Consider the following 72,089-nt stretch of genomic DNA (forward strand, 5'->3'; position numbering starts at 1 on the left):
AGTCCATGCTCAGCCCTCCTCTATCTCTCTTCTCAGCCAGCTAGCAGACGCGCAGAGCCCATCATCTGTTTGCTCATATGTAGTGCCACATGTCAGTGAAAACGCAAGAGGACCCACTGAACCTGCACATCTTTCACCTCAACGCGTTGGTGATGAAAAACAAATCCAATAAAGATCTTTGATGGCCGCTTTTGGAGTTACTCAAGAGTAGTAAGATTCTATTTATAGTTTAACCCAAGATGCACATCACGTGGCTTCAACTACCACTCCATTTTCTTGCATTACATGACCTGGATACTGGATGTCCCATGTGTCGGCAACAGGAGGAAGAACTCGACCAAATCTTCTCCACATTTAGACCGAAGGAGTAGGAAACACGGCAAGCCCTGTGCCTACATCATACTGATACGTACAGGCCCACCTCACGCAGTCACGCTATCACCATATTTCTCGGCCTCCATGCGACACCTAGCTCTAGTTGATCTAACTAGAACTAACTATTGGTTGGCTCTATGTGATGTGGCAACTTCATACTACTACGGATGCGGGCTATAGAACTACGGCACTAACACTCCAAGAAGTGAGTCGAAAACCATTTATAAATTGAGTTTATGACATGCATATGCAAATGTACCATTCATTACATACAACAAGTCATCAACACACAACGATAACAAGGATACATGTTGGATTATAGATTAGTTCCAACAAAACATTCTAGTAAATACTAATGTTTTCATCACACAACAAGTAACAAGCAATGAAATGAACTTCAGCTCAACCACTCCTGGGCGTTGGAAATGCTTGCTTTCAACCAGAAGAGTTTCTCTGGGAAGGGCCAGCTACTGTCAATCTCGAGACCAATGCAAGACTGATCATCCAGGCTGAAGCGGCCTATTTCATAACCCATATTGTGATAGCCACGGTAGGGAAGCATAGAAATGCCTGAGGTATAGATACAATTGCTTCTCATAAATGGTAGTAACATTGTGTCAACAGCAGCTGGATCGCCCTTCACCACGATTGGATAGTTTTGTCCAAGGAAGAGCGAGTTTCCTCCAAGAGTATCAATACTAAACCAGGGAGAAGGTGTTGGCGCTAGCACAGTAGTATCCATCCCGAATACCCTGCAACGTATGTTGGAATAGGTACGGAGAGTGCGACCATGGGAGACAACACCTGCTTCCTTAGTTACATCAGCGGTGCCCTATATACAGACAAGAAGAGGTAATCCATCGGAATAAGTTGTCAGGCGCCACTGAGTACTCCTATATGGGTCCTCATGCTCGTGATCATCAGCATCGTCATCTCCCCCTTGGTTATAAAAATTTTCGAGTATAGGTGGTGGAATGTTCACAGGACCTTGGAAACACAAGAAGGTTAATTAGTAAAGGGAAACAAACTAACCCGCATGCATGTGGATGAAACAATTATAATTATGGTGGAAGACAAATGTACCGAAAGCATAAGGATTCCATAGAAAAACACTGCCACGAGTGGTGGCAGCAAACACAAGACCCTCGTATTGAATTGCATCACAGTACTCATCTGTGTATAGAAACTGATTTTTGAGCAATATCCATCGGGTCGAACCTTGAAGGACGGCAACAAGCTTGTCGAAGATAGCGACAACACAGGCATTCCTATAACCACAAGAGCGGTTGGGAAATCGACAAATTGCTATCTTCTGTAGACGATAGTCACCATGATCGTAGTTGAATGTACGTAGAATACCAGTGTGCTCAACCTCTGGGCAGTCTGAGATTTTTGGAAGTGGAACCCGGTGACGAGTGTACACATTCACAAGTTCCCACTCGCAGTTGTACCCAATATAAACAACCCAATCTCCATTTGCGCATGCCAAGGCCTTACCCTCAAGCGATGGCATATTAACATCACATGTATCATTATCAAGCGGCACCAACTTGCAGAAGGTGAGGCCTCAGTCGTCCGCGCGCTAGTGAGCAGGGTCACGGTGAAGAAGATAGGGGAGATCAATCCGCTCCTGGACCTTGGGTTCCTTATAATGATGTTATTAGTTGAGTCGAGAATGGTCTTGAACGAACCTGCCATGTTAGCCGAGGTGATGACGTCGCACTGATCAATGAGTTCCTCCACCACATCATCATTCAGATCAGGGCAAGAATAACGGGGTCGTTTCCGGTCTGTTCCCTCCATGGAGATGACGATCGAACAATGGCAGAAGGAAGGGTGAAGGCAAATGGAGGAGGGAGGAAGAGCGTGCGACATCAGTTCCAAATCGAGAGGGAAAGGCGAAGAGTCGGTGGACAGTTGCCACGGTACACGAAGAGGCGCCCCGGCCTACATAGACGTCCATTCGGAAATTGTACAAAAGGACTCGCCGTCCTTTCACTAACATGTTGGAATGGGGCCACATGTCAACGAAGAGGCTAGTGGGGAGCGGCGGTTGTCACAAAGGTCACACACTGACGACAAGGCCGTCCTGTCAGACCTAGCGCCCGCGGGGGATTGCTTCTGTCCCCTACACGAGCGAAGCCACAAAGTTCCGTTTGGGGTCGAGAGTTGGAGTTGGCCTTACAAGTGGGACCGCAGTTGAGGAAATCGACTATCGGCAAACCCCCACCTCGCCTGTCACGATGACTGAGTTAGAGAAGCGACGAGGTTGAAGAGATAGTTGTAGCATGGACTCCAAGAAATATGGTGTCAGATGGAAGTCGTGCTGGTGGCGTGTGTCGTACACCTGGACATGAATGCTTGTTCTGGCCCATGCCACCCTGGTGTACTACTCCACCTCACATTAACATATGGCCCACCTCACACTGTGGCCAAATTTCCTGGAGTCTGTGCTAGGTTAAAAAGTGTTCTTTGTGAGGGTGGGTGGCTGGTCTCAGGTTTAAAACTTGGTGTATTACGTATACATAGACGTAGAGATAGTGCAGCAGTTTTGAAAGTTTGAACCCAAACATCAGAATGCAATTTCTACTGGACTCATCCGAGGACCTAGGATGATGGGACTCACAGCTATAGTAAAAACACCCGCCCGGTGCGCGAAGCATGTGAAGCTAGTACAAATAGTAGTAGTACTATTGTTGATTGGACTCATCTGATAACCTGTTGCAATGCACGTACAATTATGTATTCGGAAAATATATTTTTCCTCATCGCAGCACCCACTCAGAGAAGCAACTCGAAAGTCATTCATAAATTTAGTAAGTCTATCACAGGCATATCATTTTATTACATACAATAGGTCATGAACCCACAACGACAACAACAATACATTCTAGTAAATACTAAAGTTCTCATCACACAACAAATAAGAAGCAATGAAATGAACTTCGGCTCAACCAATCCTCGGCGTTGGAAACGCTTACTTTGAACCAGAAGTGATTCTCTAGGAAGGGCCAGCCACTGTCAGTCTCAAGACCAACGCAGGACTGATCATCCAGGTTGAAGCGGGCTATGTCAGGACCCATAGTGCGATGGTAGGGAAGCATAGAAATGACCGAGGTATAGATATAGTTGCTTCTCATAAATGATAGTAACATTGTATCAACAACAGCTGGATTGCCTTTCACCATGATTGGATAGTTTTGTCCAAGGAAGAGCGAGTTTCCTCCAAGACTTTCAATACTAAACCAGGGAGAAGGTGTTGGCGCTAGTACACTAGTATCCATCCCGAATACCCTGCAATGGATGTTGCAATAGGTCCGAAGAGTGCGACCATGCGAGACAACACTTGCTTCCTTAGTAACATCAGCAGTGTCATGTATACAGACAAGAAGAGGTGATCTATTGGAATAAGTTGCCAGGCGCCACTGAGTATATGGGTCCACCTCGTCCTCATGCTCATGATCATCAGCATCTTCATCTCCCCCTTGGTTATAAAAAATTTCAAGTATAGGTGATGGAATGTTCACAGGAACTTGGAAACACAAGAAGGTTAATTAATTAGTAAAGGGAAACTAGCTAACCCGCATGCAAGAAAGCATGATGATTCCATGCAAACACAAGACCCTCTTATTGAATTGCATCACAGTACTCATCCATGTACAGAAATTGATTTTTCAGCAATATCCATCGAGGCATGGAAGTAAGGAAGGTAACAAGCTTGTCAAAGATAGCAACAACTTCATAGTTCGTGTAATCCCAAGAGTGGTTGGGAACTTGACAAATTGCTATCTTCCGTACACGACAGTTACCGTGATCGTGTTTGAACTCACGTAGATCATCTGTGTGCTCAACCTCTAGGCAGTCTGAGATTTTTGGAAGTGGAACCCGGTGACAAGTGTACACATTCACAAGTTCCCACTCAAAGTTGTACCCAATATAAACAACACAATCTTCATTTGCGCCTACCCAAGACTTGCCCTCAAGCGATGCATCTTAACATCACACGTATCATTATCAAGCGGCATCAACTTGCACAAGGCGAGGCTTCCGTCGTCCCCGCGCCAGTGAGCAGGGTCACGGTGAAGAAGATAGTGGAGATCAAACTGCTCCTGGACCCCTAGGTTCCTTGTAATGATGTTATTAGTTAAGTCGAGAATGGTCTTGAACGAACCTGCCATGCTAGCCGAGGTGATGACGTCACATGGATCAATGAGTTTCTCCACTGCGTCATCATTCAGATAGGGGCAAGAATAACGGGGTCGTTTCCGGTCTGTTCCTCCATGGAGAAGACGATCGAACAATGGTAGAAGGAAGGGTGAAGGCAAATGGAGGAGGGAGGAAGAGCATGCGACAGCAGTTCCAAATCGAGAGGGAAAGGTGAAGAGTCGGTAGATGATTTCCACGGTACATGAAGAGGCACCCCGGCCTACATAGATGTCCGTCTGGAAATTGTACAATAGGACTCGTTGTTGTCTCACTGACATGTTGGAACGGGACCACATGGAAGTTCAGTACTCTATATCTGGAGCGGACCTATTGCTTTGCTCTGAATGTTGAACTTTCTGTTTGAACGTATGGAATGGGTTGTTATTTTTTTAAATGTGTTGTATTTGTCTACCACGGGTTTAGAAGCTGACTTGTGGGCCTACCAGGTTGACGCATACACAATCAGGAGATGATTGTACGTGGAGAGGATGACAGCAGGGACCCACCAAGGTCATGGCAGTACGCAAGCAAGTGCCTCCTTATTTCAAGCCAATAAAAAATGGCTCCTTCTAATGGATTTCTGACATTTGGGTCCCATGCCATTGTCAACGTAGTCAATAAACGAGAGAATTGCACAACAAGAGGCTAACACCAGGGACCCAGCAGCTCACCCAATTATTTTTGTTTTGGGTTAATTTGATAAATGCCACTCCAAATCTGGTGATTTCGAGAAATGCCACTGCAATTTCCAAACTTTGAGAAATGCCATTTCATGCCATTTCCAGTGGCATTTTTCGAAGTCCAGAGTGGCGTTTTTCAAAGTTTGCAAAAATTGTAGTGGCATTTTTTAAAGTTTGGAAATTGTAGTGGCATTTTTATGAATCGCCATAATTGGAGTGGCATTTATCTAATTTGTTTTTGAGACAGAAGTGGGGTGTCAATTGGGTTGTGCGGGGCACTCTGGCCTGTCTAGACAGCCTTTTCTTTTATGTTTACCTCAGACGAGCCCAATAGTTGTTTTCTTTCTTTCTGAAAATGGCTAGCCTAGTTTTTTTGTGATTTGTCAAGTAAGTCACTTTGTCAGGCCTGTTGGGCTGCAAATCTTTCAAGACGAGGAGAGCTTCATTCGGCTGGCCGAGAAAATGGCCTATCAGCAATGAGAAATGGGTTTTACATTTTTAAAACACATCAAACAAGCAATTAGTTTCAAAAAATCATTTCGAGATTTTAAATTGCATTGATTTTTATGCATGGACAATTTGTTGGATTTTTTATTTATATACATTTATTTCTAAAGTCAGTTTGAATGTGACTCGAAATTTCGGGATTAAAAATAGTTCAGACCGCACCGAAATATGCAAAATTTCGTATAATTTTTTAACCGTGGCCACAATATGGGCTGTAATGCTAAAAAGAATATGGGCTCCAAAAAACCCTTAAAATTAGCAAATGAGCTGTAAATTATTAGAAATAATGGCAGATGGGTTGTATGTTGTTTCCCACAGATTTGAGGCTTTCCTAAAAAAAGGTTGACGCACAAGCAGTGACTGTTGGATGTCCATCCAACGGCCGTCGTGCTTCTTCAATCTCTGCTCTTCCTGCTCCAGCCGCTCAAACAAGAGCCGGCGGGACTGCCTGCTCCCTCCTCCCGCGGACGGCTGTGCTGCCGCGCAGGCCTCACCGCCCCACCGTGCTCCCATCGCTGGCCTAGCCATCCCTTTACTCACCACACCTGTTGTTATTCTCCGGCGATGGCAGACGAACTAGTAAACCCTCATACTCCCCTCCGCATGGGAAACAACTGCCGAGTCTTCCCTGACTCTGTGTCATTCCCTTCGCCTCATCGTCGTCCACCGTCCTCGTGCTCTCGACGCGGCGTGGTCAACGTTGTCAACGACCGACATGCATCTGAAGTGGACTGTACGTGGAGAGGCCGACAGCTGGGTCCAAGGCCGCACGCAAGGAAATGCCTCCTTATTACGCGCAAAATAATGATTCCTCCACTTGACATCTGGGACCCACCATAAGGACCTCTGTACTTCATGAAAAAAATGTTCCCATCGCTGACAGCTCAGACCCACCAGCTATATCTTCGCACGCAAGGAAGTGCCTCCTTATTACGCATAAAAAAATGAATACTCCCCCTGCTAGCTGGGACCCAGCATAATGGGAGGCTGACTTGTGGGCCTACTAAGTTGACGGGGACGGAGGGCTTTGTCAGCTTAGTCAATATGAACGATTCTAGCTCTAGTGACCGTACGATGTCCATCCAACGGCCGTAGTGCTTCTTCAACCTCTGGTCTTCTTGCTCCAGCCGCCCAAAGCAGCGTGGTCATGCCGCATGCTCCTGCCTCCCGTGGCCGACTGTGATGCCGCGGAGGCCTAACCGGCCCCTACTACTCCCACTGTTGGCCTAATCATCCCTCTACTCACCCACACCCCCTGTTATTCTGCGGCGACGGCAGCCTCACACCGTAGCTGAACCAGTGAACCCTCGTACTCCCTCGTACTCCTCTCCGCGTCGGCAACCACTGTCGCGTCTTCCCCGGCTCCATGTCGTCCCCTTCCTAGGCCTCCCTGTCATCCACCGCCCTGGTGCTCTCGGCGCGGCGTGGTCAAGGAACGACTTCCATCAGAAGAGTATTGTACGTGGAGAGGCTGACAGCTGGGTCCATGGCCGCAGCAAGGAAGTGTCTCCTTATTACGCGAAAAATAATGATTCCTCCACCTGACAGCAGGGACCCACCGGACGGGCAACCGTATTTCGTGAAAAAAAATGTTTCCCCTCTGACTGCTGGGACCCACCAGCTACATCTTCGCATGGAAGGAAGTTCCTGACAGTCGGGACCCATCTGGTCAAAGCGTACGTATCATTGTCATTCTAGTCGTGAATGTGTACGTACATACTGGTCGATGTAGAGGCGCGCACGTGTCATAGTAGAGGCGCGCAGGTAGCATGTACACGTACGTACAGCGGCCAGGGTCCAAGAAAGAAAATACCCACGTACGTACATACGGGCGGGGTCCAGAATGCCTACTCGCGCATACGTACGGCCAGGGCTCGTGTACATGGCTGGGTCAGAATGGAGAAGCTACGCCGTCGTCGTGATCATGGGGAGGCAACCAGCTGGGTCAGAACGGAATGCGTCGTCGTGTTCATCGGGAGCCAACCGGCTTGGATGGAACAGCCGATGGAAACGAGGCCTAGCGTACCACAGAACAGAAGAAACGACCTTGTGTTTGACCAGCCACGGTCAAAACAGGATCATGTTCATCGGGAGGGGTTTGGCATACCGAAAAACGGAGGAAACGAACCTCCTATGGTCGAAACGGGGTCCTGTCGATCAGGAGGGGTGTGGCATACCGCAAAACGGAGGAAACAGACTTGTGTTGGAGCGCTACGGTCGAAATGGAGGTCATGTTCATCGCGAGGGGTGTGGCGTACCGCAAAACGGGACTCCACGGGATACTGTTCATCTCCACCGTCGACCTCCTCCAGCCTCCACGGGTTCATGTTCATCCACCGTCGACGTCCTCCAGCCTCCACCTACGACTGTTCATCCACGGGCTCCTGTTCATCCAGCCTCCACCGCGCGCTCCTCCACAGGCTACTGTACAACCAACCCTCTCCATGGGGTCCTGTTTAACCACCCCTCCATGGGCTACTGTTCATCCGGCCTTCCACCGACTACTGTTCAACTAGCCCTCCACCGGCTACTGTTCATCCATCCCTCCACGGGGTCCTGTTCTTCCAGCCCTCCACGGGGTCCTGTTCATCCACCGTCTCGATCGATCGGGGTATTGTTCATCCAGCGGCAATGGCCTCTACTACCATGGGGTACTGTTCATCCAACCCCGCACCGGGAACTGTTCATCCAAACCCCCTCAACAACGCTCACTGTTCATCAAGGGAAGGAGGCAGCAATGTTCGGTCAGCTTCAGTTAGCAGCAGTAGCGAAGGAATCACTCGGGTTCAGTTAACAACAAGGGATCGATCGATCGCTCGGGTTCAGTAACACGTAGCCTGCACTGCAATCGCTCGGGTTTAGTTAGAGCCGAACGCCTCGCACACACGCGCGTACGTACGAGAGGAACACGCATCGCTCGGCCCCTGACCACCCACCGTAACCGGGAACTCCCCGATATTTTCCTCGCCCTCGCTTCTACCATGGTTTTTTCCGTCATGGACGGCCCAAAGAATGCCATGCAACTGCATCTCCAGCCCGCCCAGGACGAAAAGCCCATTTTCTATCATGATCGTTTGAAATAGAAGTAGGACCCCACCACATCTATGATGATACTAGGTTTTGTCACAATTATCGTCATAGACATGTCATAAGTATCATAAAAAAATCGTCCGGCCCAAAATGTCATTGATGTGTCTTTTTTGTAGTGTAGGAGTTTGCCCTGTCGCGTAGCTTGCTCGATAGCCAAGCATAGCGTCTCGCCTGTGCTAAGCCGAACTCCGCCACCCCCACCTCCATTGTTCGCTCCATCATATGTGCGTCACTCCCAGGAGCACGTAGGTGAAAGCGGCTCTTCAAATCGGGCCCTGTAGCAAAAGTCTGATGCCCCCCGTCGTGGATTTGTCGCCGGCGTTTACACGCTGGTGGTGATGACATGGCACCGTCATCAGGGCCTAATCACATTTTGTTTAATCACACCAGCCACTGACATTAGGGCCCCACCAGCTAAATAACCTTGGGTTAATTTTAGATTAGGTTCAATTAGACCAAGCAGGACCCACGCATTAGAGTTGACTGTGCTGACGTGACCATTGACTGGACCCACCTGTCTAAGACACTAAATGACCTTGCTGATGCCGTAAAGCTTTTCTGGCATTTTCAATAAGTCCGGAAAATCCAGAAAATAGTTAAAACTTTGAAAAATCATAGAAAATAATCTATAACTCCAATGAAAATAATTTATATATGAAAAATGATCAGAAAAATACAGAGAATCTGTTTATGCCATGATGCATGTTCGAACAAGTTAACCTCACTGATTAGGACGATGATGATTATGACAATCTTTGAAATAACATTTCGAGTTGGAATTTGATCTTGTTTGAATTCCACTTCAATTAACTTGGCTAAATATTCCATTAGGTGAATTCAGTACCTTAATATGGCATATCATGCATTTGGTTGTGCATTGCATTGAATGTTGTTTCTCTTTGTGTTTTCCGGTGGTTGTCCCCTCTTGGTGGACGGTTGTTCCGACATTGAGATCAATGCCAGTGATGAAGAGCTATACTATCTTCGGAAGTGCCAGGCAAGCAAACCCCCTTTGAGCATTCTGATACAAACCCACTCTCTTGCTCCTGCTCTCTTTATTGTATTAGGACAACAACGATTCAACTGTTACTTTATATTGTGGTAGTTGAACCCATTCTCAGTGTGACTTGTCTTTGCCACAGTAAATAGTTGAAACCCACTAGCATGAGTAGGAGTTGTTTGAGCCTTGATGTGCCTACTCATTCATGCGTGTTGCTATGCCTTCTATGCTTATAGTTGTGTCAGGTCCGATTCATCTAGGATGGATTGGAATGGTGGCGAACATGTCCTACTATTGGGAGCTAAGTGTGTGAAGACGATTTGGTAATGGTAGCAATGAGAGAATGAGAGGCCATGTAGGAGTACATGGTGGGTTGTCTCATTGGGACCGTCCTTAAGAACTGAGTTCTATGTTTGTGATCGTAGACAGTTACTACCACACATTGGGTTCCGGTAACTCGACCCTCTCGGCTTATTAATCGCCTCGATCTCTATCCAGGAGTTGCAACTAGTTTCTGGTGTTTGTAGGTTGTGTTAGTAATCTACCAAGTGGCACCCGGCACATGTGGGCTTGGGACATAATAGACACCGTGGCCCGGTGTACCAAGTTTCACCCGGATGGTGGACTTGGGAACCCTGCACACATCGTTTGGGGTCGTAGTGGAAACCTCGGCTGGACTTACTTGCAGATGGAACTCAAATAGGTGATAAACCTGGACTAGAGACTTGCGTAGTTAGTCAGGTCTTGGCCGACACCCTCGTTGGGCTTCCGCTTGAAGGTTTTTGAGTACATGTCGTGTAAACGGCGATAAGTGGTGAGAGCGTGTGTGAAGAAGTACACCCCTGGAGGGTTAATGATCTATTCGAATAGCCGCGTCCGCGGATATGGACTACTTGGAAAGCCTACATTGTTCATAGATAACTGGAAGTGGATACTCTAAAATGCGCAAGATAAGTGTGAGTGCTATGGATGGCCTTCTCGTAGGGAGATGGGAGCATATCCATAGTGGTGTATTGATATGATGAATATGTGGACTCGTGTGCGCTTTCTCACCCCAAAGAAAATACTAGTAGACGTATAGTACAGGATAGCCACTGAGTCAAAGCTGACTTGCTGCAGTTAAACTCCACCACCCCTTTGTTGATACTGATGCATATGTAGCTAGTTCTAATGTAAGTCTTGTTGAGTACATTCATACTCATGTTTTCTTAATTTATATTTTTGCAGAGGAGACTTCAGTCTCACTTTAGATTCCTGCGATGAGTTTGACGTTGACCGATTAGCTTCGGAATCCCAGACAGAGGTCTGGTTCCTATGGAGAGTCTTGTAGAGATAGTCAGGCTTTCCAGCCTTCTTTCTTTTCAGTTGTCTGTACTCAAACAGGTTTATGCTTCCGTTGCTTGTATGACTTTGTATGTTGGGTCAGGAGACCCATGATTGTAATATCATAGTATATATGGCTCCTCGGAGCCTTTTAAATAAATGCTTGGGTCATAGAATTATGGTGTGATGCCATGTTGTATCTACACATATCGAGCATATTGTGTGTATGTTATTGGAATGCTTGGTATGTGTGGGATCCGACACCTGGTTGTTTATTTTTGATAGCCTTTCTTATGGGGAAATGCCTCCTAGTGCTTCCACTAAGCCATAACAGTTCGCTACTGGAATACCGGGATTGCCCGATGTAACACCCTCGATGCGACTATATCTCCCACGTGTCGAGGCACGACTTAGAGGCATAATCGCATTGAAGGCATATGTCGCAAGTTAGGCAATCTTCACAACATCCCATGTAATATAATTAATAAAAGGGGAGATAACATAGTTCGCTTACACTCGCCACGTCAATTAAGTACATAAATAACATACATCATCCAAACACTCATGGCCCGACTACGGCGCCAAAATGAAAGATAACCCAACATGCGACACGGTCCCGATCACCCCAACTGGGCACCACTACTGATCATCAGGAAAAGAAACATAGTATCGCTGAGAGTCCTCGTCGAACTCCCACTTGAGCTCAAGCGCGCCATCTGGAGCTGTATCATCTGGCCCTGCATCAGGTGTAATAGTAATATGTGAGCCACAGGGACTCAGCAATCTCGCACCCTCGCGATCAAGACTATTTAAGCTTAATAGGTAAGGCAAGGTAAATATATGTGGAGCTGCAGCAAGCGACTAGCATATATGGTGGCTATCCTATTCGCAAAAGAGGGCGAGAAGAGGAGGCAAAGCGCGAACGCATAACTAAAGGGGGCAATCCTGTGGCAAACATTACTCCAACATCGTGTCCACTTCCCAGACTCCGCCGAGAAGAGGCCATCACGGTAACTCACACAGTTGATTCATTTTAATTAAGTTAAGGTTTGAGTTATCTACAACCGGACATTAACAAATTCCCATCTGCCCATAACCGCGGGCACGGATTTCAAAAGTTCAAATCCCTGCAGGGGAGTCCCAACTTAGCCCATGACAAGCTCTCATGGTCAACGAAGGAATAGACCTCCTCTAGAGATGTTCCGATCAGACCCGGTACCTCGGTTCTTCAAGACACTTCGATAGGTTAAAACAAGACCAGCAACATCGCCCGAATGTGCCGACAAATCCCGATAGGGGCTGCACATATCTCGTTCTCAGGGCACACTCAGATAAGCAATCCGTACAACTAAAACCAGCCCTCGAGTTTCCCCGAAGTGGCGCTGCAAGGGGCTCTAGGTTGGACCAACACTCAGAGGAGCACTGGCCCGGGGGGTTTAAATAAGGTGACCCTCGGGCTCCGGAAACCCAAGGGAAAAAGGGGTAGGTGGCAAATGGTAAAACCAAGGTTGGGCATTGCTGGAAAAGCTTTAATCAAGACGAACTATCAAGGGGTTCCCATTATAACCCAACCGCGTAAGGAACGCAAAATCCGGGAACATAACACCGATATGACAGAAACTAGGGCGGCAAGAGTGGAACAAAACACTAGCGAGAGGCCGAGCCTTCCACCCTTTACCAATTATATAGATGCATTAAGATAACATGTCAATATAATGATATCCCAACAAGTAAATAAATGTTCCAACAAGGAACGGTCTCCAATCTTCACCTGCAACTAGCAACGCTATAAGAGGGGCTGAGCAAAGTGGTAACATAGCCAATCAACGGTTTGCTAGGACAAAGGTGGGTTAGAGGTTGAACATGGCAATTTGGGAGGCTTGAAAGCAAGTGGTAGGCATCGTAGCATTGGCATAGAAAAAGAGCGAGCAAACTAGCATAGCAAAGATAGTAGTGATTTCGAGGGTATGATCATCTTGCCTGCAAAGTTGTCAGAGTTGACTGGATCCTCGAAAGCAAACTCAACGGGCTCCTCGTTAGCGAACTCATCTCCCGGCTCTACCCAAACAAGACAAACAAGCAAACGGAACACAATCAACCACGTGCAAGGATCAAACAAGATGATGCAAACATGGTATGCTATGCGGGATGCAATGCGGGATGCATATGCAAGATTTGAAAAAGAATGAATGAACCTGGCCTCAACTTGGAAAACCAAGTGTTCCACTGGAACGATGAGATGAAATCGCTTGAAAACGATATAAAGATCACCGGAATCGGAGTTACGGTTTGGAAATGGCAAGCGATTCAAATATGGCCACGATCTGCGATTTACAGCAAGTAGCCATCTAAATGCAATGAGATGAACATGCTACAGCACCCAAACATGGCATCAAAATACATGGCAGGGAAGCATTCAAGATTATTAACAAAAGTCTAGCATTGAGCTACGGCCAATTCATCCATTAACAGGTTCAAACAAGCATGGCAAAAATGCATATGATAAACAGATCTCAGACTTAGTAAAATTAACACTTGTCTGGAATTTCAGATCAGGTAGCACTCTTCGGAGCAACAAAACTACATGCTAAAGGACCTGAACATGACAAAGTAAAGCATGGCATGGAGATAATCAAAGATCTTAACAAAAGTCCCTTAGTGACCTTGAGCCAAAAGGGATCACAAAATACATTTGCAAGCATGTGAACATAGCAAAAACATAATCAGTTTTCAGACTTAGTGAAAACTGGGACATGCTGAAAACAGATATCAAGTAGGCATGTTTACGAGCTCGATGCACTCACTACAGTGCAAGTCATCAAAAGCTAAGCATACATCTGTCAAGAACACACAAAATGCAAGCTAGACATGGCAAGAACAATAGCATAGCATGCACGGATCAACTATAACATCATCGGCAAATTTGCAAACAAGTTGACAATCTGCCCAGATTCACAAAGTAGCAAAAGTAGAGCTCGATTGACTCAAGCTAGGGTACTCCGTATATGCAAACAAAGACATGGATGGATAGAGCACTACAAGATTAAAAAAACCTCCTTACTGATCATCCTCAAAAGAGGCACGGATCACTAGGAAACAACATGAACATATGGCATCATGAACTAAACAGCTCAAGGACTTAGTGGAAAAGCTAAGTCCTTGAAAACAGAATTACCAAGTGCCTCACTTTGCAAGCTTGTGCTAGTCACCACACACATCACAAAAATACATGGGTCGCACCTCTGGAAAGATGACAAAACCCTTAACAAAACATATGTAGAGCATCAGGGCATATCATGCACACAATAATCATGGCAAAAATGACAAATGTGTAAGATGGAGTAGCAGATCTGACAATTATCTCAAGTAGCCTCCTTCTAACAGCATTTTGGGCATCAAGATGAACTCAAATGAAAATGATGCAATGGAATGAAATGATGTACTCTCTGAGACGAACAATTTGATATGCTATATGCATGAATAGGAGCTACGGATGCAGAGATATAACATGATGAATATGAGCACTTGAACTGCAGACTTAGGAAAAATTGAGAGGTCAACCCCTAGGGTTCGTCCCAGATCTGGATCCGACGGGTCACTGTAGCGGTGCGGCCTTCGAGGATCGCCGGAAAGCTTGAGGTCACCGGAGAACTTCGGGGAAGAGGTGGAGGACGCCGGAGAGGGGCCGGGTCGCCGGATCCGGGGCCGGCAGAGGAGGCGTGGACGGGTGGCGAGGTCGCCGGCGGAGGCGCGCGGTGGCCGACGCGGCTCTCCCAGGCGCGGGGCGGCGATCGGGGCGCGGGGCGCTCGGGGCCCAGGGCGCCTCGGGCGGGCCCTCCGTGGGCCGCGGCGGGCCTCGGCGGCGCGGGTTGAGAGAGAAGGAGGCGGGGACAGGTGGCGGATCCCGGTTAGCCGGGCGCGGCGGCGCGGGGCGTGTCCGGCGGGAGCGGACACGTCCGGCGGCGGAAGAGATGAAAAATTAGGGTTAGGGTGGATTTGGATCCGAAATTTCGTGGAGGGATCTATTTATAGAGGTATAGGGAGCTAGGAAGCTCCAAATGAGGTGCGGTTTTCGGCCACGCGATCCTGATCGAACGCTCTAGATGATGGAGCAGGTTTAGGTGGGTTTTGGGCCAAATTGGAGGGGTGTTGGGCTGCAACACACACGAGGCCTTCTCGGTCCCTCGGTTAACCGTTGGAGCATCAAACGAAGTCCAAATGGTACGAAACTTGACAGGCGGTCTACCGGTAGTAAACCAAGGCCGCTTGGCAAGTCTCGGTCTAATCCGGAAATGTTTAATCCCCACATACGAAAGAAAGCTAGAAATGACCACAGGAGGAGAACGAAGCGCCGGAATGCAAAACGGACAACGGGGAAAATGCTCGAATGCAGGAGATGAACACGTATGCAAATGCAATGCACATGATGACATGATATGAGATGCATGACAACGATAACAACACCCGGGGACAAAGACCCGAACCCAAGAAAATAAAATAACTTAACGCCGGAAACAACAATAGTTGGAATACATATTGGGTAAATCATATCCGGGGTGTTACAACACTCCACCACTACGAAAGGATCTTGTCCCGAGATCTAGGACTGAAAGAACGCCGGGTACTCAGAGCGGAGGTGATCCTCGCGTTCCTAGGTAGCTTCACGGTCGGAATGGTGTGACCACTTGACTTTGAGGAACTTGATCGACTTGTTGCGAGTCTTGCGTTCAGTCTCTTCAAGGATAGCAACGGGGTGCTCACGATAGGAGAGATCTTCTTGGAGCTCAATGTCCTCGAAGTTGACGGTGCGGTCAGGAGTCTTGAAGCACTTTCGGAGCTGAGAGACATGGAACACATCATGAACATTTGCAAAGTTTGAAGGAAGCTCGAGTTGATAGGCGAGGTCGCCTCTCTTGCTGACAATCTTGAAAGGTACCACGTATCTGGGGGCAAGCTTCCCTTTGATACCGAAGCGATGAGTACCTTTCATAGGAGAGATGCGGAAGTAAACATGATCTCCGATCTCGAAAGCCAAATCACGGTGCTTACTATCATAGTAGCTCTTCTGACGGGATTGGGCTGCTTTGAGGTTATCTCGAATGACTTTGCACATTTCCTCTGCCTCTGTGATTAAGTCATTTCCCAAAAGCTGACATTCACCGGTTTCAGACCAGTTGAGAGGGGTACGACACTTCCTGCCATATAGAATTTCAAATGGGGCCTTGCCCGAACTTGCTTGAAAACTGTTGTTGTAGGAGAATTCAGCATAAGGAAGACAATCCTCCCACTTCATGCCGAAGGAGATCACACAAGCCCTGAGCATATCTTCAAGAATCCGGTTGACACGCTCAACTTGACCGCTAGTTTGAGGATGGAAAGATGTGCTGAAGCGGATGTTGGTGCCCATGGCCTTCTGAAAAGAATCCCAAAACTTGGAGGTAAAGATGCTGCCACGGTCTGAAGAGATTACTTGAGGAATACCGTGCAGAGAGACAATTCGAGAGGTATAGAGTTCCGCCAATTGAGCTGCAGTGATTGACTCTTTGATTGGCAGAAAATGAGCCACTTTAGTGAGTTTGTCAATGACAATGAATATAGCATCATTGCCACGCTTGGACTTTGGAAACCCAGTCACGAAGTCCATCTCAATGTGGTCGAACTTCCATTCTGGAATAGCAAGAGGTTGGAGGAGACCCGCTGGCCTTTGGTGTTCTGCCTTCACTCTTCTGCAGACATCACATTCATTCACGAACTGAGCAATCTCGCGCTTCATTCGAGTCCACCAATAAGCCTGCTTGAGGTCCTGATACATCTTCGTGCTCCCAGGGTGGATGGAGAGGAGAGAATTGTGAGCCTCGTTCATGATCATCTTACGAAGTTCACCTTTGGGCACAACAATACGATCCTCGAAGAAGAGAGTGTCCTTGTCATCAAGGCGGTAGCACTTGTACTTGGGTTGACTCTTGGCAATCCCAATCTTCACCTTTTTCACCATAGCATCAAGAAGCTGGGCTTGGCGAATCTGGTCTTCCAAGGTAGGAGAGACTTGAAGGTTGGCGAGGAAACCTTGAGGAACAACTTGCAGATTAAGTTTGCGGAAAGCTTCACAAAGCTTGGGTTGATAAGGCTTGAGAATCAGACTGTTGCAATAAGCCTTCCTGCTCAATGCGTCAGCAATCACATTGGCCTTGCCTGGAGTATACTCGATACTCGGATTATACTCTTGAATCATTTCGACCCATCGAGTCTGCCTGAGGTTGAGATTAGGCTGAGTGAAGATGTACTTGACACTCTTGTGATCAGTGAAAATGTCCACTTTTCTTCCCAATAAGAGATGTCTCCAAGTCAAAAGAGCACGCACAAGTGTCGCCAACTTGAGATCATGAGTGGGGTAGTTCTTCTCATTAGGCTTCAACTGGCGAGAGGTATAAGCAACAACTTTCTTCTCTTGCATCAATACTGCACCGAGACCTTGGAGAGAGGCATCACAAAAGACCTCGTACGGCTTGGATTCATCAGGCGGAGTCAGAACTGGAGCAGTGATCAATTTCTCTTTCAAAGTGTTGAAAGCAATGTCACACTCCGGAGACCAAACGTACTTGACATGCTTCTGGAGAAGATTTGAGAGAGGCTTCGCGATCTTAGAAAAGTTTTCAACGAATCTTCGACAGTAGCTTGCGAGACCGAGGAAGCTACAGAGTTGCTTCACGTTCTGAGGAGGTTCCCAATTCACAATTGCAGACACCTTCTCAGGATTCACGGCAATGCCCTTGGCAGAGATGATATGACCAAGATAAAGAACCTCATCGAGCCAAAATTCGCACTTGGAGAACTTGGCGTCGAACTGGTGTTCCCTCAGCTTATCGAGTACCAAACGCAAGTGCTTGGCATGATCTTCCTTGTTCTTCGAGAAAACCAGAATGTTGTCGAGATAGACCAAAACGAAGTCATTGGTGTAGGCGTTGAAGATGAAGTTCATCATACGAGAGAACGTCGGAGGAGCGTTGACGAGGCCAAAAGACATGACAGTGTATTCATATGAACCATAGCTTGTCCTGAAAGCCGTCTTGGGAATATCTTGCTCACGGATTCGAATCTGATGATAACCCATACGGAGATCAAGCTTGGAGAATACTTGGGCACCTTTGAGTTGTTCGAACAGCTTGTTGATATTGGGAAGTGGGTATTTGTTCTTGATGGTCTTCTTGTTCAATGGACGGTAATCAACACAAAGTCGGTCCGTTCCATCCTTCTTCTTCATAAAAAGAACACCACAACCCCACAGAGAAGAACTAGGCCGGATGAGACCCATTATTTCTTGAACATCGAGTTGCTTCTTCAGCTCCTTCAACTCTTCAGGTCCGAGCTTGTAAGGACGCTTGCACATAGGTTCCGTGTCGGGCTCAAGATCAATAACGAATTCAACTGGCTGGTGCGGAGGCATTCCTGGAAGCTCTTCTGGAAAGACGTCTTGATATTCGCAAACGACTGGAATCTGCGAGATAGCAGCCAGTTCACCCTTCTCATTGAGAGAAAATAGACGAATAGTATTATCCCGAGCGGCAAAGACAATTACATCCTCAGACGAATGATTCAATTGAATCTGCCTGGCTACACAATCAAGATGCGCCTTGTGCTTAGAAAGCCAATCCATTCCGAGAATAAGATCAATATCCAAGTTACCAAGAACCACCGGAGAAGAGAGAAACTTGTAATCGCCCAACGTGATAGTAACATCCGGGGCGATAGCGCTTGCATTCATGAATTTACCCGGAGAAACAACAGATAACTGTCTAGGCAAATCTTGTAAGGGCAACTCATGCTTAGAAACAAATGGTCTCGAGATGAAACAATGCGATGCACCCGTGTCAAAAAGAACTTTTGCAGGAATATCATTAACAGGAAGGTTACCCATGATGACATCTGACGAGTCCTCTGCCTAAGCTGCATTCATCAAATTGACCTTGGCGGACTTGGTGTTATGCTTGACCACAGCTGTACTTGCCGATCTGACAGGAGGAGGAGGAGGAAGACGCCTCTGGTTGAAACACTTGTTGGCATAGTGACCCTTCTTTTGGCACTTGTTGCACATGACCTCTGAAAGCGGACGGTGGTACGGAGCACTCGATCTTGGAGCTTGAGACGAAGTGTTTTTTTAAAAGCCAGGGTTGGGGGGGGGGGGAAGAACCACTACCACCTTTGCTCTTCTGATACGGCTGATGGAACGGAGGAGGAGGAAGCCAATACTTCTGCTGCTTGGCCACTTGAGTAGAGAAAGAAGGAGTAGTTTCTCTAACTCGCTTCTTGGAAGCATCACACCTCAGTTGAGCGGCCTCTTGCTTCAGTGCCATGTTGTAGAACTCATCGTATCTCAAGGGCTCAAAGAGAACAAGAGCTAGCTGAATTTCCTCTCTGAGACCACCCCTGAACTGGTATATCATACTCTTCTCATCAGGTACGTCCTGCTTGGCAAAGCGGGCGAGCTTCTGGAACAACTTGTTGTAGTCATAGACAGACAAAGAGCCTTGCTTCAGGTTGCGGAATTCCTCACGCTTGCTTTCAGTCACACTCTAAGGGATGTGATGAGCTCGGAAATCTTGACGGAATTCGTCTCAAGTGATCACACGTCCACCTCTGGAATCCTTGCACTGCTGGAACCACTCTGCAGCTTGATCTTTGAGTTGGAAGGAAGCGAACTTGACAAAGTCCTCAGGCCTGACGTTACTGCACTCGAAATGCTTGCACAGATCCACAAGCCAATCGTCAGCATCGGTTGCCTCAACACAATTGCTGAAAGTCTTTGGCCCATTAGCAAGGAACTTGTTCAGTGTAGCAAAGTGATTTTGATTGTTGCCTTGGTTCCCTTGGTTGCCTTGATTGCGCTCTTGAAGAATTTGCATGATCAACTGCGTGTTTGCATTGGTTGCGGCCATCACAGCTTGCCATGCCTCCGGAGGAGGTGGAGGTGGTGGCGGATCTTGATTTTGGTTCTGATTGGTGCTCTTAGCGGGAGCCATCCTGAAGAGGTTGACCACCGTTAGCACATAGACAGATAAAATGAAGCTGAAACCAATGGAATGAAAATTGCAACATATAGTCTTCACATCCGAACAAAAAGAATGAATGCACTCCTCTTGAAATGGTCACATATCCATAAATTGAGAAGCCACGTAGAATTAGGTAGAAGAAATAAATCAATAAGGTACGGATCAAGAACGAATAATCGGTAAGAAATCCCAATCTCCAACCAATATCCGTGGAAGAAGAACTAGAGCTACGAGAATTCCCACCTATGAAACTCCCGAACCTTTCCGGTTATGCAATCAGGTGTTGGGGATACAGGAGAAGCATAATATCTCACCCAAATCTAGCAAATCCTACATCCAGTTGTATCCATCCTTCAACACATAACCGAGAAAACTTCGGAAACCATCTACCTCAACCTTCGAAAAGCATCCGTTATACAAGTTATGGCGATACTCCCGAACTCCCGCCCAAGTACTGGGTGGCGTCGAGGTTATCTCACCAACGAACTGCATAAAGGAGATTTTCGATGTCGGCGTACTAAACTCAGGTATTCCAGAACTGCAACGATAAAATTATGACGACAACACCTCAGAGCTCAACTCCCCGGGACACTTCCACAAAACCCCTGACAGGAGGCACCAAGACAATGTTCTCATCATAAAACCATCGGAACGATTCCAAGATACCCGCGTGATCCTAAAAAAAATTAGTGAAATTTGAGAAGAGAAGAGTCAAAACTCTACGTCAGGATGCCTTACCAGAGCGATGAGGAGACTGGGAAGTAAAAAGAATTCCTAAACTCTCCGATATATAATTCCTAAATGACTCAAAACATTTTTCTAGACACAACTCGGCCGCTAAAAACGATCAATCAGTGGGGGCTCCTAAGGTCGGGGAAGGTTCTGATTACCAACTTGTAACACCCTCGATGCGACTATATCTCCCACGTGTCGAGGCACGACTTAGAGGCATAATCGCATTGAAGGCATATGTTGCAAGTTAGGCAATCTTCACAACATCCCATGTAATATAATTAATAAAAGGGGAGATAACATAGTTGGCTTACACTCGCCACGTCAATCAAGTACATAAATAACATACATCATCCAAACACTCATGGCCCGACTACGGCGCCAAAATGAAAGATAACCCAACATGCGACATGGTCCCGATCACCCCAACTGGGCACCACTACTGATCATCGGGAAAAGAAACATAGTGTCGCTGAGAGTCCTCATCGAACTCCCACTTGAGCTCAAGCGCGCCATCTGGAGCTGTATCATCTGGCCCTGCATCTGGTGTAATAGTAATCTGTGAGCCACAAGGACTCAGCAATCTCGCACCCTCGCGATCAAGGCTATTTAAGCTTAATAGGTAAGGCAAGGTAAATATATGTGGAGCTGCAGCAAGCGACTAGCATATATGGTGGCTATCCTATTCGCAAAAGAGAGCGAGAAGAGGAGGCAAAGCGCGAACGCATAACTAAAGGGGGCAATCCTGCGGCAAACATTACTCCAACACCGTGTCCACTTCCCGGACTCCGCCGAGAAGAGGCCATCACGGTAACTCACACAGTTGATTCATTTTAATTAAGTTAAGGTTTGAGTTATCTACAACCGAACATTAACAAATTCCCATCTACCCATAACCGCGAGCACGGCTTTCGAAAGTTCAAATCCCTGCAGGGGAGTCCCAACTTAGCCCATGACAAGCTCTCACGGTCAACGAAGGAATAGACCTCCTCCCGAGACGTTCCGATCAGACTCGGTACCTCGGTTCTTCAAGACACTTCGACAGGTTAAAACAAGACCAGCAACACCGCCCGAATGTGCCGACAAATCCTGATAGGAGCTGCACATATCTCGTTCTCAGGGCACACTCAGATAAGCAATCCATACAACTAAAACCAGCCCTCGAGTTTCCCCGAGGTGGCGCTGCAAGGGGCTCTAGGTTGGACCAACACTCAGAGGAGCACTGGCCCGGGGGGTTTAAATAAGATGACCCTCGGGCTCCGGAAACCCAAGGGAAAAAGGGGCTAGGTAGCAAATGGTAAAACCAAGGTTGGGCATTGCTGGAAAAGCTTTAATCAAGACGAACTATCAAGGGGTTCCCATTATAACCCAACCACGTAAGGAACGCAAAATCCGGGAACATAACACCGAAATGACGGAAACTAGGGCGGCAAGAGTGGAACAAAACACTAGGCGAGAGGCCGAGCCTTCCACCCTTTACCAAGTATATAGATGCATTAAGATAACATGGCAATATAATGATATCCCAACAAGTAAATAAATGTTCCAACAAGGAACGGTCTCCAATCTTCACCTGCAACTAACAACGCTATAAGAGGGGCTGAGCAAAGCGGTAACATAGCCAATCAACGGTTTGCTAGGAAAAAGGTGGGTTAGAGGTTGAACATGGCAATTTGGGAGGCTTGAAAGCAAGTGGTAGGCATCGTAGCATTGGCATAGAAAAAGAGCGAGCAAACTAGCATAGCAAAGATAGTAGTGATTTCGAGGGTATGATTATCTTGCCTGCAAAGTTGTCAGAGTTGACTGGATCCTCGAAAGCAAACTCAACGGGCTCCTCGTTAGCGAACTCATCTCCCGGCTCTACCCAAACAAGACAAACAAGCAAACGGAACACAATCAACCACGTGCAAGGATCAAACAAGATGATGCAAACATGGTATGCTATGCGGGATGCAATGCGGGATGCATATGCAAGATTTGAAAAAGAATGAATGAACCTGGCCTCAACCTGGAAAACCAAGTGTGCCCACTGGAACGATGAGATGAAATCGCTTGAAAACGATATAAAGATCACCGGAATCGGAGTTACGGTTTGGAAATGGCAAGCGATTCAAATATGGCCACGATCTGCGATTTACAGCAAGTAGCCATCTAAATGCAATGAGATGAACATGCTACAACACCCAAACATGGCATCAATATACATGGCAGGGAAGCATTCAAGATGATTAACAAAATTCTAGCACTGAGCTACGGCCAATCCATCCATTAACAGGTTCAAACAAGCATGGCAAAAATGCATATGATAAACAGATCTCAGACTTAGTGAAATTAACACTTGTCTGAAATTTCAGATCAGGTAGCACTCTTCGGAGTAACAAAACTACATGCTACAGGACCTGAACATGACAAAGTAAAGCATGGCATGGAGCTACTCAAAGAGCTTAACAAAAGTCCCTTAGTGACCTTGAGCCAAAAGGGATCACAAAATACATTTGCAAGCATGTGAACATAGCAAAAACATAATCAGTTTTCAGACTTAGTGAAAACTGGGACATGCTGAAAACAGATATCAAGTAGGCATGTTTACGAGCTCGATGCACTCACTACAGTGCAAGTCATCAAAAGCTAAGCATACATCTGTCAAGAACACAAAAAATGCAAGCTAGACATGGCAAGAACAATAGCATAGCATGCACGGATCAACTATAACATCATCGGCAAAATTGCAAACAAGTTGACAATCTGCCCAGATTCACAAAGTAGCAAAAGTAGAGCTCGATTGACTCAAGCTAGGGTACTCATATATGCAAACAAAGACATGGATGGATAGAGCACTACAAGATTAACAAAACCTCCTTACTGATCATCTTCAAAAGAGGCACGGATCACTAGGAAACAACATGAACATATGGCATCATGAACTAAACAGCTCAAGGACTTAGTGGAAAAGCTAAGTCCCTGAAAATAGAATTACCAAGTGCTTCACTTTGCAAGCTTGTGCTAGTCACCACACACATCACAAAAATACATGGGTTGCACCTCTGGAAAGATGACAAAACCCTTAACAAAACATATGTAGAGCATCAGGGCATATCATGCACACAATAATCATGGCAAAAATGACAAATGTCTAAGTTGGAGCAGCAGATCTGACAATTATCTCAAGTAGCCTCCTTCTAACAGCATTTCGGGCATCAAGATGAACTCAAATGAAAATGATGCAATGGAATGAAATGATGTACTCTCTGAGACGAACAATTTGATATGCTATTTGCATAAATCGGAGCTACGGATGCGGAGATATAACATGATGAATATGAGCACTTGAACTGCAGACTTAGGAAAAATTGAGAGGCTAGGGTTCGTCCCAGATCTGGATCCGACGGGTCACTGTAGCGGTGCGGCCTTTGAGGATTGCCGGAAAGCTTGAGGTCGCCAGAGAACTTCGGGAAAGAGGTGGAGGACGCCGGAGAGGGGCCGGGTCGCCGGATCCGGGGCCGGCGGAGGAGGCGCGGACGGGTGGCGAGGTCGCCGGCGGAGGCACGCGGTGGCCGGCGCGGGGCGGCGACCGGGGCGCGGGGCGCTCGGGGCCCAGGGCGCCTCGGGCGGGCCCTCCGTGGGCCGCGGCGGGCCTCGGCGGCGCCGGTGGAGAGAGAGGGAGGCGGGGACAGGTGGCGGATCCCGGTTGGCCGGGCGCGGCGGCGCGGGGCGTGTCCGGCGGGAGCGGACACGTCCGGCGGCGGAAGAGACAAAAAAATAGGGTTAGGGTGGATTTGGATCCGAAATTTCGTGGAGGGATCTATTTATAGAGGTATAGGGAGTTAGGAAGCTCCAAATGAGGTGCGGTTTTCGGCCACGCGATCGTGATCGAATGCTCTAGATGATGGAGCAGGTTTAGGTGCATTTTGGGCCAAATTAGAGGGGTGTTGGGCTGCAACACACACGAGGCCTTCTCGGTCCCTCGGTTAACCGTTGGAGTATCAAACGAAGTCCAAATGGTACGAAACTTGACAGGCGGTCTACCGGTAGTAAACCAAGGCTGCTTGGCAAGTCTCGGTCCAATCCGGAAATGTTTAATCCCCACATACGAAAGAAAGCTAGAAATGACCACCGGAGGAGAACGAAGCGCCGGAATGCAAAACGGACAACGGGGAAAATGCTCGAATGCAAGAGATGAACACGTATGCAAATGCAATGCACATGATGACATGATATGAGATGCATGCCAACGATAACAACACCCGGGGACAAAGACCCGAACCCGAGAAAATAAAATAACTTAACGCCGGAAACGGCAATAGTTGGAATACATATTGGGTAAATCATATCCGGGATGTTACAACCGACATGTGTCATTCTTTGCTCATGTGTCTGTCCCTATGGGGAAATGTCACGTGGTGTTTACTGGAGTCATTTGTGGCCTCGCTACGACTCGGTTACACCCGCTGCTGACTGACACGTGTAATGTTGGGTCATGTATGTCTGTACCTGTAAGTTTGTGCCACCTTGGTCTACGACTAGTCATGTCAGCCCGGATCCTCTCTCATATGGATGCTAGCGACACAATTATATATGTGAGCCAAAATGTGCAAACGGTCCTAACCAAGGTAAGGCTGCAGTCGTGGGAATACCATGCGTGGGGCTGCAAAGTGATATGATATGTTACATTCTAGATCGGTATGATTTAAGATCGGGTATTGACAGCTAATTAGATAGGATGACTTCCATCAACCTTCGAACTAAATGCAACCACACATTCCTCTTTCCCCAATTGCATGAACCAGATGTTTAGGGGAACCGCCCCTAATATTGCACTCACGCATGCCTCCTTGTTATACAATATTATAAAGCGTTGGTACCGTAAGGCTAGATGCATATCTCCTGAATATTCTCCCAAAACCGAGTGGTACCCCATCTTCAATAATAAACTCTCCCCTATTAAACCGAGCGGTACCCTATCTTGTTCTACCATCTCGCGTCGGCTGCACCCAAACACCATAAGCCCCTTTGTTTCCGCATGGTGTAGCAATGACTACGTATGGATCCAACCAGACTCCCTGTAGATGACTTGCAATTTTTTTTTTTGATCTTTGTTCTGTTAAACACATAATTGTTCCTATAGTTTCAACTGCCCTAAAGTAGTACACACACTCCCACATGGATTTGCGCCGCCGTATTAAGCTAGCTCCACCCCGCCTAATCAGTTACCAAACAAATTTGATATGCTACTAGATGGATCGGAGGTACATTCAACGATAGATGTACCACTCATCACATAAGCTTGTCAAGTGTGTGCATTTGAACAAATAAGTGCTGAATCATTAACTCACGGTCACAAAAATAACACAGTTTAGTTTCTTTTTACCTACGTTTTGCCAAATTGTCCTTGGTGAGGATCACACCCTTACACAAACCACATAAAAATCTTAACCTTTAGCAAAACTTTGATTTTCTAGATATGAAGTGACTAGAGTACGGATCTTGTATTAATCAAGTCACATAACTTGATTTAATAGAAAACCTGCCTCAACCAGATAGTGTCCATCGAAATGGGTCTGGCTAATTAGATAGGGCGGCCTCCATCAACCTTCGAACTAAATGCAACCACGCATCCCCTCTTTCTCCAATTGCATGAACGGGATGTTTAGGGGAACCGACCCCAATATTGCACTCGCATGGGCCTTCTTACATTGTACAATATTATAAAGCGTTGGTACCGTAAGGCTAGATGCGTATCTTCTAAATATCCTCCCAAAACCGACTGGTGTCCCATCTCCAATAATAAAAATTCCCCTATTAAATAAGGCAACATTAATCCTCATCAAAGCATTCAAAAATGGTGAATCGTTCGGCTGAGCCGATACTTGCGCTAAGGTTTTGGAGTATAGATACTTGTTTTTTTTTGCGTGGAATATAGATACTTGTTACGTAATAATTGTATCCATACTTCCCCTAAAAAAAAATTGTATCCATACTCCCTCCTCTTGAGAGGATAACCTATAAAGCCATTTACTAAGCAAACACTTGTTTTTGATATTCAATTTCTCAATGCCCAAACGTGCTTGATCCTTTGGCCTAAACAAAATATCCTACTTAGCCTGTCTCATTCCGTCTTTGGGGTAGCCATGATCTAAAAATATCTAGAACGACAAGCTGGCCTTCCGCCAAGGAAATATGGTTAACGACAAGCTGGCCTTCCGCCAAGGAAATATGGTTAACGACAAGCTTAAAATTCCCAGTATGCACGTGGTAGCTTGACGGAGACATCATTAGCTAGCTTAATCTGCAATTAATTTAACCACCGGAAGCAAATTAAGCAACCACTTCAGCACCGAAAGAGAGATTGAATAGCCACGAGTACAATATTCTGAGTTGGTATCCTGTTAGGGTTTGGCCTTTTGGACCCCTTTGCCCCTTTGGCAGGCTGGCATGGTTTTTGCTTACGAACAAAGGGAAATGAAAACCACGGAATGGAGTTGTACAAGACCCGGCCGACCATGAGCCACCTCGCACCACTTTTGCACATTTCATCGTGCGTGCGTCACACTGACCGTGGCTCCGCTATATTTAGTGGCCTCTTCTCCATCGTCTTCCTTACGCTTTGCCGTCCTCTTCTTCCTCCATAGCTCTCTAAACCCATCTGGTGCCATCCACTTACCCATTGCCCATCACAACGCTCTCCAAAAGACCCACATGAAATAAATCTCCCATGGTTCCAGGAAAAGCTCCAGGTCATTTGATGTGTTTATGTTTCTTCTTGTACTTTCATCGAGCTTGTTCTTGGCAAGCTTCTTTCTCTCCTTTTCATTTTGACGGGAGTGATGGACGGAAGAGAGCGTCCTTCAGTCCACTCACAGGCGGTGCTAGGATCGAATTAGCTGCCGACTCATTCATCCACTTGCCGAGCAAAGTTATTTGCCGAGGAGCTTAGCAGGTGAGTGAATGAAGCGGGAGGTAAAGTCTTTGATCTCGCACCGTCGTTGCTTGGACTGAAGGGTGCTCCCTCCTCCTCTCTAAGCCATGTTATGTAGCACGGCACCTGCTTGATCTGCTCGTTTCTTCGGGCGCCATACCGCCTGATCGATCTGATCTGTTCTTTTCGAGCTTCTCCGGCATGAAATGATAGAACCTGTGTCGCTCTGGTGTGTTCGCAGTTCTAGTTTGGCTCTTCTTTAATTTAGTCCGGTAATGGATGTCCAGGCTCAATTTTTCTACTTGTTTAACCAGGCCTTTGTACTAAAAATCCTTGATCTGCTCACAGAAGCCTTGTTTTTCTGAAAGCGCATCTGCTTTGGGTACCTGCGATTACATCCTAGATGCATGGTACAGCTCTCGTTCTCGTAGCTAGAATGCTAGATACGGGCTCGATCTCCATCCTGTGTGCGTTTTCTCTACTTTTTTGCACTCCGTGATGTGATCTGTCGACGCACTGTTGCAGGCTGGGACAAAATACGGTGCTTTGCTTGCTTTTGCTGGTGTGGGGGATCGATCGATCACATCGCGCGTCTTTGGGGTCGTGCAAACAGTGAGACGTCTTTCGATCTCCCTGTTTGCTTTGGAACTTGGCACGCAACCAGGATGATTGGACTGGACGTGTGCGTGGCCCTGGTGCTATGCTATGCTAGGCTAGCTTTCGGAGCATGGTCACCACATGGATTCGGTCGAGTTCCCCAAACGTTTTTATCATCTCCCCGAGGGCTCTTAGGGGCCTAAGTACCCTATTAATCTTAGATTTGTGGTGTACAGTGGAGTAGTTTATAACCCACTTATGTTTTTGCATCTGGATATTCTCCCCCCTCGCATGGAAATATGTGAGCATGCATGTCGGCTTGTGATGTGATTTTATCAAGTCAGGATATGAACAACGTTGTACTCTTTGTAAGCATGTTGTCATTATTTTCACCGAAATAGTTATGAAAAAAATCCTAATTAGTATGATTTCTGGAGATGCATCCGGTAGAGTGCTTGTTTACTAGACCTCTCATTATTTTACAGAAGTCCTAACAATATTAGATCTTGTTTTGTGCTGCTAGCTAGCTGTTGGTAGAATTATTTTACAGTAGTATGCATGGTCTGTGTTGGCTTCATGAGTACAATTGTTCATGATGACTTGATTGGTGCAATAATCTGTCATACCTATATATATGTATTAGTACACACTTTGAAGCAATTTCGTCCTCTTCAGTTTTCCTATCTTGTTCATCTGCAGTCTACATATTCAGTTCCAATTATTCTTTCAACCTCTTGACATTTGCCTTCTTGTGATGGCTATTAATTTCTGTACCAAACAGCTTAACAAATACAGTGACCAGAAATATGATGCCATGGACATGATTAGGAGCTATGTGCATTGTTGAGCAGTACTCCACTATATAATGCTTTATCATCAACCACACTGCACACGTACGATGGCTGCTCGCAGATCTTGTTTGTGATGATAGCAAGCGTGCATGGACTCTCCTTGAATTGCTGGATGTTCTTGGTGGGGCTGGGGGTTACTGCGCAGGCCGGCCCGCTATGTCGGTCAAAGCTGTGGGAGGCACTGTCTAGCCTTTTCACTGCAGATTAATGTTCTGTTCTTGACTGCCTCCTTTTGTACTCCCATGTCCTCCTTTTCATCGCCAATTAATGGTCCGTGATCCTGAAGAAAGGCGGTGAATTAGTGATGGGGTTGCAGACATGTGCTGCTGCTTCGGGACATAGCTAGGAATTAATGTTGGAGCCAGGCATATTTTGCAAATGCAACGGTACTGCCAGCGCATGTAGATGTAGTACTGATTGTTGCTTACGAATCTAGTGCGATGTGTGTGGCTCCTGTGTGTTGTTGAGTGTTAATTTGCAGCCAATGTACCCCTATGTGGTTCTTCATCGTGTTTTGCAATTGTGATTGTCACGCACTCTTGCTAAATGGCAAACTGGTACTGTATTATTTTTCGTTTTCACTTCAATATGGATTCACCAATAAGTAGATTAATTGGCAACCACTGAGTCTCTACTGGTGCTTTTTATTGTTCACATAACATACATACATGTGCTTCACTGGGTCTCTACTGTGGTGCACTGGTCATGCAATTTTGAAAGATTGTCTTGATCAGTAATTTTATGATATCTTGATAAATGTTTTTAATGACGTACGGTAGGTTCCAGGTTTGCTTTTTCTGGCAATAGTTACCTAGTGTGCTACTAGCAAGTTATCTGCTGGGCAAAGTCCATGAGTGAGAACGTCATGACAATTTCCAATGGCTCTGAATTGATGAGCTTCTTCAAGAAGAACAAACGAACTGGTATATTTGGAATTGAAGCCTTGTATTTAAGGAAAACAACTGCACAACACTGCAAATGCCTCGTGATGTCCAATGCCTCCATCGATACAGAGCATCGAACCTGAAAACCATCCACATTGGCCCTCCTTCCCATTCGTGCGCCATGCTTCTGCACGCAGCGATCTACTGTCGCTGCTGTTCATCTCCGGCCCTTGGATGATGTCAATGGCAGATCTTTACCACTGCGACTAGTCAAAGGAGAGAGAGAGAGAGTCTTACATTGCTGCGGCCCCTGTCAATCTGTCATGGTGTGGAACCCTAACCCTAATTTCTTTTTGTTAGAAGCCCAAACCCTAAAGTTGGCAAGGAGCAAGGAGGGGTTGGAACTCACAGAGTGTGCATGTGGGTGTCCTGCACCTCGTGTCTGCAACCTCGAAACCCCATTATCTTAAGCACTTTAAGCCACCATTGGACGCACTTAAAAATTGCCTTCAGATGTGGCGCCTACAAATTCCGAGGGAGAGGGCTCCCTTTCCCGATGCATGTGCTTAACTTATCCCCAGTTTTTAATTAGCGCTTTGTACTTTGGTCTTTGCAAAGTTGCAAGTGCAACCTGTTCCGTTTCACAAGGAGGGATGCTGCTTATTATATGGACCCAGGCTGGGGTTCCTCTCTTCTTTTCTTGCAAGGGATGGATGGAGAGGTATCTCGAATTCTAGACTGTAGTAGAGCATGGCTAATAATATAGCCAGTTGGTTTTCTCCCTGGCCCTATGCAGCTAGCGCAAGCTCTCCCCTTCGAGATTTACGGGTGAGTCTATGGATTCGCCTCCCCTCTGCCAGCCGCTCTGGCTGCCGGTGACGGTAGTGAAATCTCGGTGCCTCCGCTCCGGTTAGTAGTTAAGGTTATGATTTTGTAGTCCTCAAAGGTGGCGTCGGAAGGATGGCGGTGCTTCTTTGATTTTTCTTCCGAGTTCCGATTCTCCTTGAGTTTGTCCATCTAGACATAGTCAATGGAGCTACGGCTTAGATTCCTGTCGTCTTCTTGAGGCGGTGAAGTTAGTGTTTCTCGTCATGTGGCAATATTTGATGGCAGGTGCTTCAGATCTATGCAAGGGTTTAACGACGATGACTGCGGCTCCAGGATCCTGATCCATAGGGGAACGTGCATGAAGACTTTCTAGCTGTCATCGATAAGGTCAAGCCAGTTCTGGTAGGGGAGCGGCGATAGCGGCGCGTTGGCGCTTGTTCTGGCGGTAGTAGTGGTCGTTCAGTGGTCTTAGAATCTCGATTTAATTTTTATTATGTTTGAGATGTGTTGTACTTCAGTGAACTTTCATAATAGATATGATGCTTTTCGCAATAATAATAATAATAATAATAATAATAATAATAATAATAATAATATAGCCAGTTAATGTGATATGAACTGTCATGTCATTTCTAGGTTATAAGAGCAACTCTACCAGAGTCTTCATATGGCTCAATCGCCATAATAAATGTCAATATGATGTGTTAACGCAAAATGACACTCTAGCAGAGTCTTCATACAAATCTTTGAAGGAAATATGCTCTAGAGGCAATAATAAAGTTGTTATTTATATTTCCTAACCATAGACATGTGTTGTCATTTGATGAACGGGATCACATCATTAGGAGAATGATGTGATGGACAAGACCCATCCGTTAGCTTAGCATAATGATCGTTGAGTTTTATTGCTATTGCTTTCTTCATGACTTATACATATTCCTTTGACTATGAGCTTATACAACTCCCGAATACCGGAGGAATACCTTGTGTGCTATCAAACGTCACAACGTAACTGGGTGATTATAAAGATGCTCTACAGGTATCTCCGAAGGTGTTTGTTGGGTTCGTATAGATCGAGATTAGGATTTGTCACTCCGAGTATCGGAGAGGTATCTTTGGGCCCTCTCGGTAATGCACATCATGATAAGCCTTGCAAGCAATGTGACTAATGAGTTAGTTACGAGATGATAAATTACAGAACGAGTAAAAAGACATGCCGGTAACGAGATTGAACTAGGTATGAAGATACTGATGATCGAATCTCGGGCATGTAACATACGGATGACAAAGGGAATGACGTATGTTGTCATTACGGTTTGACCGATAAAGGTCTTCGTAGAATATGTAGGAACCAATATGAGCATCCAGGTTCCGCTTTTGGTTATTGTCCGGAGATGTGTCTCGGCCATGTCTACATAGTTCTCGAACCCGTAGGGTCCGCACGCTTAACGTTCGATGACGATTTGTATTATGAGTTAGGTGATTTGGTGACCGAATGTTGTTCGGAGTCACGGATGAGATCACGGAATGACGAGGAGTCTCGAAATGGTTGAGAGGTCAAGATTGATATATTGGACGATAGTATTCGGACGCCGGAAGTGTTTCAGAATGTATCGAGTACGTATCGGAGTACCGGGGGGTACTGCAACCCCCCGGGGGAAGATATGGGCCATATGGGCCATAGGAGGGAGGGAGCCTGGCCCACAAGGGGTGCCCCCCAAGGGAGGAGTTCGAATTGGACTAGGGGAGGGGGCGGCGCCCCCCTTTCCTTCTTCTTCTTCTTCCTCTCCTTCCCCCTTTCCCCCCCTCCGATAAAAGGAAGGGGCGAATTGGACTAGGAGCACAAGTGGGACTCCTCCCACTTGGGGCTCCCTAGGGCCGGCCTCCTCCGCTCTCCCTCCTTTATATACGGGGGCAGGGGGCGCCTTTAACACACATCAATTGTTCCAAGCCGTGTGCGGCGCCCCCCTCCACCGTTTACTCCTCCGGTCATATTGTCGTAGTGCTTAGGCGAAGCCCTGCATGGATCACTTCACCATCACCATCATCATGCTGTCGTGCTGACGAAACTCTCCCTCGACACTTTGCTGGATCAAGAGTTCGAGGGACGTCATCGAGCTGAACGTGTGCAGAACTCGGAGGTGCCGTATGTTCGGTACTTGATCGGTTGAATCAAGAAGACGTTCGACTACATCAGCCGCGTTAAACTAACGCTCCCAATTTCAGTCTATGAGGGTACGTGGACACACTCTCCCCCTCTCGTTGCTATGAATCTCCTAGATAGATCTTGCATGATCATAGGAAATTTTCTGAAATTGCATGCTATGTTTCCCAACAGCGGCATCCGAGCCAGGTCTACGCGTAGATGATATGCACGAGTAGGACACAAAGAGTTGTGGGCGATCATAGTCAAACTGCTTAACACCAACGTCTTATTTTGATTCGGCGGTATTGTTGGATGAAGCGGCTTGGACCAACCTTACATGACCACGTTCATGAGACCGGTTCCATCGACAGACATGCAACTTGTTTTCATAAAGGTGGCTGGCGGGTGTCTGTTTCTCGAACTTTAGTTGAATCGAATTTGACTATGGCCGGTCCTTGTTGAAGGTTAAAACAGCAAACTTGACGAAACATCATTGTGGTTTTAATGCGTAGGTAAGAACGGTTCTTACTAGAAGCCCGTAGTAGCCACGTAAAACTTGGAACAACAAAGTAGATGACGTCTAACTTGTTTTTGCAAAGCATGTTGTGATGTGATATGGTCAAGACAGGATGTAATATAAGTTATTGTATGAGATGATCATGTTTTGTAGAAGTTATCGGCAACTAGCAGGAGCCTTATGGTTTTCGCTTTATTGTCTGAAATGCAATCGCCATGTAATTGCTTTACTTTATCACTATGCGTTAGCGATAGTTGTATAAGCAATAGTTGGCGAGACGACAACGATGCTACGATGGAGATCAAGGTGTCAAGTCGGTGACGATGGAAAACATGACGGTGCTTTGGAGATGGAGATCAAAGGCACAAGATGATGATGGCCATATCATGTCACATGTTTTCATTGCATGTGATGTTTATCTTTTATGCATCTTATTTTGCTTAGTATGGTGGTAGCATTATAAGATGATCCCTCACTAAAATTTCAAGGTATAAGTGTTCTCCTGAGTATGCACCGTTGCGACAGTTTGTCGTGCCGAGACACCACATGATGATCGGGTGTGATAAGCTTTACGTTCACATACAACGGGTGCAAGACAGTTTTGCACGTGCGGAATACTCGGGTTAAACTTGACGAGCCTAGCATGTATAGAAATGGCCTCGGAACACTAGAGACCGAAAGGTCGAACGTGAATCATATAGTAGACATGATCAACATAGAGATGTTCACCATTGAAAACTACTCCATCTCACGTGATGATCGGACATGGTTTAGTTGATATGGATCACGTTATCATTTAAATGACTCGAGGGATGTCTATCTTAGTGGGAGTTCTTAAGTAATATGATTAATTGAACTTAATTTATCATGAACTTAGTCCTGATAGTTTTTTCATATCTATGTTGTAGATCAATGTCCCGTGCTACCGTTCCCTTGAATTTTAATGCGTTCCTAGAGAAAGCTAAGTTGAAAGATGATGGTAGCAACTACACAGACTAGGTCCGTAACTTGAGGATTATCCTCATTGCTGCACAGAAGAATTATGTCCTTGATGCACCGCTAGGTATAAAGCCCCCTCCCGCTAATGTAGACGCTTTGAATGTCCGGAAGACGCGGTCTGATGACTACTCTATAGTTCAGTGTGCCATACTTTACGGCTTAGAATCAGGACTTCAAAGACGTTTTGAATGTCATTGACAGAGTTCTTCAATCACTGCCACCAAGCTACAAAGGCGTAGTGATGAACTATAATATGCAACGGATGGATAAGACAATTCCTGAGCTCTTCGCTATGCTCAAACTTGTGGAGGTAGAAATCAAGAAAGAACATCAAGTGCTGATGGTTAACAAGACCACTAGTTTTAAGAAAAAGGGAATGGGAAAGAGGGGAAACTTCAAGAAGAATGTCAAGCAAGTTTTCACTCCCGGGAAGAAGCCCAAGTCCGGACCCAAGCCTAAAACTGAGTGCTTCTACTGCAAAGAGACTGGTCACTGGAAGCGGAACTGCCCCAAGTATTTGGCGGATAAGAAGGATGGCAAAGTGAAGAAAGGTATATTTGATATACATGTTATTGATGTGTACCTTACTAATGCTCGTAGTAGCGCCTGGGTATTTGATATTGATTATGTTGCTCATATTTGCAACTCAAAACAGGGGCTATGGATTAAACCACGATTGGCTAAGGACGAGGTGACGATGCGCGTCAGGAATGGTTCCAAGGTCGATGTGATCGCCGTCGGCACACTACCTCTACATCTACCTTCGGGATTAGTTTTGGACTTGAATAATTGTTATTTGGTGCCAGCGTTGAGCATGAACATTATATCTGGATCTTGTTTGATGCGAGACGGTTATTCATTTAAATCAAAGAATAATGGTTGTTCTATTTATATGAGTAATATCTTTATGGTCATGCACCCTTGAAGAGTGGAATATTTTTATTGAATCTCGATCGTGGTGATACACATATTCATAATATTGATGCCAAAAGATGCAAAGTTGATAATGATAGTGCAACATATTTGTGGCACTACCATTTAGGTCATATTGGTGTAAAGCGCATCAAGAATCTTCATGCGGATGGACTTTTGGAATCACTTGATTATGAATCATTTCATGCTTGCGAACCATTCCTCACGGGCAAGATGACTAAGACTCCATTCTCCGGAACAATGGAGCGAGCCACTGACTTATTGGAAATAATACATAATGATGTATGCGGTCCGATGAGTGTTGAGGCTCGCGGCGGGTATCGTTATTTTCTAACCTTCACAGATGATTTGAGCAGATATGGGTATATCTACTTAATGAAACACAAGTCTGAAACATTTGAAAAGTTCAAAGAATTAGAGAGAAGTGGAAAATCATCGTAACAAGAAAATGATGTTTCTACGATCTGATCGCAGAGGCGAATATTTGAGTTATGAATTTGGTCTTCATTTAAAATAATGTGGAATAGTTTCATAACTCACGCCACCTGGAATACCACAGCATAATGGTGTGTCCGAACATCGTAATCGCACTTTATTAGATATGGTGCAATCTGCAATGTCTCTTACCGATTTACCACTATCATTTTGGGGTTATGTATTAGAGACAGTTGCATTCACGTTAAATACGATACCATCTAAATCTGTTGAGACGACACCGTATGAACTGTGGTTTGGCAAGACACCTAAGCTGTCGTTTCTTAAAGTTTGGGGTTGCGGTGCTTATGTGAAAACACTTCAGGCTGATAAGTTTGAACCCAAATCGGAGAAGTGCGTCTTCATACGATACCCAAAAGAAACTGTTGGGTACACCTTCTATCACAGATACGAAGGCAAGATATTTGTTGCTAAGAATGGATCCTTTCTAGAGAAGGAGTTTCTCTCAAAAGAAATGAGTGGGAGGAAAGTAGAACTTGATGATGTAATTGTACCTTCACTCGAATTGGAAAGTAGTTCATCACAGAAAACATTTCCTGTGATGCCTACACCAATTAGTGAGGAAGCTAATGATGATGATCATGAAACTTCAGATCAAGTTACTACCGAACCTCGTAGGTCAACCAGAGTATGTTCCGCACTAGAGTGGTATGGTAATCATGTTTTGGAAGTCATGTTACTAGACCATGATGAACCTATGAACTATGAGGAAGCGATGATGAGCCCGAATTCCGTGAAATGGCTTAAGGCCATGAAATCTGAGATGGGATCCATGTATGAGAACAAAGTGTGGACTTTGGTTGACTTGCCCGATGATCGGCAAGCCATAGAGAATAAATGAATCTTCAAGAAGAAGTCTGACGCTGATGGTAATATTACTTTCTACAAAGCTTGACTTGTTGCGAAAGGTTTTCGACAAGTTCAAGGAGTTGACTATGATGAGACATTCTCACCCGTAGCGATGCTTAAGTCTGCCAAATCATGTTAGCAATTGCCGCATTTTATGATTATGAAATCTAGCAAATGGACATCAGAAGTGCATTTCTTAAAGAAGAGTTGTATATCATGCAACCAGAAGGTTTTTTCGATCGTAAAGGTGCTAACAAAGTGTGTAAGCTCCAGCGATCCATTTATGGACTGGTGCAAGCATCTCGGAGTTGGAATATACGCTTTGATGAAGTGATCAAAGCATATGGTTTTATATAGACTTTTGGAGAAGCCTGTATTTACAAGAAAGTGAGTGAGAGATCTGTAGCATTTCTAGTATTATATGTGGATGACATATTGTTGATTGGAAATGATATAGAATTTCTGGATATCATAAAAGGATACTTGAATAAGAGTTTTTCAATGAAAGACCTCGGTGAAGCTGCTTACATATTGGGCATCAAGATCTATAGAGATAGATCAAGACGCTTAATTGGACTTCCACAAAGCACATACCTTGATAAAGTTTTGAAGAAGTTCAAAATGGATCAGTCAACGAAAGGATTCTTGCCTATGTTACAAGGTGTGAAGTTGAGTCAGACTCAATGCTCGACCACTGCAGAAGATAGAGAGAAAATGAAAGTCATTCCCTATGCCTCAGCCATCGGTTCTATCATGTATGCAATGTTGTGTACCAGACCTGATGTGTGCCTTGCTATAAGTCTAGCAGGGAGGTACCAAAGTAATCCAGGAGTGGATCACTAGACAGCGGTCAAGAACATCCTAAAATACCTGAAAAGGACTAAGGATATGTTTATTGTTTATGGAGGTGACAAAGAGCTCGTCATAAATGGTTACATTGATGCTAGCTTTGATACTGATCCGGATGACTCTAAGTCACAAACCGGATACATATTCATATTGAATGGTGGAGGTGTCAGTTGGTGCAGTTCCAAGCAAAGCGTCGTGGCGGGATCTACGTGTGAAGTGGAGTACATAGCTGCTTCGGAAGCAGTGAATGAAGGAGTCTAGATGAAGGAGTTCATATCCGATCTAGGTGTAATACCTAGTGCATCAGGTCCAATGAAAATATTTTCTGACAATACTGGAGCAATTGCCTTGGCGAAGGAATCCAGATTTCACAAGAGAACCATACACATAAAGAGACGCTTCAACTCCTACGTGATCAAGTCAAGGAGGGAGACATGGAGATTTGCAAAATACAAACGGATCTGAATGTGGCAGACCCGTTGACTAAGCCTCTTCCACGAGCAAAACATGATCAGCACCAGCACTCCACGGGTGTTGGAATCATTACAATGTAATCTAGACTATTGACTCTAGTGCAAGTGGGAGACTGAAGGAAATATGCCCTAGAGGCAATAATAAAGTTGTTATTTATATTTCCTTATATCATGATAAATGTTTATTATTCATGCTAGAATTGTATTAATCGGAAACTTGATACATGTATGGATACATAGACAAAACACATTGTCTATAGTATGCCTCTACTAGACTAGCTCGTTAATCAAAGATGGTTAAGTTTCCTAACCATAGACATGTGTTGTCATTTGATAAACGAGATCACATCATTAGGAGAATGATGTGATGGACAAGACCCATAAGTTAGCTTAGCATAATGATCATTAAGTTTTATTGCTATTGCTTTCTTCATGACTTATACATATTCCTTTGACTATGAGATTATGCAACTCCCGAATACCGAAGGAATACCTTGTGTGCTATCAAACATCACAGCGTAACTGGGTGATTATAAAGATGCTCTACAGGTATCACTGAAGGTGTTTGTTGGGTTGGCATAGATCGAGATTAGTATTTGTCACTCCGAGTATCGAAGAGGTGTCTCTGGGCCCTCTCGGTAATGCACGTCATGATAAGCCTTGCAAGCAATGTGACTAATGTGTTAGTTACGGGATGATGCATTACGAAACGAGTAAAGAGACTTGCCGGTAACGAGATTGAACTAGGTATGAAGATACCGGTGATCGAATCTTGGGCAAGTAACATACCGATGACAAAGGGAATGACGTATGTTGTCATTACAGTTTGACCAATAAAGATCTTCATAGAATATGTTGGCACCAATATGAGCATCCAGGTTCCGCTGTTGGTTATTGACCAGATATGTGTCTCGTTCATGTCTACATAGTTCTCGAACCCGTAAGTTCCGCACGCTTAACGTTCGATGATGATTTGTATTATGAGTTATGTGATTTGCTGACCGAGTGTTGTTTGGAGTCCCGTATGAGATCACGGACATGACGAGGAGTCTCAAAATGGTCGAGAGGTAAAGATTGATATGTTGGACGATAGTATTCGGACGCCGGAAGTGTTTCATCATGTATCGGGTACATATCGGAGTACCGGAGGGTTACCAAACCCCCAGGGGAAGATATGGGCCATAGGAGGGAGGCAGGCCAGCCCACAAGGGGTGCCCCCCAAGGGAGGAGTCCGAATTGTACTAGGGTAGGGGGCGGCACCCCCTTTCCTTCTCCTTCTCCCTCTCCTCCCCCCTTTCCCCCTCCGATAAAAGGAAGGGGGCCGAATTGGACTAGGAACCCAAGTGGGACTCCTCCCACTTGGGGTGCCCTAGGGCTGGCCTCCTCCCCTCTCCCTCCTTTATATACGGGGATAGGGGGTGCCTCTAACACACATCAATTGTTCCAAGCCGTGCGTGGCGCCCTGTAACGCCCCGAGACCGATGTGCCAAGTGTCTTCCTGTTATTCGCTGTTGTTGTGTTGTCATTGCTTGCATGTCATGCATTGCATATCATGTCATCATGTGCATTTCATTTGCATACGTGTTCGTCTCATGCATCCGAGCATTTTCCCCATTGTCCGTTTTGCAATCCGGCGCTCCGTTCTCCTCCGGTGGTCATTTCTACCTTTCTTTCGTTTGGAGATTAAACATTTCCGGATTGGACCAAGACTTGCCAAGAGGCCTTGGTTTACTACCGGTTTGGACTTCATTTAGAGCGTTCATTTGATGCTCCAACGGTTAACCGAGGGACCGAAAAGGCCTCGTGTTTGTTGCAGCCCAACACCCCTCCAATTTGGCCCAAAACCCACCTAAACCCCTTCTATCATCTAGAGCGTTCGATCACGATCACGTGGCCGAAAACCGCACCTCATTTGGACTCTCCTAGCTCCCTCTACCTATATATATGTGCCTCCCTCCAAAAATCTCGCGTAGATCAAACCCTAGTCCCGCTCCTCGCGCCGCCGGACAAAATTCCCACCAGCGGCTGGACATGTCCGCCGTCGCCGCCACCTCACTCCGGCCTATCGAAGCTCGCCACGTCGCCCGGCCGCCGCTCCAGGCCAATCCCCATGCGCCACCTGGCCTCCTCTTTCCTCCGCCGCCGCGGGCCCGCGCGGCCCAGATCCGGCCCGCGGGGCCCGAATCGCCGCCGCCACGCGCCCGAGTCACCCCGCCGCCCGGCTCCTCGATTCGCGCCGCCGCCCGCCGGTTCTCCGCTGCCACCGCGCCGCCGCAGAGTGTCTCGCCGACGCCCGCGCCACCGTCCGCCGCTCGCCGCACCTTGCGCCCCGGCCGCCGTCCGCCTCGCTTCGGCGCCGCCACCGAGCTCCCTCGCCGCCGCCTCTCGCCGGCGACCACGCCACTCGGCTGGCCCCGACCTCCTCGCGCCGCCTCGTGTCTTCCTCCGTCCTCTCCGGCGATCACCGGAGCCTAGAGCTCACCGGTGTCGGGGTTGACCCGGATCTGGTGAAGATGGACGAGATCCACCCATCCCTCCAACCAAACGGCCGGATCCATCCCGCACCGCGCCGTCCCGCTCCGCTCGATCCCGCGTTGACTTTTCGCTGAGGTCTAATTTCTACTAAGTCCTCGAGTTTCCCACGTTTCAAATGCTCATGTTCATCGCATCGTAACTTTGCATCCATAACTCCGTTTTGCGCGTGTAGCATATCAAAATGTTCGTCTCAGAGAGTACATCATTTCATCTCATTGCATCATTTTCATTTGAGTTCATCTTGATGCCCGAAATGCTGTTGGAAGAATGCTATTTGAGATAATTGTCAGATCTGCTGCTCCAATTAGATAGTTGTCATTTTTGCCATGATTATTGTGTGCATGATATGCCCATGAGCTCTACATGTGTTTTGTTATATGTTTTGCCATATATCCAGAGGTGCAACCCATGTATTTTTGTGATGTGTGTGGTGACTAGCACAAGCTTGCAAAGTGGTGCATTCATTAATGCTGATTTCAAGGACTTAGCATTTCCACTAAGTCCTTGGACTGTTTATCTCAATATGCCATATGTTCATGTTGTTTCCTAGTGATCCGTGCCTCTTTTGAGGATGATCAGTAAGGATATTTTGTTAATCTTGTAGTCTCCATCCATACGTGTCTTTGTTTGAAATTATGGAGCACCCTAGCTTGAGTCAATCGAGCTCTACTTTTGTCATTTCGTGAATCTGGGCAGATTGTCTTCTTGTTAGCGATTTTGCCGAGGGTGTTGTAGTTGATCCAGGCATGCTATCTTATTGTTCTTGCCATGTCTAGTTGTATTTCGTGTATTCTTGATGGGTGTATGCTTAGATTGTCATGACTTGCTCCGTAGTGAGTGCATCGAGCTCGTAAACATGTCTACTTGATATCTGTTTCAGCATGCTCCAGTTTCCACTAAGTCTGTAACCTGATTATGTTTTTGCCATGTTCACATGCTTGCAATTGTATTTTCTGATCCCTTTTGGCTCAAGGTCACTAAGGGACTTTTGTTAAGCTCTTTGAGTAGCTCCATGTCATGCCTTGCGTTGCCATGTTAGGTTCCTGTAACATCTAGTTTTCATGCTCCAAAGTGTGCTACCTGATCTGAAATTCCAGACAAGTGTTAATTTCACTAAGTTTGAGATCTGTTTACCAATTGCATTTTTGCCATGCTTGTTTGAACCTGTTAATGGATGAATTGGTCGTAGCTCAGTGCTAGACTTTTGTTAAGCATCTTGAGTGGATCCCTGCCATGTATTTTGTTGCCATGTTTGAGTGCTGTAGCATATTTAACTTGTTGCATTTAGATGGCTACTTGCTGTTTATCGCAGACCGGTGCCATATTTGTTTTGCTTGCCATTTCCAAACCGTAACTCCGATTCCGGTGATCTTTATATCGATTTCAACCGAAATCACCTCATCTTTCCAGTGGCACTCTTGGATTTCCATGTTGAGGCCAGGTTCCATATTTCCTTTGCAAATCATGCATATGCATCGCATACCGCATCCCGCATATCATACCATGTTCATGTGTTGGTTGTTTACTATGTTGTGTGCTTCTTTTCCGGTGTTTGCTTCTTCGGGTTGGTTCCGGTAATGTCGCGTTTGTGAGGACCCGTTCGTCTATGTCCGTTTGTCTTCTTCATGGACTCGTTCTTCTTCCTTGCGGGATTTCAGGCAAGATGACCATACCCTCGAAATCACTTCTATCTTTGCTTGCTTAGTTGCTCGCTCTTTTGCTATGCCTATGCTGGGATACCTACCACTTGCTTATCATGCCTCCTATATTGTTGAACCAAGCCTCTAACCCACCTTGTCCTAGCAAACCGTTGTTTGGCTATGTTACCGCTTTGCTCAGCCCCTCTTATAGCGTTGTTAGTTGCAGGTGAAGATTGAAGTTTGTTCCTTGTTGGAACATGGAGATGTTGTTCCTTGTTGGAACATGTTTACTTGTTGGGATATCACAATATATCTTATTTAATTAATGCATATATATACTTGGTAAAGGGTGGAAGGCTCGGCCTTATGCCTGGTGTTTTGTTCCACTCTTGCCGCCCTAGTTTCCATTATATCGGTGTTAAGTTCCCGGATTTTTGCGTTCCTTACGCGGTTGGGCTATTATGGGAACCCCTTGAAAGTTCGCCTTCAGTAAAACTCCTCCAGCAATGCCCAACATTGGTTTTACCATTTGCCACCTGGCCTTTTCTTTTCCCTTGGGAGTCGCGCTCCTGAGGGTCATCATTATTTTACCCCCCTGGGCCAGTGCTCCTCCGAGTGTTGGTCCAACTTGTCAGCCGCCGGTGGCCACCAGGGGCAACTCTGGGCTAGCCTACCGGAAGTTTAGACAATCCGGTGTGCCCTGAGAAAGAGATATGTGCAGCTCCTATCGGGATTTGTCGGCACATTCGGGCGGTGTTGCTGGTTTAGTTTTACCCTGTCGAAATGTCTTGTAGAACCGGGATACCGAGTCTGATCAGAATGTCTCGGGAGGAGGTCTATTCCTTCGTTGACCGTGAGAGCTTGTGATGGGCTAAGTTGGGACACCCCTGCAGGGATTTGAACTTTCGAAAGCCGTGCCCGCGGTTATGGGCATATGGGAATTTGTTAACGTCCGGTTGTAGAAAACCTTAAGTTGACCTTATTTAAAATGCATCAACCGCGTGTGTAACCGTGATGGTCTGTTTCCGGCGGAGTCCGGGAAGTGAACACAGTGTTGGAGTTATGCTTTTCATAGGTTGCTATAGGATCACTTCTTGATCATACTTTGATCGACCGTGCTTTTCCTTCTCTTCTCGCTCTCATTTGCGTATGTTAGCCACCATATATGCTATTCGCTTGCTGCAGCTCCACCTCATACTTTTACCTTACCCATAAGCTTAAATAGTCTTGATCGCGAGGGTGCGAGATTGCTGAGTCCCCGTGGCTCACAGATACTTCCAAAACCAGCTTGCAGGTGCCGATGAGGATGTGCAGATGACGCAACCAAGCTCAGGAGGAGCTCGTTGAAGATCTTGTCCTTTGTGTTGTTTCGTTCTAGTTGATCAGTAGTGGAGCCCAGTTGGGGTCGATCGGGGACCTTTTCGCATTTGGGGTTCTTCTTTTATTTTGGTTCCGTAGTCGGACCTTGATTGTATTTGGATGTTGTAATGCTTTATTCATGTAATTGTGTGAAGTGGCGATTGTAAGCCAACTATGTATCTTTTCCCCTTATGTATTACATGGGTTGTGTGAAGATTACCTCACTTGCGACATTGCTTTCAATGTGGTTATGCCTCTAAGTCGTGCTTCGACACGTGGGAGATATAGCCGCATCGAGGGCGTTACACGCCCCCTCCATCGTTTACTCCTCCGGTCATATTGTCGTAGTGCTTAGGCGAAGCCCTGCGCGGATCACTTCACCATCACCGTCACCACGCCGTCGTGCTGAAGAAACACTCCCTCGACACTTTTCTGGATCAAGAGTTCGAGGGACGTCATCGAGCTGAACGTGTGCAGAACTCGGAGGTGCCGTACGTTCGGTACTTGATCGGTTGAATCAAGAAGATGCTCGACTACATCAACCGCATTAATGTAACGCTTCCGCTTTCGGTCTACGAGGGTACATGGACACACTCGCCCCCTCTCGTTGCTATGCATCTCCTAGATAGATATTGCGTGATCGTAGGAATTTTTTTGAAATTGCATGCTACGTTTCCCAACAATCTTGATCACCAGTATTTATGGAGCTTGTAGCCTCCATAGCCTTCAAACCTCCATATTAGGAGGCTACGGAGCCAATATGTTCCATATCCAACCATAAGTGTGGAAGTGAAGTTTTAGCATCTTGATCTTCGCGCCAAGGCCGAATTTGAAGCGGCATGTGACTCATACACGACCTCCAAATTTTGATTAATCACCAGTTAGTGATGTGATGTGACCGCTAACCAAACGGCCATTAATGGCGTGGCCACTTGTATTCCCTAGGTGGGATGCTCGGATGGCCTCCATGTAGCTCCTCCTCCCCGCCTTCTGCCCTCCCATCTCCTCTGTAAGTGCATCTAGTGCCACCCCTAGTTGGTTTTAGAGTATTGACGACAAACCTAGTTGAGGGACTAATGTGTTTGTGAGAATTGCAGGATAACACAGGTAGAAGTCCCTCATTGATTTGGTTTTCCTACCAGAGATGACCCCTAAAAATGTATGAAGACATTGAAGTCAATGGTGGTATATGAAGATATTCACATTGAAGACTATGACAAGAGAAGACACCACATGAAGCCTATGGAGCTCGAAGACTTAGATCTTTCGTAGTTCTTTTTCATTTGTGTTGAGTCATAGGAACCACCGTCCTGTTAAGTGGGGTCCAAGAGAACCAGTCGGAATGACTGAAGTGATGCCTAACCAAAAACCTATGTCTTCGAATGAAGACTATGAGAGCGAATCTTGTCCAGAGTCGGACAAGTCAGATTTACTTGTAGCCCAAGTAAAGTTGACGTGTGAGTTTGAAATCTGACCGTTGGAACACGTGTCAGTTCCATAGTGACCCAGGGTCATTTTGGACAAATCAGGTCGGGTTGCCTAGTGGCTATAAATAGCCCACCCCCTACAACCATAAACGGTTGGCTGCTTAGATTCAGAGTACGGCTTTTGTCGTTTGAGAGCAACCCACCTCGAAGCCTTTCAGAGAGAATTCCTTGTGAGGATAAATCCCTAACCACCCAGAGCCAAAGAGAATTAGGCATCACTTAAGTCTTCTTGTCCGAGTGATCTGAAGACTTATTACACTTGAGGACTGTGCATCCTCCAGCCGGTTAGGCGTCGTGTTCTGAGCATCCAAGAGACATTGTGGATTGCCGGTGAACGAAGTATGTGAAGGTTTGGGAGTCTACCTTGAAGACTTACCAGAGTGATTGGGCAAGGTCTGTGTGACCTTAGCTCAAGGGGAATACGGTGAGGACTGGGTGTCTTGAGCTGCGTGTTCAGGACTGGGTGTCCGGGACTGTGTGTCCTTTGGTTTAAATACCTAGCCGCCCTAACCAGACGTACAGTTGTCACAGCAACTGGAACTGGTCCAACAAATCTTTGTCTTCAATGAGTCACTGGTTTCATCCTTCCCTTCTCTTTACTTACTGTTACTCTGTGTGAAGTCATTGTATATTTGCTCAATCTTCTGTCTTCACTAAGTGACTGTGTGATCTGTTTGGCTTCTTAATATCTTCCTGCCTGATCCTTACTACCTAGCTACTATCAGTCATTGTCCTTTCACTTCATTGAATACATGACTATGGTTTATCTAGTGTAGTCCAACTTCCGCTGCATGGTAATAGGTTTATTTCTATCGTTTGTCTTTGAAACTTCCATGTTTTGAAGACTTTCATAAAAATCGCCTATTCACCCCCCTCTAGTCGATATAACGCACTTTCAATTGGTATCAGAGCAAGGTGCTCCCTTGTTCTGTGTGATTCGGTTTAACCACCTGGAGTTTTAGCTATGTCGACTGTAGGGATAATTAAAGTCTCCGCTGCGTGCCCCGTCTTTGATGGAACTGAATATCCCTACTGGAAGAATAAGATGCGCATGCATCTTGAAGCCATTGACGTTGACCTATGGTATGTCGTCAAGAACGGCGTTCCCAAGGCTGGAGAAGGTGTCACTGCTGCTGATGTCAAGAAGTTCGTTCAACTGGACTCTACTGCCAAGAACATTATCTGTGGTCATCTGACCAAAGGACAGTATGGCCGTGTGAGCGCTTTGGAAACATCTAAGCTGGTCTGGGACTGGCTCTCCAAGGTCAACGAAGGCGTCTCAACCCAGAGAGATCAGAGAATCAGCGTTCTTCGCAACCTCTTCAACCGCTTCAAGCGAAAAGACAATGAGAATGTCCAGCTCACATTTGACCGACTCACGGACATCACAAATGAGCTTCAAGCCCTCGGCGCCACTGAGATCACCAAGCATGAAGTCGTCAAGACACTACTGAGATCACTTGACAGTTCGTTTGACACCCTAGACCTGATGATTCAAGAATGGCTTGATTTCAAGACACTCGATCCGTCCGACATACTTGAGAGGCTCAACACACATGAGTTTCAGCTGTCTGAGAAAAGAGATATCTACGGTCCAAACTATGGGCGAACTCGTGCCCTGAAGGCAAAAGCTATCTCCTCATCTGAAGAAGAATCTGACAGCAGTTTTGACGATCCTGAAGACATTGGAAAGGAACTTGCTATGCTTGTAAAGAAGTTCCAAAGATTCACCAAGAAGAAAGGCTTCAGAAAGTCTTCACGATCGAGCTCAAGGAATGATGAAGCTTCTGCTCATGACTACAAGAAGAAAACATGTCACAAGTGCAAGAAAACTGGCCACTTCATCTCTGAGTGTCCGCAGTGGGACAATGAGAACAAAAAGAAGAAGAAGAGCAAGGAATATGACTCTGACGACAAGAAGAAGAAGAAATTCTCAAAGTCCTCATCCAAGTCTTCCTCAAAGTCTTCATCACACAAGAAGAGTTCATCTGGCAAGGCACGTGCGTTTGTTGGCAAGGAAATGGATTCAGAGGAGGAGTCTGCTTCTGAGGAGGCGGAGGTGGAGTCTGAGGAGGAGTCTGATTCTGGCGTGGCAAGTCTGGCTACAACATACGTTGCCAAGTCCATCTTCAACACTGAAGACAATGACTTCACCACCGACGCCGATGCAAATGACAAGGACGACTCTGCTCCTACCTACTGCTTCATGGCACACGGTGCCAAGGTAAACACACGCACTACTCACTATCAAACATCTAGTGACGATGACTCTGATTGTGGTTCAAAACCCAGCTACAAAACACTTGCTAAAATTGCAACTGAACAACAGAAAGCTATGGAACATATTCAAAAACTGTTAGACAGAAGCGATGATCTGTTGGGTGCTGAAATGACTCGATCTGAATCCTTAATTGAAGACATAAAAAATCTTCACGTTAAGTATGAGGAACTTGAAAGTCGTCATGAAACGCTCTCAACAACTCATGAAAAGCTTTCCTATGATTATCTTCAAAGGAAGCAAGATCTTGAGAAATTGAGAGCGGCTCATGAAGATCTTCAAAAGGAAAACGAGTCACTTCGCGCCGAACAGATCAGTTCTGCTCAGGAAGGATTTGAACCACCATGTCTTAAATGCATTGAGCATGATAATGCTGCTTCTGTTGCTGAATGTTCTACTGCTGCTACTGTTGTAATATCTTCAACTATTGATGTGGTAACTAACCCCTCTGCTGAGGATACCACTGCTATTGCTGATGAGAATGGTAGATTGAAGACACTGCTTGAAACAGGGATGTACAAAAGTCTTAAAGGGCATCAGACACTATGTGATGTCCTTAAAAAGAAGATACTGAACCGAAACCCTAGGAAAGAGGGTGTTGGGTTCGTAAGGAAAATGAATGCTGATGGCTCTTACTGGAAGCCTGAGCAGTACCCCAAAACCACATGGGTTGCTGCAAAGGAACCTTCAGCTGATCCATCCAATCTACCTGGCTTCACTTGTGCTAACCCCATTATAATTGATGAATCCTTTGATGCAAACTATAAACTATTTAAGAATCAGAATGGTGAAGTGTTTGCCAGGTACATTGGTACTAACTGCAGGAATGGACCGCCTATGAAGAAGATCTGGGTGCCCAAAAAGTGTTTGGAAAATCTTCCTGTGAATGTCATCATGACACCACAGATGAAGAAGACAAACCCCAGACCACAGGCTTCATATGGCCCAAAGGTTTCATACAGACAGAGGACTCATCCGAGTCGCACTAATGCAAATGTTTTGCAGGAAAACCATACTCAGGCCTATGAATATGAGCGCGGTTCATCGAACCGCCATGTTCATAAGACCAAAAACTATTCTGCTTATTCTTATTAGTATTATTGTCCACCTGCGAGACTTTTTGCTAGGGCTCCAAAGCCAAAGTTCTCATATGCTGCACTTAGACTTATTGCTTCTAAGCCACCCTTGAAGATGTGGGTGGCTAAGAAAGCTTAACTCTCTTTTGCAGGGAAAGGTCTCCAGCAGAAAACCAAAATCGTCTGACGCTATTGCTGGGGACCTTAAACATCTTGTAGGGCGCAAGATCAAATGCCCGAATGGCATTACTATGTACTTCGTTCCTGAATCGCATGCCACTCTCCCTATTAGTCCTAATCTGGATCTAAGTTTTCATAACCCACTGGCTCGTCAAATGTTTTTGCTTCACAATTCGCTTCGTGAAGCCTATCCCCTAACTGCACTGTAGGGTACGACACCAGCGTCTTCAGAATGGATTATTGACAGTGGGTGTACAAATCACATGACTGGCAAAAGAAGCCTTCTTATGGACTCAACCTTACGTCCATCCGACAAGAGCCACATCACATTTGCTGACACTGGTAAAAGTAAGGTATTGGGTCTAGGTAGAGTTGCAATCTCAAGGGATCAACACATGGATAAAGTCATACTTGTTGAATCCCTTGGCTTCAACTTAATGTCTGTCTCAATGCTTTGCGATTTAAACATGATCGTAATATTTGGAAAATATCGCTGCCTTGTTCTAATGGAATCTGACAAGTCTCTAGTGTTTGAAGGGTATCGGAAAGATGATCTGTACATGGTAGATTTCTCAGCAGGACCACAGCTTGCCGTATGTCTTCTAGCAAAAGCTTCAGAATGCTGGCTCTGGCATCGAAGGCTTGGGCATGCTGGCATGAGGAACCTCCACACCCTTGCAAAGGAGAAGCATGTCATAGGCATCGAGGGCGTCAAGTTCAAGAAAAATCACTTATGCGGTGCCTGTGAAGCAGGAAAGATGACGAGGGCCAAACATCCCTCGAAGACAATCATGACTACTACTCGACCCTTCGAGCTGCTTCACATGGATCTTTTCGGTCCCACTCATTACTCAACTCTTACTACTACTGCTTGTCTCTATGGCTTTGTCATTGTTGATGATTATTCTAGATACACTTGGGTGCATATAATCCTTTACAAGACTGAAGTGCAGGATGTCTTCAGACGCTTCGCCAATCGAGCAATGAACAACTATGGTGCCAAGATAAAGCACATCAGAATTGACAATGGCACTGAATTCAAGAACACTGGCCTTGATACATATCTTGATACCTTGGGCATCACACATGAATTCTCAGCCCCGTACACGCCACAGCAGAATGGCGTCGTCGAACGCAAGAACAGAACACTCATTGAGATGGCCAGAACAATGCTAGATGAATACAAGACTCCAAGAAAATTCTGGCCTGAAGCCATTGATACTGCATGCCACACAATCAATCGTGTTTATCTTCACAAGCTTCTGAACAAGACATCGTATGATCTCCTCACTGGCAAGAAGCCAAATGTCAGTTACTTCAGAGTATTTGGTGCAAGGTGCTGGATCAAGGACCCACATCACACTTCAAAGTTTGCCCCAAAAGCACATGAGGGTTTTATGCTTGGATATGGAAAGGATTTGCACTCCTACAGAGTCTTCAACCTCTTTCATTATAAAGTGGTTGAAACAGTGGATGTGCGGTTCGATGAGACTAACGGTTCACAAAGAGAGCACCTGCCAAATGTGCTAGATGAAGTTCCATCCAGTGAATCAATCAAGCAAATGGGAACTGGAGAAATCATACCTTCTGAAGCTCATCCTGAAGAGGAACTCATCATCTCCGCACCAGATCAACCTGAAGACAATGCTCAACCTGAAGGCAATCCCTCCAACAATGACAATGATCAGCAAGAGCAAAGTCTTCGCCCTGTACATCCTTGTTGCCAATGAAGTGCAGATTGAGAGAATAATTGACAGCATCAATGCACCTGGTCCGCTCACTCGATCTAGGGTAACTCAGCCGGCAAATTTCTGTGGGCATTTCGCATTCGTCTCAATAACAGAACCCAAGAAAGTGGAAGAAGCCTTCATGGAACCTGAATGGATTCAAGCTATGCAAGAAGAGCCTCAACAGTTTGAGCTGAACAATGTATGGGAACTGGTTAAGCGTCTCGATCCTCGGAAGCACAACATAATAGGCACAAAATGGATATGCCGCAACAAGCAAGATGAGCATGTTCAAGTTGTCAGAAACAAAGCTCGTCTAGTTGCTCAAGAATATACTCAAGTGGAAGGCATTGACTTCGATGAAACATTTGCTCCTGTAGCTAGACTTGAAGCCATACGCATACTGCTGGCCTATGCAAATCATCATAACATACTTCTTTATCAAATGGACGTGAAGAGCGCCTTTCTCAATGGCAAGATTGAAGAAGAAGTGTATGTTGCACAACCACCTGGCTTTGAAGATCCAAAACATCCTGATATGGTATACAAGCTCAACAAGGCACTGTATGGCCTCGAACAAGCCCCTCGGGCCTGGTATGACACACTCAAATACTTCCTCAAGAGCAAAGGCTTCATACCTGTTTCCCTAGACCCCACTCTCTTCACGAAGACATATGATGGTGAACTATTTGTGTGCCAAATATATGTGGATGACATTATCTTCGGCTGCACCAATCAGAAGTACAGTGAAGAGTTTGGATACATGATGCAAGAGCAACGCAACGGCATCTTCATATCTCAAGAGAAGTATCTCAAAGATTGCCTTAAGAAGTTCGGTATGCAAGACTGCAAAGGGTTCACGACGCCAATTCCAGCCAAGCATCATCTGGGTCCTGACGACAATGGTAAAGAGTTCGATCAAAAGGTATACCGCTCCATGATTGGTTCCTTGCTTTATCTATGTGCATCTAGGCCAGATATTATGCTTAGTGTTTGCATGTGTGCTCGATTTCAAGCGGCACCAAAGGAGTCGCATCACTTAGCTGTGAAGCGAATTCTTCGATATTTGGCTCACACCCCAACTCTAGGATTATGGTATCCAAAGGGCTCAGAGTTTGATCTGGTTGGATTCTCGGATGCTGATTATGCTGGTGACAAGGTGGATCGCAAGTCTACATCAGGCACATGTCATTTTCTGGGACGATCACTTGTTTGTTGGTCTTCAAAGAAGCAGAACTGTGTATCTCTCTCCACTGCTGAATCTGAATATATTGCTGCTGGATCTTGCTGCGCTCAGCTTCTGTGGATGAAGCAAACCCTCAAGGGCTATGGCATTCATCTGAAGCAAGTGCCACTCTACTGCGACAACGAAAGCGCCATCAAGATTGCCAACAACCCTGTTCAGCACTCGAAGACAAAGCACATTGAAATTCGTCATCACTTTCTCAGAGATCATGTTGTGAAGGAAGATATTGATATCATACACGTCAACACTGAAGAGCAATTGGCAGATATCTTCACCAAGCCCTTGGATGAGAAGAGATTTTGCAAGTTACGGTGTGAGCTAAATATCCTGGAATCCTCAAATGTCCTGTGATCAGGCACACATCCTAACCCTTATGCATATTGATGACTTAGATGTGCAACACACGAAGTAAAGTATATCTTCAATTAATGAAGATATACATTCTAAGTGTGAATACATTAAAGTGGAATTTGACTTCGGAGCGCCACGATAATTGTGCGCCCTGTCTTGGTCTAATACTTCCTATACGGTGGGTAACGCCACCACCAAATGTTCTATTTGAAGTGTTTCACTCAAGGCGTTACCTTGCTATGTCTTCACATTTGGTCTGGTTTCAATCTCAACACGTTTTCATGATTATCTTCACTATGTTGATTATATATATATATACTAGTGTTCTGTCCTCTACAGCATTCACTTATAGCTATGTCTTCCTGTTGAATCTTTTGATCTAAGTGAATGTGATCGGACCCTAACCTCTCTGTGCTTTCTATCTCAAACTCTATCTCTCCAAGTCATATGCATTCTATTGAAACTGTCGAATGTCTTCTCTGCGTCCTTGTCAGCTGAAGATACAGAGACAAACATTAAGTCCGTTTTCAATGCTCATTCCTCCACATGAAACCCGGAGAAGTAGGAACGACCACCCGACAATCCAGGCATGCGTGGGACGTGGAGCAAACTGCATGATGGCCACGTGTTCCTCAGATATGAATCGCCAGGGGCACCTGTGTAATAACGCAGTGGCGCCCCTGTACCTATAAATACACCCTTCACAGCGGTCATTATCTCTTCTTGCACTCTCGCACGAACCCTAGCGCCACCGCTAGCCCTCGACGACGCCGGCGACAAAGCGCTTCACTGCCGCAACCTCTCCGACGCCGTCTTCACGCCGACCGCGGACATCGTCCTCTCCGCCGTCGCCGTAGGTGTCCTCCGTCGCCAAGTTAGGGCACGGAAGATCAAACTGCTCGGCCTTCTCTTCCACTCCGTCTAGTAGTTCCCAGTGTGGTAAATAAAACTTCTTTTTACGGCCCCTTTTGATCCTATGATTTTGTCACTTTCTACCATAAGAAGTTTCTATTCACACAAGTTAGATCTCTTTCCTACTGCATCTCAAAACATGCCTAGTATATTCACTTATGCTCACAAGTAGTTAGATTCCTCACTTGTACTGATCTCTGGATTCGTACAAATCTGGAACCAACTCCTTATCTATGAGTGAATGTCTTCGCACGATGAGGTCAATGTCTTCTAAACTGATTTATCTTCAAAATCTTCTGAGAATGCATATGACCTCTTCCCCTTCCCTCGCACCTTAATGCTGTCACAGGTACATGTCTGTGGGAGAATCCCTTGGTTCTCATAGTCTGCATTCATTTGCAAAATTCTTACAGCATCATATAAATTCTCCCGAAGCCAGTTCCTATTTGTCCAGCAAGAGAAAACCTTTGAAGCCTTTGAACGTTTTGAAGCCTTTCAGTTTGAAGTTCATGGCTGCAGAGAAGTCAGTAAGGAAGGGTGGCAGACAGCGTCGTGGGGGAACATCAAGAGATTTGCCTGATGACCTCTCAGAGCTGTACAAAACAGATCCTGAAGAGGATTATAATCAGCGCAAGACCCGAATCCAATGGATTCGAAGATATTGGGCAGAACAGTGGTTCAAATACCGGTTTGTGACCCAGGAATATGCTGAGAAAAATGCCAGCAAGAGACCGTGGGGAGATATCCTGTACAAGAATCTTCAACCCAGGTCCAGAGAAGAAGCCATTGAGCAATGCTTCTATCCCTGCATGGTCCGTGGGCCACAGCCTGCAGATGCACACCCATCGTCACTACTCTGGTGTCGTGATGACAATCTGTTCAAGCGCAACTTCCAATTTGCCAAGAACTTAGCAAAGCAGAACAAGAAGTCTTTTGGGTTAGACTTCAACCCTGGTCCTTCTGCTCCAAGAGCTGACGGCACACGCGATGCAGAACCCAATGTCGTCGGTCCTTTCTACAATCTGGCAGGTCTCATCACCCATATCTTGGTTCAAGAGACAGTTGTGAACGAGCCTGTTGCTGACGCTGAATCAGATGAAGCACCTGCAGCGCCAACGCCAAAGAAGTTGAAGAAGCCCAAGGCTTCAAAGCCGGCCCTTCACCAAAAATCTCACGGGCAAGGCCACTAGCAACTGCACCTCCTGAAGACAGTGTGCAGTCTGAAGACTTGTCATGCGTCTCCAAGCCCCAGAAGAGCAAGATGCCTCTGCCACACACCGGCCAAGAGCTCACAGCTGCTGTCATTCTGCGCAATGATGACATTGATCTGTCAAGTGACGAAGATCTCGCAGATGACGCTCTTGAGCACTCATCAAGAGCAAGGAAGAAGCAGAAATTTTCAATGACCTGCCGCTCTTTGATGTCACAATCATTCACAACTTCATTGATGAATGGTTTGACACGCCAAACATCAGCTTTGATGATCTGCAACTATCCATTGGCCTTAGTGTCGCCTTCCATGGCGCCATTGCTTCAGAACTAGCCATCGCCCAGCGCGTTGTTGAACTGAAGCAGAAGATTGACTATGAAAAGGCTCAGTTCAAGAAGTATATGGCCAAGCTCAGCGTGCAAGATGTGAAGAACTTCAAGATCATGATGCATGAGCTCAAGGAAGCCTTTCTGAAGAAACGTGCAGAAGCTCAGGGTTCGCGTGAGCGCATGAAGACTCTGGCTGACCGATGTGTGCAAGCCTACAATGAGGCTGAGAAGCGCAAGGCACTTGGGCGTCCTGGCATCGACCCCGGGATGGCCGCAAAGAAGAAGAAGAAGCCTGTTACGGCTGAACCCAATGCACCAAGGCAGGAAGCAGTTCCGATTGTCTTCCCCACAAGAATGACTGGCTCGAAGCCAAAAAGCCGGTCAACAGCTTCAGAGCTCAAGAAGACGAGGACTGCTGAGGCTGAAGTGAGGAAAAGGAAATATCCTGAAGCCTCTCCTACTGCCCCCTCTAAGAAAAAGAGAAAGACCAAGAAAGATAGGGCTGCTCCCACAGAGCCCTTGGTTGTTGAACCCATTTCCATGGTTCACCCCGACGCCAATCCACAAGAACGCCAACTGACCATCCATGTGCCTGCTTTCACAGAGGCTCATGAAGCTGAAGACATTCCAGCAGCTGATCCCATCACTGCTGAAGACATTGGTCAACATGACAATGTAGAAGATGGTGCAGTCCTTCCTCAGTTCGAGAACAGTGAACTCATCAGCATTGGTCGTCCTCTGACGCCAATCGCTTAGGATGCTTCATGGGCGGATCGCCCACAAGAGGAAGAAGACAATGAGGCCCAGCCAACTCGATCTGCACATGCGTCGCCTGCGTTATGCAGGCTTCGCAAAGGTCCAAGGCCTCAAGTCTCTGCTGAAGACATTCCGGCTGCATCAGCCGCGGAAGAAGAAGCTCCACAAGTTCCCAACCCCCTGTCCCATCAAGAAGCAGTTCTCGAGGAGAACGTGCTTGTGACCGATCCTCCAGCTCGTCAAGTGGAGGATGAAAATCTTGAGGCTGCCACAACCACCAATGAAGCTAATGTGGAGCCCTCCCCACCAAAAGCATCAGAAGACAGTGAAGCCACTGATCCTGACACTTCTGTTCCTGAGTCTGCTGCCGGTCCTCAGTTCGACTATCATGTTGAGCACAGGCCTCAGGTCCAGAAGCCAATCCCAAGAATGCCAAGGTTCCCAGGTCCTGCATCAGCACCTGGCTCCTTCAACATCAATGGCTTCAGAGCAGACAACACATTCTTCAAAAGCTCCAGGAACCCCTACTCAAGGGACAGGATATCATCTGATCGGTTCTGGAGCTATCCTCAGCGAAGCTATTACTCATGCATTCTCTACAACCAAGGTCGCATCTTCCCACACAAGCGCCTTGACATTGAAGCTATAGCTGGTCTTCCCTGTCTGGAAGAAGCTTTGGATTGCTTCAAGGAAGTTGGACTGCTGCCGTTCGTTACTGACCAAGAGCATTGGAATGAAGAGCTGCCCCTCCAATTCTATGCCACACTTCACATTCGAGGGGATAGCAGAGATCCGAGACTTGGGTCCTGGAGTGGATGACTGGAAATGTTCATCACGAAGCAAAAGCCTTTGACATTGTTGAGCTCACTGGCTTGCCCACTCCTGTCGATCTCTTCGAGCATGGCTGTCAGCTGCATATTGAAGCTATTGAGAGCATCTTCAAGAAGCCTGAACCTAATATGAGTTAGATGCTCAGCATGATGAAGCCATTGCCCCAAGATGCTGCTTATCCCTCGGAGTTCTTCGTTGAAGACCTTGAGTATCTGCCAAGAACCATCTATCACATTCTCAGGCGGACTCTCTGGCCCATCAAAGGGCACTCTCCACATGCCAAGCTTGAGGGTGCAATGAAGACATTGGTCTTCTGTATTCTTCATGGAAAATGCTTCAATGCATAGGATTTATTCATTCGCCAACCTGCTGCATCAGGCACTGATCTGTTTGGCTTGAAGTTCTACGCCCCATGGGTAATGCGGCTAATCAAACTTCACTCCGATATCTTATATCAGCCATCAGCTCGCAATCATCGCATTTTTCTGCCTGATGTGGATATCTCAATTGAAGCCATCTATCCTGAGCCTGCCAAGGAACCTCTAAGTCTTTAGAATGCAGAGCATCAGAGTTTCACGCAGAACATTGAAGGCGTTGAAGCAGTCACTCGGGTGTATCCTTTGGCTGGCACTACATGTGCACCACACCCTGCTTCCACTGAAGCAACTACTAGTACAACTGCTCCAAGATCCAAGAAGCGCACTCGTGTTCTCAATGACCGAGAGCTTCTTGTGGCCCTTCATCAAAAACAGGATAGGCATCATGACTGGCTGAAGCGTCAGATGAAAAGCCTCTTGGTGGATGTTAATCGCATTCTAAATCTTGCCACACATGAAAAGCCTTTCGTTAACCATGAAACCTGTCGCCGCACATGGAAAGGGCTAACGATGATGTGTTCTGAAGCTGATCTTCAAGAGGATGGCTTCACTAAGCGATTCAAGTTTGACTCCACACCTCCTAGAAGGGCTGTGCTGCGAGGAACACCATCCCTTGAAGACTATGAGTTCTCTTCCTCTGCTGCAACAGTGACTGCCAGAGTTATCGAGGATGAAGATGATGCTACTTCACCGCCACCTCCTTCAGCACACTTCAAATCTGCTCCAAGCTCTTCTGCACCGCCAAACACCACCGAAGACCCTGCTACTTCACCTACTCCTCATGGGAACGAGTAGATGATCTATGTCTTCAAACCTTTTTGGTCCTCACTGACAAAAGGGGGAGAAGCATATGAGGTTGATAGTCTTCAAGCGGGTCCATATGGGCGGGTGCTTTATATTTTGCTTCGTGCTTACAACTCTTGTTTTGCTACATTTGGTTCTTTGAGTTGTAACACTTAAACTCGATGGTCATCTGCTACTTATTTGCCAACTTGTTTTGCGATGATAAATTCCGCATGTGCGACGATAAATTCCGCACTTAGATCATTCTGCAGACGTCCATTTTTCATTATGCATGTCATTATCTTCATATACTTTCACATGCATACTGGATTGTCATCATAAGTTGAAGTGGATCTCCACAAGTACAACCTGCCATGTGCATTTGCATTCCAAAAGCAAATTACTTATATGCACATCTTCAGGGGGAGCCCTTGCAACTTATGAAGACAATTCCTTATCCTTTAAAATTTCACAGATTATATTCCCCGTTGAAAACTTCAACTAGTTTGTCATCAATCACCAAAAAGGGGGAGATTGTAAGTGCATCTAGTGCCACCCCTAGTTGGTTTTGGAGTATTGACGACAAACCTAGTTGAGGGACTAATGTGTTTGTGAGAATTGCAGGATAACACAAGTAGAAGTCCCTCATTGATTCGGTTTTCCTACCAGAGATGACCCCTAAAAATGTATGAAGACATTGAAGTCAATGGTGGTATATGAAGATATTCACATTGAAGACTATGACAAGAGAAGACACCACATGAAGCCTATGGAGCTCGAAGACTTAGATCTTTCATAGTTCTTTTTCATTTGTGTTGAGTCATAGGAACCACCGTACTGTTAAGTGGGGTCCAAGAGAACCAGTCGGAATGACTGAAGTGATGCCTAACCAAAAACCTATGTCTTCGAATGAAGACTATGAGAGCGAATCTTGTCCAGAGTCGGACAAGTCAGCTTTACTTGTAGCCCAAGTAAAGTTGCCGTGTGAGTTTGAAATCTGACCGTTGGAACACGTGTCAGTTCCTTAGTGACCCAGGGTCATTTCGGACAAATCAGGTCGGGTTGCCTAGTGGCTATAAATAGCCCACCCCCTACAACCATAAACGGTTGGCTACTTAGATTCAGAGTACGGCTTTTGTCATTTGAGAACGACCCACCTCGAAGCCTTTCAGAGAGAATTCCTTGCGAGGATAAAGCCCTAACCACCCAAAGCCAAAGAGAATTAGGCATCACTTAAGTCTTCTTGTCTGAGTGATCTGAAGACTTATTACACTTGAGGACTGTGCATCCTCCAGCCGGTTAGGCCTCGCGTTCTGAGCATCCAAGAGACATTGTGGATTGCCGGTGAACGAAGTCTGTGAAGGTTTGGGAGTCTACCTTGAAGACTTACCAGAGTGATTGGGCGAGGTCTGTGTGACCTTAGCTCAAGGGGAATACGGTGAGGACTGGGTGTCCTGAGCTGCGTGTTCAGGATTGGGTGTCCGGGACTGTGTGTCCTTTGGTTTAAATACCTAGCCGCCCTAACCAGACATACAATTGTCACAGCAACTGGACTGGTCCAACAAATCTTTGTCTTCAACGAGTCACTGGTTTCATCCTTCCCTTCTCTTTACTTACTGTTACTCTGTGTGAAGTCATTGTATGTTTGCTCAATCTTTTGTCTTCACTGAGTGAGTGTGTGATCTGTTTGGCTTCTTAATATCTTCCTGCCTGATCCTTACTACCTAGCTACTATCAGTCATTGTCCTTTCACTTCATTGAATACATGACTATGGTTTATCTAGTGTAGTCCAACTTCCGCTGCATGGTAATAGGTTTATTTCTATCGTTTGTCTTCGAAACTTCCATGTTTTGAAGACTTTCATAAAAATCGCCTATTCACCCCCCTCTAGTCGATATAACGCACTTTCATCCTCTATTCTCAGTGACAATAACACCATGCAAGAACACATCCTAATTATTGAACTTAGTGTAGAGCGGAAGATCCTGTCATAGATGTCACACAATTGTGAGGACAATTCTGCAAGTAGCAGCCGATGCATCCTCCTCTCGCGGTGGCAGGTGCAATAAAGATGGTGGCACCTGTGGTGGCAGTTGCGGCAATGGAGGCACCCATGGCAGCGGGTGCGATGGATCTAGCGCATCGGGCGCCATCATCCCTGATGACCCACAAGTATAGGGGAACAATTGTATCTATTTTCGAAAAGTAAGAGTGTCGAACCCAACGAGGAGCAGAAGGAAATGACAAGTGGTTTTCAGCAAGGTGATGTCTGCAAGTGCTGAGATTGTAAGTAATAGAGTAGTTTGATAGCAAGATAATTTGTAACGAGCAAGTAACGATAGTAGTAACAAAAGTGCAACAAGGTAGCCCAATCCTTTTGAGGCAAAGGATAGGCGAAAACAGTCTCTTATGATCAGCAAAGCGTTCTTGAGGGTACACGGGATTTTCATCTAGTCACTTCATCATGTTGGCTTAATTCGTGTTCAGTAATTTGATAATTTGATATGTGGGTGGACCGGTGCTTAGGTGTTGTTCTTACTTGAACAAACCTCCTACTTATGATTAACCCTCCCGCAAGCATCCGCAACTACGAGAAAAGTATTAAGAATAAATTCTAACCATAGCATTAAACTTACGGAATAGCGCATAAACTGGGGTTTAAGCTTCTGTTACTATCACAAACCATCATCTAATTGCTACTCCACAATGCATTCCCTTAGGCCCAAATATGGTTAAGTGTCATGTATTCGATGTTCACATGACACCACTAAGGGAATCACAACATACATACTATCAAAATATCGAACACATATCAAGTTCACATGATTACTTGCAACATGATTTCTCCCATGACCTCAAGAACAAAAGTAAATACTCATAAATGATAATTATGCTCAATATTAGAGGGGTATTAAATAGCATATTGGATCTGAACAAATAATATTCCACCAAATAAACCATATAGTAATCAACTACAAGATGTAATCAACACTACTAGTCACCCACAAGCACTAATCTATAGTTTCGGTAACAAGATTGAACACAAGAGACGAACTAGTGTCTGAGATGAGATGGTGTTGTTGAAGATATTGATGGAGATTTGTCGGCGTTCTGGGAACGGGGGTCCCCAGACTTGCCTGACTGCGGCCTGCGGCATGGCTCAAAGGGGGCCCAGTGCGGCCCATCTTCATCGACACAAGACTCAAGACCCTCGCGAGGGGCCAAGCCTCGTGGGGCAGACGACACGGCGCATCCTCAGGCGCAGCCTCCTCAGGCTGGCTCGCGAGGAGACGGAGAGATCAAGGCAGGGTACCTCGCGAGGTGCCCATGACGCAAGCCATGACGATCGAGGGTGCCAGGCGGGCGCCAGCGCGCGCAACGTCCTTCTTTCCTCTTTGGTGCAAAGGGGGCAAGCGCAGCCGCGGAGTACCGAGGCATCAGGCAAAGGTTGCCATTTCGGTGCAACGAGACCAAGACCAGGGGGACTACGAGACGGAGGTCACCATGGAGCCCAGCACGGCGTCACCACAGAGCCTTTGGCAGGCAAGGACCAACTTTAGTCAGGATAAGTGTACTAGATGTTCCCCTTCGAATTGGCCAATTGTTGGCGCCCTTCCCACTCAAATATTTGGGAAGAGGACCAGGGCCTCTATAAATAGGACCAGCCACCCACATAGCAAACGAACGGTCGACAAGTGAGAGCAAAGCAGAGAGAGTGAGAGAGAGAGAGGTGACTGAACTCCTCCTAGCAGTTCATCGCCCCAGCCAAGAACAGACCCTCGCGAGGCTGTTCTTCCTTGTATTGTTCATCATCACCAGCCCCAGGAGGCAATCCACCAACCACACACTGGAGTAGGGTATTACACCACAACGGTGGCCCGAACCAGTATAAACCTTGTGTCTCTTGTGCAGTTCTTTCAGTAGTTTAGATCTTTGTGAGACGGGGAGGTAGAAGGCGTAATCTCCGCACGCACCCCAGTGTTCGAACCTTAAGGGTCTGCCGGAACCCGTGATCCGACATTTGGCGCGCCAGGTAGGGGTGCGCCGGAATCTGTCTTCCACCACTCCGTTCTCCTCCGACCGTCGCGTCCATGTCCGACGCTCGTCGGGCCCGTGCCGAGCGCCGGGCCGCCATCGCTTCCCGCGTCACCCAGACGGCGCCCGTCGGTGGACGCCCTCGTCGTTCCCCGTCGCCCGCCGTCAACGCCGCCACCGGCCCGGCGGGGGGTGAGCAGCAAGCGTCGTCTCAGCATCCATCCGTGCGGCAAGACGGCCGCACCGCTACTCCATCGCTCACCCCAGCCAGCTCTTCGTCCCGCGCGCTCCGCGCACCCTTGGAGGCTCGAGCTGCGCTCATCGCGGCAAACGAACTCCTGCGCTACCGCCCCGTCGACGACGTCTACGAGGAGTGGCTCGACCGCGTCGCCGAGCTCGTCCGCGCCGCAGGGGGCTCTCCTGCGCCGTCCGCTCCGCTGCGCCGCACCCCGCCCCGCGCGGGCAATGAAGCTTCGGGGGCGTACCAGCCGCCTCCTCTCCAAGAAGACGCCATGGCTCCAAGGCGCGTGGCCCCTGGGCAGAACCCGCTCCGCCAGGTGCCAACACAGCAAGAACGGAGCTGCCAAGAAGTCCCTCGCCCGCAAGGAGCTGCCCGGGTGCTCCCTGCTCCAGCACGCCGCGACCCTGCTCCAGCTCTGGCACGCCAAGACCCCGCTCTGCTCCTAGCTGCAGCGCGTGGGGACCCTCAAGGCCAAGCTCTCCCTCAACTGAAGCCTCCCATAGCCACCGCAGGCTGCCGCGCCTACACCATCGAGCTGCGCAGCGTCGCGTGGCCCGGCAAGTTCAAGCCAGACCTGCCTCCTCGCTACGACGGCACAACTGATCCCGTAGAGTTCCTCCAGCTCTATGAGCTGGGCATCGAGGCTGCCAGCGGGGATGAAAAGGTCATGGCGAACTGGTTCCCCATGGCACTCAAGGAAGGAGCTCGCACCTGGCTCCTTAATCTGGCTCCAGGCACGATCTCTTCCTGGGACCAGATGCGCACCCGCTTCATCGCCAACTTCCAAGGTACTCGCGACCGGCCACCCGCCGTGAGCGACATGCGCCGCATCAAGCAACAACCTGGGGAGACCCTGCAAAAGTACATCCATCGCTTCAACAGTGCGCGCCTCAAGATCCCCAAGGTGTCCGAGGAAGCCATCATCTCGGCCTTCTCCGATGGCATGCGCGACGTCAAGATGAAGGAGGAGCTGGCGATGCATGAAGACCTCTGCACCTCCCTGGAGCTGTTCAACTTGGCGAACAAGTGCGCCAGGGCTGAGGAGGGACGTCTCTCCCTCCACGAGCTACCTGCCGCGGACCCAGAAGAGAAGAAGCCCAAGGCCAAGGACGTGAAGCGCAAGGGGGCTGCCGTACTCGCAGCAGAACCAGACACCAAGCGGGGCAAGGATCTGCCCGAATCCTCCAGGGGCAGCCGGTACTGTGTGTACCACGACCTCCACACCCACAACACCAGCGAATGCCAAGAACTCCACGCCGTGCGAGAAGGAAGGATCGGCCGTCGCCCTGATCGTGTTGACCGGGGCTACGGCCGAGGAGGAGGAAGAAACCCAGGACGCTGGGAAGATCGCGGCCCGCGCCAGGGGTGGCGCGACCAACCTCGCGAGGACCGCTGGGAGGACCTGCCTCACGAGGGGGACTGGAGGGATCAGCCTCGTGAGGATCGCCCTCATGGCAACACAGGCCTACCTCCGCTACCGCCTCAGCCAAGGAGGAACGAAGACCGCCATCAAGACGAGGGGGCTGGGGGCTTCCAAGAGCCGCGCGCAATCGCCTACATCCTGGGCGGAGCTCAAGCCCCAGCCTCTCAACGTATCTTCAAGCAGTTTGCCCGCGAAGTGAATGCAGTTCTCCCCAAGCTCGAAGCACGCGCCCCCTCAGGTGGTCGGCGTGCGCCATCACGTTCAGCTCAGCAGACCAGCTCAAGTGCGCGGCCACGGCCGGAGTCCTCCCGATGCTTTGCTCCCCAGTCATCAGCAACGTGCTGGTCACCAAGACCCTCATCGATGGAGGGGCAGGGCTCAACGTCCTGTCCGTGGAAACATTCAACAATCACCAAGTGCCCTACGACCAGCTTCAGCCAACCAAGCCTTTCTCCGGAGTCACCGACGGTTCCACAGTCCCGATCGGGCAGGTCCGCCTCCCTGTCACCTTCGGGGCCCGCAGCAACTACCGCACCGAGCTCATCGACTTCGACGTCGCCCACATCCACCTGCCGTACAACGCCATCCTCAGGTACCCAGCGTTGGCCAAGTTCATGGCCATGACTCACCACGGCTACAACGTCCTCAAGATGCCAGGAAGTGGCGGCGTCATCACGGTGCCCTGTGAAGAGAAGGATGCAGTGTGTTCCCTGGAGCGAGCCTTTCAGGCCGCGTCGCTAGAAGACCCAGATCGCGGAAGCAGGAGGCTTCCTGAGACCACCCCCAAGAAGAAGAAGACGTCGTCAGGCTCAGCCCCTCAGGAGGCAGGCCCTTCAGGGCCCGCATCCGCCCAGGGGGAACCCCCTTCCATCACATAGGAAAGCGCGCCCGGCGCCCTCCTCAGGTAGGGCTCGGGGGCTCTCACCTGGAGGGCCACCGACCTAGCCAAGGTCACGAGGGAGGCACTTGGGCACCATGTGGAGGCGTGCTTCGAAGCACGTTTCCCTCGAGAAGGAGCCAGGCAAGGAAGGTCAGACCAGCAGGAGTTCGTTAATGAGGCCATTCAAGAACTACAGGAGTCAAGGATCATGAGAGGTTGCCGTCGTCCACCAGCTGTGGCTCCACATCCAGGCGAGGATGGTGGGCTGCGCGTCTGCGTCAATGTACCAGGGCTCAATCAGATCGCCACAACGGAGCGTCTCTGGCCCTCGCAAGTGGGGCGCTGCGGGGGTCCACCCCACAGCTATGTTCGCATGCCTTACGGCCTGCCGAGCATGGTTGTGGCGCACCAGCGCCTCATGAGGGGCATCATGGAGGCTCAGGAAGACAGGCGTTCCGCGGCCCTGGTGGAGATGAAGACAGCTCGCGAGGAGCCACCAGTGCCTCCGGAGCCTCCCGAGGCCCCGGGGCCTGGGGGCTCGTGAGGATCGGCTTCCGCAGCCCACCGAGTCTGCTGCACCAACACCACTTCGCCGATGACATCCTCAGGTGACATCTTTCAAGCTTCATTCCCAACTGGGAGCGCCCTCCCAGGGTTGCATCACTCCCAGGCCACGTGGGTCCGTCCCTGCGGCATGTATCCCCTTTTATTTTTCGGTCGTTAGTTCGCCTTGTTGGGGGCGCCCCTCAGGCTGCATCATCCCCAAGCCGCTCGGGCTAGGCCCAGCGGCGTGTATTTCCCTCGCGTTTATTTCCAACTATGCATTCGCCTATCACGCTTGATTGCCTGATGCCTGTCCGCGGCATCCCTTCTTCTCCATGTTGACCACTTGCATGTTAAAGGGGGGGTGCCTGAGCATCGCGACTCAGGGCTCTTACTGGCTCTCTAGCCCTCACCCTCTGGCCTTGTCCACGGCATCGCGACCTGGCATACCAGCGACGGCTGAGACAAGCTCGAGGGCCGGGACCCGAGGACGTAGAGTACCGGCATCTAACCAAATTTTGCAGGGACACATCTCAAGATACGGCCCAGTGCCAGGCACAACCCGCCTAGAGGTAGGGCCTCGTGAGTCCCGCGCTCGCTCACGGGTGCCCAGATACACCTCACCTAGCCCTACCGTGCCGGCCATGTGTCAGGGCGGGGCTGTACACGCCCCGGGGGCTCCTCCCGGAGGGGAGCCCCCTCCCACGTACCAGTGGAAGCACCATGCTCTGCGCTGGCTGACGACACTGCCGAGGAGCGGCTATGCCCGTACACATACGGAAGCTCTATGCTCCGCGCTGGTGATAAACAACTGAGGGTGGCCTCCGGGCCGCATTAACCTCAGGGAGCCCAGAGCTCAGTGGCTGGCCTCACCGCAATGCCTCCCCTCAGGAGTGCCGCGCGAGGGGGCTAGGCATGGGGGCTACGACTGGGTCACGCCCAGACGTACGCCGCCCAGCCAGGCCCCTCGGGCCTGGTTCGTCGCGCGTCTCTCCCTGAGCGGAGCCAAGGTATGAAGGCCGTTTGAGCGTCAAGGGGGACCCCTGAGCATCGCGACTCAGGGGCCTAACTGGTCCCGTAGCCCCTCACTCCTTAGTTCCGAAAGGCTATGCTGGGTGAGGTACGCGCGGGGCCGGGCTCTGCAGACGTAGGACGGTAGCCCCGCTTACATTTCACCTCATCACCCGCTGTTTGCGCGTCAAGGGGGACTCCTGAGCATCGCGACTCAGGAGCCTAACTAGCTCCGTAGCCCCTCACTCCTTAGTTCCGAAAGGCTATGCTGGGTGAGGTACGCGCGGAGTCGGGCTCTGCAGACGTAGAACGGAAGATACACCTACATCACGCCTCCCTAATTGTTGTTCGTGCGCCAAGGGGGACTCCTGAGCATCGCGACTCAGGAGCCTAACTTGTCACGTAGCCCCTCACTCCTTTGGTCCCGTCCTAGTTTCCGGTTGGGGCTAATGCTGGGTGAGGCACGCGCGGGGCCAGGCTCTGCCGGCATAGAACACAAGCAAGTAGGGAAGAAAAGCATAAAATTCAAGGAACTTAAAAGCAAATATTACAACCCATACTGTCGTCTTAGCACCAAACGCAAGTTTAAATGCCACCCCGAGGCATGATGCGTGTGCAGGAATTGAAAGAAGAACAGGGATGGAACGGAGTCACTCGTCGGCGGTGAAGCTGTGTGGAGTGGCTTCGCCTCGTGGAGCAGCAGGGCCGGCAGCGCCTTGCTTTGGCCTGGTGCTGAAGGCCCAGAACTTCCCCAGCAGCGCCTCCGCGCGCCCCTTCACGGCTTCGACAGCGGCGGCAGCACCCTCGCCGCTCACCGCTTCCAGCAGGCCGTCGAGGTCGGTGTTGGGATCGCGAAGGTAGATGTGGGCAAAGACCCGCGTCAGCGCAGCAGAAGACAGGACGCGCGCCTCGGCCTCGGCCGTGGGGCCGGTGCCAAGGGCGACATCCCTAAGGGCCTTAACCAGGAAGGGAAGCAGCTTGGCAGGGCCATCCCCGTCACCGGCTAGCGGGCTGTCCAGGCCGCTCTCGTAAAGCGTCTTCAGTGAAGCGCGGGCATCTTTCTCCATGTCCGCGAAGGCCACGCGATCCTCGGCGAGGACCCGGGCCTTGGCGTCCAGCTCGGCCTTCGTCACCTCCAGCTCCTTCTTCAATGCGCCTAAGTCGTCACGGCGCTTCTTGAGCTTGACCTCCCGGTCCTCGAGTGCCGCCTCGCGCGCCTTCGCCCCCTTCTCCTGCTCTTGGCGAAGACGGACCTCCTCCGCAAGTTGGCCTCGCAAGCCTTGCAGCTCGTCCTCCAACGCCTTGCAACGATCGAAGACTTCAACCACCTCCCCCAGGGCTGCGTCACGAGTAGCCTTCATCTCAAGGACGGCCCGCCTCTCCTCGTCGTAGGCCGTCGAGGCTTGAACCAACGCCGCCCGAATCGAAGCATCAGAGCGAATCCACCCCGAAGCCAGTTCCAGGCGCCCGGCCACCAGGCGAGGGTCGGCGCCGAGAAGATCCTGCTGCAGCCGGTCCAGTTCAGCAGCGGCACGCTCCAGGATGGAGGAAGAAGGCGGAGAAACATCGGTGCACTCCAAGGCAACAGGAGGAGTTGGGGAAGCAACGGTCGGTGGAACGGGAGGAGAAAGTAGCGGCGGCAAGGACGCAGTGTCCTGAGGCGGAGTCCGCTGCGCCTCCACAGCCGTAGCAGCGGCGCCAGACGAGGGCACCTCGGGAGTCGTTCGAGCCACGGGGGCTGGGCTCGCCCCAGCCAGCTCAGCCAAGCCTCGCAAGGATGAGCGGGCAGGAGAGGCCCGCGCGTCCCGATCTCCCTCCCCTGCAGGCGAAGGCGTCGCCGCAGATGGGGCCTCGGGGGCTCCCTTCGGCTTCTTCACCACGGGCGCCAGCCTATTCAAGAGAAGCAATCATCAAGCCTCGTCGGCGGAACGAGAAACAAAAGATCAAGGATCAAGCACTTACGGGTCGTCGCCAGAAAGCTCTAGCTGCCTCAGGCCATACTTGAAGCCTGAGAGCCGGCTGGAGGGATTGACCTCAGAAGCAGAAGGCGCGTCCACGGTTCGCCCCGGAGTCAGGACGGACCCGCGGGGATCGACCCGGTCCTGCCCCTCTTCGGGATCAAGGGCGAGCTCCCGCTACCCAGCACATCATCGTCATCATCATCATCATCGGTCAGCGAAAGGCGGAGAGTACGGGACCTGCGCCGGGGGAGGGGAGCCCTCGACTCTCCATCGGTCGCCCCAGAGTCGGGCCCCTCTTCCCGCTCCTCTTCGTCCACCTCCTTGCTGGAGTCGCCGGAGGGCACATCCATCGGTCCTTCGGAAGCCGCCACGGGCACGAGCCCGTCCCCGTTAAAAACGGGCATGGACTTCACCACTTGCTCCCAGTCGTCGCGAAGGAACAAGGGCTTGGGAGCGCCCTCCAACCTTGCCACCTCGCCCCCGACCAGAGATTGGAGAACCGCGGTCACATCCTCTTCGCCCACAGCCGCGGGGCTCGGATGAGGCCTCCACATTGGAGGAGAGTACTGCCGGAGTGGAGCCAGCTGGTGCTCCAAGAACTCCCTCAGCAGCAACGCACCGGTCAACTTCGCCGCCGCCATGCTCGCCGGCCTCAAGTCCGCGTCCATCTTATCCAGCACCAGTTTTGCGCGAGGGTCCGTGAGCTCCACTCGGCCCCAGTCGCCGGAGCTCGCGGGCGGCTTCGCGGGAAAGATCAGCATAGGATGGACGCGCCCGGCATCCACCAAGACCCACTTGCTCCTGAAGCCCTCAATCCTCTTCCCGGGATTCGATAGGGCAATGGTGCCGCCATACGCAACGAAGCCCGCGCACGCGGAAGGAGAGCCGCGAGTGACCCAGAGGGAGAAGTAGTGGTGCAGCAAGGCCACTGAGGGATGCACCCCTACGTGAGCCTCACAGTAATAAGCGAAGATCGCCAGGAGAAGGACAGAGTTGGGGTGGAGATGCAGAGCCTGCAAGTTGTAATGGCGGAGGACAGAGAAGAAAAACTCGGAGAAGGGAGGCACCAGGCCCGTGGCAATGGAGCTTACAAAGAGAGGATAAAAGGTGCTCCCTCGGCCCTCCGGGGTGGCGGAGCCGGCCTTGAACACCTTCGTCCCGTTGATGCCCTGCGCTGTCGCCATCTGGCGCAGCCAGGCAAGGCCGGCCTTGGACACATTCGGCGAGTCCAGAGCAGGGGAATACCAAGCTTCAGCCGGAGACTGACGAGGCGCCATGGCTCCCTAGGTCACACAGCCGGAGTAGATCTGGGAATTTGGAGGAAGAAAGGGGAGGCGCAAGAAAGGGGATCTAAGCAGCAACCAGAGAAAGCAAAAGGCAAAGTCTGGACAGATGCCGCTCCTTTATCAACCTGCGCGGTTGCTGAAGCACCTGCGTCCAATCAACCGCCACGCGGCGCCCAAGGCCGCAGGCTGTTAGGGCCAGCGGCGCTTCGCCCTTGCCCTTTCGCCTCTCGGGACGGCCAAGTCCATGCGCGCCTTGGGCCCGGGGGCTACTGTTGGCGTTCTGGGAACGGGGGTCCCCAGACTTGCCTTCCTGCGGCCTGCGGCGTGGCCCAAAGGGGGCCCAGTGTGGCCCATCTTCATCGACACAAGACTCAAGACCCTCGCGAGGGGCCAAGCCTCGCAGGGCGGACGACACGGCGCATCCTCAGGCGCAGCCTCCTCAGGCTGGCTCGCGAGGAGGCGGAGAGATCAAGGCAGGGTACCTCGCGAGGTGCCCATGACGCAAGCCATGACGATCGAGGGTGCCAGGCGGGCGCCAGCGCGCGCAGCGTCCTTCTTTCCTCTTTGGTGCAAAGGGGGCAAGCGCGGCCGCGGAGTACCGGGGCATCAGGCAAAGGTTGCCATTTCGGTGCAACGAGACCAAGACCAGGGGGACTACGAGACGGGGGTCACCATGGAGCCCAGCACGGCGTCACCACAGAGCCTTTGGCAGGCAAAGACCAACTTTAGTCAGGATAAGTGTACTAGATGTTCCCCTTCGAATTGGCCAATTGTTGGCGCCCTTCCCGCTCAAATATTTGGGAAGAGGACCAGGGCCTCTATAAATAGGACCAGCCACCCACATAGCAAAGGAACGGTCGACAAGTGAGAGCAAAGCAGAGAGAGTGAGTGCGAGAGAGAGAGGTGACTGAACTCCTCCTAGCAGTTCATCGCCCCAGCCAAGAACAGACCCTCGCGAGGCTGTTCTTCCTTGTATTGTTCATCATCACCAGCCCCAGGAGGCAATCCACCAACCACACACTGGAGTAGGGTATTACACCACAACGATGGCCCGAACCAGTATAAACCTTGTGTCTCTTGTGCAGTTCTTTCAGTAGTTTAGATCTTTGTGAGACGGGGAGGTAGAAGGCGTAATCTCCGCACGCACCCCAGTGTTCGAACCTTAAGGGTCTGCCAGAACCCGTGATCCGACAAGATTGCCCTCCCCAAGACGGGAGAGTTGTTGGTGATGATGATGACGATGATTCCCCCTTCCAGGAGGGAAGTTCCCCCGGCGGAATCGCTCCGCCAGAGGGGAAAAGTGCTCCTGCCCAAGTTCCGCCTTGAGACGGCGGCGCTCCGCCCCGAAAGTCCTCCCCTTGTTTTTTCTAGGTCAAAATGACTTTTATACCAAAAGATGGGCACCGGAGGTGGACCTGGGTGAGCACAACCCACCAGGGCGCTCCTGGGCTCCCTGGCGCACCCATGTGGGTTGTGCCTACTTGGTGGGCCCCCTCAGGTAGGTATTTGCTCCAATATTATTCATATATTTGATAAAAAATCTCCGTGAAGTTTCATCTTGTTTGGAGTTGTGCAGAATAGGTGGCCAGACGTAGCTTTTCCAGGTCCAGATTTCCAGCTGCCAAAATTCTCCCTCTTTGTGTGTACCTTGCATATTATGAGAGAGAAGGAATTAGAATTACTACAAAAAGCATTATTATGGATAAAAACATCATAAATAACAGTAAGAAAACATGATGCAAAATGGACATATCAACTCCCCCAAGCTTAGACCTCGCTTGTCCTCAAGCGAAAACCGAAAACGAAAAACATGTCCACATGCTTAGAAAGAGAGAGAGAGAGGTGACGATAAAAACAAAATATGGACATAGAAGCATCATGTTCATTATTATAACAACAATAAACTTAAACATAAAACTTTTATCAAAGAACTTTTATCATGAATAAGTGACAATTCATCACACTATTGAAGTATAAAGCAAAAACTCTATTAGAAACCAACAAACTATGTTCTCAATCAACTTTGCAACTACAATTCATCATCTTTTCTGGAAGGGTCACGTATCATAGCCTTTAGGCAAGTCCACATACTCAACCATCATATAGTCTTCAATGATTACTAACACTCACCGCGTACACATGAGCAAAACGTTTCAACCAGAAACATAGAAAGATAGGGGCTTATAGTTTCGCCTCCCAACGTATTCACCTCAAGGGTGATGTCAACAATAATAACTCATGCTATCTATATTCAACTGGACATATGTGCTTAGATCTTTCCTCACCACATGTTGCTTTCCAAAGGAGAAAAATAAAAGAAAGTAATAGAAGGAAAACTTTGACTCTTTGCATAAAATTAAATACATAAAAGTAAAAGATAGGCCCTTCGCAGATGGAAGCATAGGTTGCCATGCGCTTATTTGTTTGTATTCTCAGCCCCTTAGTGCAAAAGAACGTCATGTTGCATTGCCCCTTGTGATAGCGACCTTTATTATGCAGTCTGTCGCTTTTATTCTTCACCATCACAAGTTCGTGCAACGCTCAATTTTCTCTTACACTAAATGATCTCACACTTTTGGAAGCAATTTTTATTGTCTTTTTGCACCGATGACAACTTACTTGAGGGATCTTGCTCAATCCCTAGGTAGGTATGGTGGACACTTGAAAATAAGATTTGGGTTTAAGGGTTTTTGGATGCACAAGTAGTATCTCTACTTAGTGCGGAATTTTTGGCTAGCAAAGATAGGGGCAAGCACCACATGTTAAAGTATCCATGACAATATGACTTCTATGTGAATATAAACAAACATAAACCATTAAGTTGTCTTCCTTGTCCAATGTCAACAATTTTGTCATATAATATTTTGATGAGGGCTCACAATCACAAAAGATTTCTAGGATAGTATATTTATATGTGAATCTTCTCTTCCCTTATTAATTCTTTCATGAGTTGCACCATTGACTAATGATATGTTTGTCAATCTCTAATAAAATTTCCTACTTATACTTTTCCTTATGTGGTGTCATCACCTACCATAAGATTAGTATATGATCTTTTTGATTTATTTCCTTTCTCTTTTACTTTTATTTGCAACATGAAAGTAAAGAAAGCAAAAACTCAAACTAGACTTTATTATATATTTTGCACACGATTACAAGGATAGATCACTAAGGAACTCTCGAAAGGAAAGGGTCAAACTAAACTTTTATTCATCTAAAGCAAAAGATCAAACTAAAATAAATAAAGGCAAAAAGATAGTGGGATGATACGATACCGGGGCACCTCCCCCAAGCTTGGCGGAAGCCAAGGGGGGTGCCCATACCCGATACTCAA

This window comes from Triticum urartu, chromosome 3, assembly GCF_003073215.2.
Source record: "Triticum urartu cultivar G1812 chromosome 3, Tu2.1, whole genome shotgun sequence".
Classification (NCBI taxonomy): Eukaryota; Viridiplantae; Streptophyta; class Magnoliopsida; order Poales; family Poaceae; genus Triticum; species Triticum urartu.